At 38.8% G+C, this 62,430-nt stretch overlaps 2 protein-coding genes across 4 annotated transcripts; one reads left to right on the top strand and one right to left on the bottom strand.

Moving 5' to 3' along the window:
• Positions 1-9,980: 9,980 nt before the first annotated feature.
• LOC136676784 (dihydrofolate reductase-like) lies at positions 9,981-29,282 on the bottom strand. Of its 2 annotated transcripts, XM_066654002.1 has the most exons (7): positions 29,174-29,282; positions 27,750-28,866; positions 17,204-17,253; positions 16,947-17,052; positions 16,135-16,261; positions 13,325-13,440; positions 9,987-10,341 (listed from the first exon to the last, which is right to left on the bottom strand). In XM_066654002.1, exons 2-7 carry the CDS (start codon positions 28,109-28,111, stop codon positions 10,260-10,262), a joined length of 843 nt encoding a protein of 280 aa, XP_066510099.1. In that variant the 5' UTR covers positions 28,112-28,866; positions 29,174-29,282; the 3' UTR covers positions 9,987-10,259. The 2 variants fall into 2 exon arrangements, with proteins under 2 accessions (XP_066510100.1, XP_066510099.1); XM_066654003.1 differs by lacking the exon at positions 13,325-13,440 and having other exon boundaries at positions 9,981-10,341.
• Positions 29,283-49,663: 20,381 nt separating this feature from the next.
• LOC136676956 (carnosine N-methyltransferase-like) lies at positions 49,664-62,188 on the top strand. Of its 2 annotated transcripts, none has more exons than XM_066654270.1 (9): positions 49,664-49,803; positions 50,573-50,783; positions 52,652-52,847; positions 54,008-54,174; positions 54,675-54,815; positions 55,540-55,718; positions 59,062-59,175; positions 59,297-59,400; positions 61,060-62,188. In XM_066654270.1, the coding sequence occupies exons 1-9, from the start codon at positions 49,797-49,799 to the stop codon at positions 61,240-61,242; spliced, it is 1,302 nt and encodes a 433-aa protein (XP_066510367.1). In that variant the 5' UTR covers positions 49,664-49,796; the 3' UTR covers positions 61,243-62,188. The 2 variants fall into 2 exon arrangements, with proteins under 2 accessions (XP_066510367.1, XP_066510369.1); XM_066654272.1 differs by lacking the exon at positions 49,664-49,803 and adding an exon at positions 49,811-49,938.
• The last annotated feature ends 242 nt before the right edge of the window (positions 62,189-62,430 follow it).

The following is a 62,430-nucleotide window of genomic DNA, read 5'->3' as shown; positions in this document are numbered from 1 at the left end:
TGTGCACTCTTGGTCTTCAATCGGGCGCCTGAACAGAGAGAATTCTTAATGGGCCCCTGGCTCTTTCTCACCCTCTCTCTCTGCCTCGCAATGAAGAGCACAAAACAAACAAGCAACCATACGCAGATCAGGAGGGATCTGATTGTTGCCAATTGTTGTTCGGGGAAGCTCGAGTGGAAGACCAAACAGGCCACTTCACGCACCTGTCCAGATCTGTGATTCATCAACATCCCACAATAGGCCACATTATTTTCCTCTGCTTATTTTCCGCTCACAGCGACTTGTCTCCACACCTGCCAGGGATTGCCAGTTCCTCCCAGTGTCATTCATTCTTTTGTGATAATTCATCCCAGTGGTTAAAACTTCATAAATTTGCTGCAAAGACCAGCTGCAGTAGTGGACCATAGTTATAAGTAGCAATCAGTGACTTCTGAAGAGACATGTCCATGGCCTGTGCATTCCTCTGCGTACTGCTTATAGGAGTGTGCCAAAGTTGGCACACTGCTGGACAAATAACTATGTCTGATGACATAAAGTGAAAGTATGTGTTCAATAGGAACACAATTAAACAGAATCAAAATGTCATAACTGTATTTGGGAATAAAAAACTAAAATATAAAAAGTTAAATATTTCTTAGGCTTTTGCATTGGCTACATTTTTTTGCTGGTTTGTTGCACACTGAAATGTGAAGTGTCACCTATTAACACTTAGAAAATCAAACAAAAACACATCACTGGACCAGGGATAGCTAAACACACATAGATTTACAGTAAGTGCCCCCATTGCTGACTTACTCCATAGAAAAACATTATTTAAAGAATGATTGCTCTGGAACAGCTGCACCATGCCCAATACCAACAGTTGGCTAGAAGGGTATCTCACACACACACTTAGGGATGAGTAGGAGCAGAGTATATGATCCAGTCCTCAATCCAACATCAGTCCATGACCTCACTAATTGCTGATATTAGTAACTAATTAATTGTTAGTAACCAGTTAATATTATTATTATTATTATGCAATTATAATACGCTAGGAAATCCACCCACATTACTCCAATAATATACCAGCTGCTCTGGCTACCTGTCTCAATTTGTATACAGTTCAAACTTCTATTACTCACCTACAAATCTCTGCACGGTCTTGCACCCTCTTACTTAACTGAACTCCTTCACCCATACCCACTCACTTAGGTCTTCTAATGTTGGCCTTCTGTCCATTCCTAAATTAATTTGCTCTCAGTAGGTGGTAGATCCTTTAGCGTTTTGGCCCTAAAATTCTGGAATAACTTGCCACAGTCTCATCGTCTGTGTGCCTCACTTCCCTCTTTCAAATCTGAATCTTTTTGCACAGCATTTTCATTCTTTGATACCTTGAATAATCTGCTGTCCTGCATTTGTCTTTATTGCTTTCATGGGGTTTGTTTGTTTTTTCTCTGTCCTTGAGATTGAGAAAGGCACTATATAAATTAAACATTATTATTATTATTATTATTATTATTATTATTATTATTATTATTATTATTATGTGCAATTATTTGCCATTGTACAATGTACAACGAAATGTGTCTTCCGTATTTAACCCCTCTGTGGCAGCGAACACACACACTAGCACATTATGGGCTGTGAACACACACCCAGAGTGGTGATCAGCCATCCCTGGTGCCTGGGGTGCATTTGGGGGTTCAGTGCCTTGCTCAATGGCTCTTCAGCAGTGGATGTTCTGGTACCAAGCCCAGTCCTCTAACCATTAGGCCAAGGCTGCCCCTAATACCAGTTAATAGACAAATGTTACTAATGCTGTTACTGTGTCAAAGAGGAACAAACTTCCTGTGTATATTAGATGTATATTCCTGTATATTAGATGGACATGTGTCTTCAAGCATTTGGAAATACGTAGAAAAGTAGTAAATCTTTGTAAACATGGGCAAGTATTACACACTTTACAACAATTAAAACTCCAGTTACTGTTTACATTGTGGAGACATTTCATAACAAATAGATTAATAGAAATAGACCAAAACAATATTTCAGAAAAATATATTTGCAACATAACATTAGTAACATATAAACAAAGTTAATGAGAGTGGGATTGATGTGAAATGCTCCTTTCTGTAGAAACTCACTCTGAATTTTTCAGTGATATTGATGGTAACCAGGCATCTTAAGAGTTAAATTCAAATGAAATCTATTATGAAAATGAATAAAAATTATGAATATTGTGCCTTATTGCTGAGACCGTGTTTTAAGACACACATGAGATAAAACAGTAATCAAAGTGAAAAATAAAAGTATGTATAAAATGTATGTATTTGTGTTGTCCCAGTTTCTGTCACCAAGACTGTAACTCCGTATATTATACTGTATATAGCTCTGTATATTGGAGATGGCAAGTGTTTACCAGAACAGATCATTTCATATCAAACCACTCTTGAGTATCTTGGATTAAGTAGTCCTAACTATTGAAGTATGCACACATTTATGGAAAATAAGCCTTACACATTCTCCAAGAAATTATTTAAAATGCTTTAAGTCTTGATAAAGATACATAAACGTACAGATGCCAAGTTCACTAAGTCTAAGACCAGTTTAGGTGCCTTTTTTACTTTCACAGAAGAGAAAGAAAGGATAACTGCCTATAACTATAGCCATTTCTACTGGGACTAAGCTTACCTCTCCTTTTGCAGGTCTGGGTCCTTTTATGTCCTCAAAGAGGTTTGGTTCAAGGGTCGTTTTCACTCCCCTCCGGTAAAAGGCCAAGCTTTATCCAGTGCAGCAGATGAATAGACGTGAAGAGTCAACAGGTGCAGCAAGTAAATGAGAGCATGTATATGTGGTAGGTTTGCAGTGTGTAGTGAGAAAGGGAGTGTGAATGAGGGATGAAAGCGAGACAGAGAGAATGAGAGAGGACAGGTGTGCAAGCTCCCAAGTCTAGAGACAGGCAGCCTCTTATGGTTGAGTGGGTGTGTGAGAGACACAGCGGGGGGGGGGGGGGGGGGTGAGAGAGTGAGAGAGACAGAGCTAGAGAGAGATGGGCTTTACATCAATGTGACAGTAGCCTGCGCATACTGAGCATCTGTAGCAGACATCCTTCCACCATCATGCTTCTGATATCATCTCACCTCCAAAGTTGAGGCTCTGGTGTGTGTTTGCATCACTGTGACATAGGTTTTTTTCTATTTATTTATTTTTAATCATTCTCCCATGGGTCGCCTCATGCAGGCAAGAGCAGGAAACTCATTGGTCAGTTGATGAGGGCAGCAGCTGATTCAATGATTTGGAGGAGAGATGCCAAGAATAAGGCTCCAGATCCACTGGGCTGAACGGAAAGTTCTGGCACATAAACCCAACCATGACCTGAAAGGACTGAGGCTCCTTGCAGGAATATTTCATTTTGAATCTTGGCTTATTCAAGCATTCAAATCTTCTGATATTGTGAAAAAATGCATGTAACTAGTTAGTACTCACCTCTGGCAAACAGAAGTTCCATTGCCAACTAAATTACACTTGAATATACCATTGGTGGTTGTCTCACAGCATATCACTTAATGGACCACTTTAGCCTGAATGGGCTGCAAATCTCAGCGACCATATGGGGTGCAGATGCTATAAGCAAAGAGTAAGAAAGTGAATCTTGTGGGTAGAAATGCATCAAAACTGGACTGTAAAAAAGTGGAAAATATCCTGTCTGGTTAAATGAATGCAGATTTCTAACCTAATCGGGCTCATTAAAAATGATAATGAATAAAACTCCCTGTGCAAATAACAGAGACCCAGCTTCACCTCAGCAGGCCAGACTCTACATTCCTCTACAAACAGCTCTGTGAGCTTAAAGGAGCAATCTGTAATACTGACACCAAGCATTTAAAATCAGATCAAGAATACAGTTTCAAAACAGTGGAGAGTGCTGTCTGCCTCCTCCTGTTCCTACGCGAACGTGAAGCGCGCCAGGTAGACAGTTGGAGGAAAACTGAACCGAACAAGCAAGAGACGAGTTTAAGAACTTTGGACCGTAATGCTAAGAAGAATGTACCATAAACAACATATTTACGCACAAATGTCTTCATCATTTCACTAAAACATCTAATTACTCAAGAGAAAGACAAAAAAAAAATTGTGGCCGCCATTTCCCTGCATTTACAAGCCTTTACTGTCCACCCTCACCGTAAATATTTCAGCTAAACAAGGTCTATTATTTACTTATTGATTTTCCCTTTCACCATAAATGTCATTTAGGAGGCAGATCTTTGCTTCTTCTTTACAATTTTCCTAGCCAAAAATTTTGTTCCACCTTGTGTCCGTTTACGAGTCTTAATGGCGTTATTACCCAGGTTCTTGAATTCTCTACTCCACCTTAAGAGCTGTTATTCCACTTTATCCGTTTAAATCACACAAATCAATTTTATGTGATGTCACTAAACGTTTACCTACTGAAGTGAAAGACACAAATGGAAAGAGACGCCTTCGTTTTCCCTGCATTTACAAGAATGTACTGTCTAAACAACCATACCATCTTAGACTAGACAAGGCAATAAGCCTGGTGTTCTTTTCCCTTCAACCATAAATATTATTTTAGGAGGCAGATCCTTGCTTTTTATTCTTAATTTTCGTATTCAAGCATTTAGTTCCACTTTAAATGAATCAGTTTAAGTAGGGTGACCAGATCTGAGATGGTAAAAAAGAGGACACGTCTCCGGGGGTGGACGACTACTGACGTGCAGACTGACCAATTAAATGTTTACAGAGAAGGTTATCGACCAATAACGGTAGCTCTACAGTCAGACCGTCCAATCCAAAGATTTTAGGCTAATTCACCACGCCCCCTTCTCACTCAAGCGAACCAATCGGAGTAGGGGAGGGCGGGACTAGTTTGTGAACGAAACGGTTCTCGAGATTCTATGTAAGCTCTAGAAAAACAAAATGCCGGACGTTTGTGAAATTCCGGCCGGACATTTTTTTTAAGTCTAAAAAAGAGGAAATGTCCGGGTAAAAGAGGAAATGTCCGGGTAAAAGAGGACGTCTGGTCACCCTAGTTTAAGAGTCTTATTTGCGTAATCCTCCAGTGTGTTATTGAATACTACCCTTACATTTCCACCTTAAACAACTATGCGAAAGCTAGCACTAGGAATTCTACCCAAAACTCCTATTGACACAGTACTTATTTCCCATTTTATCCATTTAAAACACAAAACCAAGTCTACATCATGTCACTAAAACATCAATCTACTAGTAAAACGCTTATATTTGCTGTGTACTACCAAGATTGATTTCTCAGTTCCACATTAAATAGGTGAATATGCGAGGCTTTTCAAACACAATTCTTAGTCCTATTTTTTTTAAACACACAAACACCACAGAGAAACACACATGAATCTGACTCAATTTCTTTAAAACAAACAATAGTATTTACACCCTTCAATCACATTGTTATTGACCTTCTTCATATAAAACATGCAAAACAGAGTGCAGACACCTTTCAAACTTTGCTGTGCCTCACTTTCTTTATATAAAACACACAACCCATGGCCTTTACTCCTTTTTAATCTATACATAGGTGTCTGTACTTTTATATTTTTTTCAGAAATCATTTGCTGTTAGCTACCTGTTCATCTGAAAACTAGCCAGCTCTGGCTCTGCTCTGTAGTGTTGCTGCTTCTAAATTTCTTCCACATTTCAAACACGAGGCCAGTATTTCTTCTTATTTTACTCCATCTTTGGTCATGGAGATATTTAGAAGGGCAGTGGGGCTATTTGGGTCTGGTAAAATATAACATTAACGCACATTAACATTAATTTACTTGGTCATTTAATGGCTGAAAAACACTATGTTTCTAGACCTGGCAACGCTGTGGGTTTGGATTATTTGTGAAGGGACAGAGGGCGAGGTCAGAAGCAGGACCTTGGAGGAAGGGATCACAGGAGCTCTGCTCTGGACTGGGCACTTCTCAAAGGGAATATACTGCTTCAGCAAATGCTGTGAGAAGCAGCAGTGTTTTAGCTTTGACTGTTTCCTTAATCTTTGATCACACACCCTGGACATTTTATGACTAAGTACAGTAAATATCTTACAGATTGCTCCTTTAAATAGAGCAACCAGCCATTATCTCCAATGATTCTTATTAAACAGCCGTGATACTGACACCTAGTGGCCGCATGCATAGGTGAGAAATTCTGTATTATTCCAATTTTTGGATTTGCTTTATGGAGTCAGAGGAGAAAACATCTAGAAAATATATATATACCTAGTAAACAATTAGCCGTTGATTCAACGTTGAAATAACGTACAGACTGCCGTCTAATCAACGTTCTCTTAAGGTTGAAAATGAAAGTTGAAAAGACGACCAAACACAGACATTGAAAAGACGACTATTAGACGTATTTTGGACGTCCATTGACGTTATCGATTGGTCACAACTTAACTAACTTATTAAGATGGATTTTGGACGTCCATTGACGTTTACAACACAAAACACTCGAATGCAGACAGAAACAAGAGCGCAACTAAGTACAAGTGCACACAGACAGACAGTATAACACAATACAGACAAAAATGTGCTGTTAACTGTAGAAGATCTGCATAGCAGTCTTTATGGGAGCAGCCACGGAACAATAACATACAGGTACAGGAGATAACGCGCATATATGCAATGTGCAACAAGGCGCGGATATATGTGCAAAAAGACTTCAGGGTCACTGAGTGAGTTAGGTACGTGCAAATATTGCTTCACGTTAAGTGGTTGGTGAATGTGTGTTTGTGTATAACTGGAGCAGTCTGTCAGTTTCAGACTCTGGAGTTGCGGGGTATAATGGCTTGTGGGCTAGTTGTTGCAGGGTCTGGCTGTGTTGGACTGGACGCTGCGCTGCCTTCTTCCCAAAGGCAGGGGGGAGAACAGTTTGTGTGAGCGGTGAGTGGGGTCAAAGCAGAGGACGAGATCTTATCAAAAATATTGACACCCGGAGCAGGACTGCGTCCCTGGAGCTGTAACACTACCTCATGCTGCTCCGCTATTATACATTTTAAAATTCAATTGTGGGCTCAAATTCTATCTTATTTCCTAAGACTAAATATGTAAAGCATCCATCCATCCATTCATTCATTATCTGTAAGCTCTTATCCAGTTCAGGGTCATGGTGAGTCCAGAGCCTACCTGGAATCATTGGGCGCAAGGCGGGAATACACCCTGGAGGGGGCGCCAGTCCTTCACAGGGCAACACACACACTCACACCTACGGTCACTTTTGAGTCGCCAATCAACCTACCAACGTGTGTTTTTGGACTGTGGGAGGAAACTGGAGCACCCGGAGGAAGTCCACACGGACACGGGAAGAACACACCAACTCCTCACAGTCGCCCAGAGCAGGGTCCCTGGAGCTGTGTGACTGTGACACTACCTGCTGCGCCACCGTGCCGCCCACATGTAAAGCATTCATTCATTCATTATCTGTAACCGCTTATCCAATTCAGGGTCGCGATGGGTCCAGAGCCTACCTGGAATCATTGGGCGCAAGGCGGGAATACACCCTGGAGGGGGCGCCAGTCCTTCACAGGGCAACACAGACACACACACACATTCACTCACACCTACGGACACTTTTGAATCGCCAATCCACCTACCAACGTGTATTTTTTTGGACTGTGGGAGGAAACCGGAGCACCCGGAGGAAACCCACGCGGACACGGGGAGAACACACCAACACCTCACAGACAGTCACCCGGAGGAAACCCACGCGGACACGGGGAGAACACACCAACTCCTCACAGACAGTCACCCGGAGCAGGAATCGAACCCACAACCTCCAGATCCCTGGAGCTGTGTGACTGCGACACTCATAAATTCATAAATACCATGTGTTAATATTTGGTGGTAAAAATCGCATTGCTTACCACCCAGAGTGGAATGGATGGCTTACAATATTTATTTAAGACTATGAAGTTGATAAAATGGAGATGTACTTAAAACTGTGGGACTTGTGCATATAATTGATGAAAACAGGCTTTGACTGAGTAACAAGACTATTCCATCCAGCGCTGTTTTATTGACCTCTCAGGTCTTGATTTGAACAACTGGGCAAATTTAGGTTAAAAAAATATTAATTTTACATGTCGCATGATTTTGTACCAAAAAGCTGTACCATTCTTTTTAATTTATCCAACACTGTGCCCCTTTTCAAGTTGATGTCATCTCCCAGGCAAAAACTGTAGAGAGGGGAAGTGGAAGGCGGATAATCATTGTCTAATGAGTCCATCTGAAATTAAGTCCAAGTGCCACTTAAAGACCAGAGAATGGTAAGGGGAATTTGGTGTGTTTTTTTGTGGTGGGTTGGGGGGGCATCCACCTGTCAATCATATTAATTTCCAACTCAGCCCGAGTGTTCACGTCCTCCTGCTGGGATGCTAGACCTGGAACCAATCAACCTCAAAAGGTTAGTCCTGATTGCAGCCTTTGGCTTTTGTTAAACAGGGCTGCTTAAAGAGATTTGTTAGTGCAGGTGGGGCAGGAGCAAAGAGTGTGTGTGCACGCGTGTGTGTGTGTGTATGTAAGAGTTATACTGGTGTTGTCACAGTCTGAAAACCACATGAAAACCTTCACCAATTAGCCCTCTAACCGAAAGATGAAATGAATATTCATGAACTGAGTAAAATGGGCCAGTCAGATGTGGGTCAGGATCTACAACAGCCACTTTTCTCTCCCTCTGCACCCATACACACACATGCAGTATGGAGATGAGCTCATCACAGTTTGGTAGCACAGAAAATGAAAGATACTATGCAAAATTCAATTAAACAACCACGAAATTAGAATTTTAGGGTGCTTCATTCACATAAAACAAAATATAATATAGAATTATTCTGTATTAATTGTGTTTGCCTCATAGCTTTCATTCTTTTCAAGAGACGTCCTTTCAGTTTCCTGCACCTCCAGTATTCAGCCTTTGAAGTTGCAGTTTCTGCATCTCATTTCACATAATCCCAAACACACTGACAGACAACCAGCTCAGGGCTCTTATGTTTCCTAATGCAAATTCAAATGAGCTCATTTAGGCCCATGGTTTTGAGCTGTTATCTCACAGTGAAAGAATGGACATAAATAGCTATGAATTGTTTAACATCTGATGTGGGAGTGGAGCTCAGTTTTCTCTTCTCTCAAAGATGAAAGGCTTAAGTGCTGTTTCTCTGATGAGGACAGTTTTGATGCACCACCAGGTCATGAAAAGTTATTAAGAGTCCATTTTGTTGTCTTTGATTCAACAGTTTGTCTACTTATTTTCCTTTGACTTTCCTCTACTTTATGCAAGTGGCTCTATCTAAGCTCCTCAGATATCTTTTCAGTAATATCAGCTATATAGCAGTGCATGAGTGCTGAAATTAAATACTGATTAATGTGGTGTTAAAACTGGGGCAGAGGATTTTTGTGTTTCTGATTTTCTTCCTGATTTAACTTTGAACAAAAAATATACAAAAGAGACAGTGTCTTACATTTACATACCACTGTACAACTTTAGGGCGGCACGGTGGCGCAGCAGGTAGTGTCGCAGTCACACAGCTCCAGGGGCCTGGAGGTTGTGGGTTCGATCCCTGCTCCGGGTGACTGTCTGTGAGGAGTGTGGTGTGTGCTCTCTGTGTCTGCGTGTGTTTCCTCCGGGTGACTGTCTATGAGGAGTTGGTGTGTTGTCCACGTGGGCTTCCTCCGGGTGCTCCGGTTTCCTTCCACAGTCCAAAAACACACTTTAGTAGGTGGATTGGCGACTCAAAAAAAAAAAAGTGTCCGTAGGTGTGAGTGAATTGAAATGTGTGTGTTGCCCTGTGAAGGACTGGCGCCCCCTCCAGGGTGTATTCCCGCCTTGCGCCCAATGATTCCAGGTAGGCTCTGGACCCACCGCGACCCTGAATTGGATAAGCGGTTACAGATAATGAGATGAGACATACAACTTTAGCATTTTAAAACACTGGGCACAACACAGTTGGAAAAAAATATTTAATATGCATACAAAATTCACATAAAACAAAAATATACCAGTGTAAATTAGTGCACCGAGTATTCCTTGCTCTAAAACAGGAGCTTTTATTTTTATTTGTTCTCTGGGCTTCAATCCTTTAACAACATCAGTTAGAAACTTGTCCAAGTACTGTGATTGCACTCAGACGTCAGTCCATATAAGTGTTAGAGTTTGGGTATAAATGTATAATGCTGTATACCCGCTGAAAGCATAAAGGATTGTGAGCGGTGTCTGAGGAAAGCACGTTCTTGTAGAGCTCATCAATGGTCCTTGCTCTCATACACCTCAAATATGTACTGCAGGCCATTTTCCTCCTGTACTCCAGCAGGAACTCCAGGGAACCTGGGGACAAAACAATAAATATAGGAGATGCATGGATTGTATATTTATGCATGTATTTAGGGGATCTAATAAGAATATCTTAGTAGATCTCTGGTGAAATAGGAATAGCCAAACTTGTACTAGCCCAGTTCCAGTCTATCCAAATGTCTGTGGCTGTCTTTCTGTCCTACAGGCAAAATTCAAGTTAAATATCTCTGCAAAAAGCTACGTTAAGGCTAACTTGGATATGTTTCTTACCCTATAAATCAACAGCTAGGCTAGCTGTCAGGATTGGTTGATATCAGAGGGATTTTCAATTGATTATATATTTGCATGATGCCTTTTGCGTTAACAAAAATTAATAGCATAGTTTGCTGTGATTAATCACAATTAATGGAGCAGAGTCCCTTCTTCAGACTGAAGCCTTTAATAATGAACATTTAAATCTAAAATAAAGAATCAACATAAGATAAACACAATCTATCGATAAAGGGCAGAATGGTGGTGTCACACTGCTCCAGGGTCCTGGGGTTTCCTCCCACGGTCCAAAAACACACGTTTCTAAGTGGATTGGCTACACGTGAGCGTGTGAATGAGTGTGTTTTGCCCTGTGAAGGACTGGCACTCCTTCCAGGGAGTTTTACCACCTTGCGCTCAGTGATTCTGGGTAGGCTCCGGACCCACCACGACCCTGAACTGGATAAACAGTTACAGGCAAGGAATGGACGTCTATCTATTAAAACATGTAATCGCAAAAATACATTTGAAATGCTAGCACTTCCTTGGAGTGTTCTATGCATGACAAACTGGCTAGAGGAACCATTGTTTTATCCTTATTAAAATATCTGGGTAGTGTTGATGATTATTGAATTAAAATCTATTCATTTGCTGAATAAACGTTTCAGGGTGAAGTTTAGCATCGGACACAGAAGCTTTAATACATAAAATTAACGCTGCAGTTCTTGGTTCAACACTAGGTCAAGCAAGGTACAAAACAAAACAGGATCTCTCTCTAATGAAGAGATAGAGAGAAGAGGAAATCTAAGAGTGAGAGTTAGTTAGGAGTTGAAATTTTATACATATTTATTAAAAATAACACGTAATCTACCATCTGAACTTAGCAGTAGCAACGCTGTGGTTACACTGCTACATAAAACCATTAATATGTCACCAGGCTCTGTAAAAAGAGGAAGCTGTGGCTAAATTGTGGCCAAGTGATAAAATGTATAATTTGCAGTAAATAATTTCCACGTGTTAATTTTGACAGCACTAATAAAATAAATGAAAACAGACAAGAACTGTGAATCATGTGACAAGACTGAGTTTGATGTTAAGGAAACTTACAGTGAAACACTTCATGTAAGTGACCCCATAATTGCTAGTTGTTGTTTTGCATGATTTAAACAATTTGAAACAGACGTATGTCTGGGAACATATACAGGGGGCTGGGCATGCTCCACACATTAGTCAGATGAGATAAGAGTAAAGATAATAATCGTGTGTTGTGCTTCCACTGGCCCTGTAAGTGCTTTCCTAATGACTGCTGAGTGCAATAACTTGACATTAGGTACAACTCCATGCTGATGGCTCATGGCACATTTGTGTTGCAAGAGAGCCTTTTTAAAGCTTTGTTTTTTTAGACTCTCTGATGATTTCAACCTGTCTTTCAGCATTGAATTCAAAGCCAGACACACGTGCCAACAAATCCATTTACACCTTTGTAATGCAAAAAACCCAACAAGATAAATCATACACTCAATATAAAGTTTGTTTATTGGAGCACAGGTCTTTGGAAATCATGGGGAGCAAAATGGGTGATTTCTCTTTAGGAGATACCTTGGCAGGGTCTATTTTTGACTAACCTGCCAGGATTTTAAATAGAACTTGGCAATGCCTGGCAGACACTACAGGATATCTAAAATTTCAGTATGTACTTCATACTGCTCATACCACACAACATTTAAGACTTCCAACCTGTTGTTTTGTACTACACAACAATTGCAGATGTGGCTCTCTTTGCCTAGATTGTTTTGAGGGTTGTGAAATGTATGGAAGCAAATCTGTCTCATCAGACTTTGAAATATTACCACCTTTGAATTTGTAGCACTGGATTTTTTTGCACTGAAATTATGCATCTGAATTTTTGTTTGCGGGCGCCACAGTGGTGCAGCAGGTAGTGTCGCAGTCACACAGCTCCAGGGACCTGGAGGTTGTGGGTTCGATTCCTGCTCCGGGTGACTGTCTGTGAGGAGTGTGTTCTCCCCGTGTCCGTGTGGGTTTCCTCCCATGGTCCAAAAACACACGATGCAGGTGGATTGGCGACTCAAAAGTGTCCGTAGGTGTGAGTGTGTGAGTGAATGTGTCTGTGTTGCCCTGTGAAGGACTGGCGCCCCCTCCAGGGTGTATTCCCGCCTTGCGCCCAATGATTCCAGGTAGACTCTGGACCCACCGCGACCCTGAACTGGATAAGCGGTTACAGATAATGAATGAATGAATTTTTGTTTGCACTGAAATTATGCATCTGAATATAACTGCTCTTGAATTGAACTCGTGAATTTTCAAGAACACGTTTTCACTGTTATTATCCAAGGTTAATAAATTCAGATAAAAAAATTAAAGCTCAAAAAAATTTAAACAATATATTTCGAAGTTGCTCATATTCGGTAGATGAAATTCAGATACCAAAATACGAGTTACAAAAAATTCAGAAGACACATCCGGGATACCAAGTATGAGCAATCGATTCACTACACGTTTAGCTTCCTTCCGCAGATATTATCTCTTTATTTACAAAGTGTCTTAAAAATCTGAAAGGCTCACTAAAGACACAATATAACAGACTATTGATATCCTGAATATGAAGAAATTTTACTGTAGAATTTTTTTGTAATTGCCCTGTGAACATAGCATGTGATATGAAAGAATATGTAGAAACGTGCACCTTTATTTTTAAGAGTCTAGTTGAAACTGAGCATCTACTAGATTAAATAAATGTACCACTTACTCAGGAAGTAGCTTGTACTTATCCATGTTGATCTTGGGAATGAATGTGTCACAGTCAAACTGCTGCAGAATCCTTGTCACAAACAGGCGCTTGGGTCCAGTACTCTCCATTGCCTCCTACAGGAAAATATAACAATGGCACTAAAATTTGAAATTGTGCACAATAAAAGCAAATGAGTTGAATCTTCCAGCTTCCCTTCACTTCAAAATAAAGACTATTGTATGTTAGGACTGTTGCCTGTAATGAAAGTCAAAGTTCTCCTTGCTGTGAGGATCTCAAATCAATTAATTAATTTTTCCTTTTTTTTCCCCTCTTTTGCACTTCATTCATTCATTCATTCATACCCAATTCAGGAGCCTGCCCGGAATCACTGAGCACAAGGCGGGATCACACCCTGGAGTCCTTCACAGGACAATATACACTCACACCTATGGACACTTTTGAGTCGCCTGTCCACCTACTAACGTGTGTGTTTGGACTGTGGGAGGAAACCGGAGCACCCGGAGGAAACCCATGTGGACATGGGGAGAACACACCAACTCCTCACAGACAGTCACCCGGAGCGGTACTTGAACCCACAACCTCGAGGTCTCTGGAGCTGTGTGACTGCAACACTACCTGCTGCACCACCGTGCTGCCCCTTTTTGCCCTTTAGCATAATGGAAATACAATCAGTACAGAATACAAAATACTAGCCAAAAAAAAGTCATAATATATGAGAAATCATCTGTCATAGGTTGTGATATCACAAATCATGATAAGCACATTGCAGTATTGACAAAACTAACATGTACAAAGCTATGCCTAATTTAAAAAAAAATGTTAAAAATCATTCAGCACAGTTTGCTATTCAGTGCTTTGCATCAATGACTCTGAGTGCATTTACATAATAATCCAATCATAATAAGATTTCTGCAGTTATTTGATTATTCAGCTGGTCATGTAAACAGCATACTCTGATTTCTTAGATTGGATTAAGACCTAGAAATCTGATTAAGAAATCCAATTAAAGGCTGGATTTTACTAATCTGATTCTCAGCAAACGTATACGCGTACCCCAAATTTCTTTCAGTGTTCTCTGTCTGTACCTGCACGTAAAACGTAACCAGACAGAGTGTAGAGCTGTCTCACAACACATTCTGAAGTTCTCTCACCCCTCTATCTGAAAAATCATTAAGTACCACTCACACCCACCAGTCCTTACCATGAATGCGCATCCAGCAGGCACGGTTCTGTCTGTAATGGAGGGACTCGTTCACTGGGTTCAAGAACAGATGCTTGTTCAAATAAAGCTCTTTGCAGCAATACAATGAAAGCTGAAAGGAGGGCAGCATGCATAGTCTTTGAAACCATTAAAAAAACCAAGATCCATAATTGCGTGAAAAGTAAATGTTTACAAATAGCTGCAGCAAGTTTAATATTTACGTGACTTTATTGGCTACATGAATGAGCCTGAATGTATGCCTGACTCATCTAAACCAGGAGTTTCCCATTATCTGATTACCAAAGTACCTGTAAACGTGTTGATCAGATTACCGACAACACCTGATTTTCTGCAGTTATCAGTTCATTAAGTGCATGTACACATGCTCACTGAGTGTGCTTGTTATACATTTCACACACACAAAAGAGTGAGTTCTTAAAATGACAGTATACATGATATGCTCCAAGAATTTTCTGCCCATCTCTAGCTGTCTCGTCAAAACTAAACCACTCACATATGAATGGCACAAAACTTATCTGCTGAAGTGCAGAGTGTCAAAGGTGAACAACAACAATCAGCTCAAAACATCCAAGGTTTCAGGTTTTAAGGTATTAAGTGACCACGAGACAAAGGAGTAAGAGAGTGAGAGATGTGGAGAAGCTTTTGTAAAATAGCGTCCTTGAGCAGTGCGGTTGCCACAGCAACTGTGTGTAGACTTAAGAGGGTGTGAGGAGGAACTGCAGCTTGATGCATGGTTGGCACAACTAACTATAGAGATAATTAAACATTTAACAAATGTATAAAAAGCGTAAGGCCAACTCACACCAACGCCTGATAAAATGCAATTGAAAACATGTAAGGAACTTCTCTGCAGTGGTCAAGGTGACTATGCAGGTTACTTTCTCCATACCAGTAATACACCGATTAACCATAACATTATGACCACCTCCTTATTTCTACACTCACTGCCCATTCTCTCAGCATCACTGACCATACATTGTTTGCCCCCTTTCACCCTCTTCTTCAATGGTCAGGACACACCAGAGGACCACCAAAGAGCAGGTATGATTTGGGTGGTTGATCATTCACAGTACTGCATTGGTAGCGTGTTAATGGGTGTTGTGCTGGTACAAATTGTGAGACACAGTAGGACTGCTAAAGCTACTTAACCCCCTTAGCGTTGCTGAGTCTAATCCACTGGTAATAGCACAACATTAACACACTACCACATCAGTGTCACTGCAGCGCAGACAATGATCCACCACAAATATCTTACCTGCTCTGTGGGCGTCCTGACCGTTGAAAGGGAGAACAGAAGGAGTTCAGTTTCTGATTGTAGAACTACTAAGAGCTCAAGAGCAACAAGGAGGGTGTCATAATGTTATGGTTGATCAGTGTTTGGATTACACTCTGATGTTGCAGTCATTCTGTCTGTTGCAAACTCACATAAGACTTACTAGATCACAAACACACACACACACACACACACCTTAGTCCTTTCCCCACTTTGTATCGCATTTACATCACATTTTTCTGGTCAATAATTTTTTTTTAATTGGGTAAAAATTACCTTCATTCTTCACAAATGAGCTGTTCCCTTGCTCACCTTGTACAATGAACTCCCACCAATTACCCAGATCTGGTCAGATAGTGATGCTAGCTCTGGTGTGCCCAGCAGCCTGAGTGCTGAGCTGAAGTCAGACGCCAGATAGTGTGCTCCCTCTGGAGGCATCCTAAACCAAGACAGATCAACATAGAGTGCACAGAAAGACAATTTATTACATTGTAATTCTAAGGCTGCATAAAGTCTTTTTAAAAAAATATTTTTAAAATAAAGTATTTACCAAATTTATATCACTTATCAATGATTTAATTCACTGAAATTTGAGGTTATTAAGAATGCTTGCAGTTACAATAGGAGTCTGACCATTGTCTTAAGAGTGTTTCATCTGACTGGATTTTATAAAACATAGGCCAAATACTACTAACCATAGCAAGAAGTAATGTAAACAAGCAATGTAAATCAACCTGGGAGGGTAAGACAAACACATGTCAAAGCAGTAACTAGTTATTTTCAAGCTGCCACTAACTCAAGTTCAATGTAGCTCTGAGATGCTTGGAGAATAGTAACTGTTCATTTTAGGTTTGTTACCTAATATTCAGCCATACAAACTAGCATCACACTGAGTCATAGGGAGAGGGCAGGCCATCCTACTCACTCAGCGAGCAAGGACACTTGGAATCCTAGCCATTGATCGCCAAGCCATCACTAAATGTATACTAACATTACCCCAACACTTGCACTACTTAGAGGTCCCACCCTCTTCATTTTTTTTAAACTAACTGGAAAATGGTAAGTCAAGCAGCAGTTAACTGCAAATTCACTGAGTGGGTTGTTGACATGACACAAGTTCTTACTTGAGTTCCCTGCTAAGCACAACGTTGATTCTGTTCTTGAGAGGCCGGTTCTGTGGCGGTATTGAGAACCACGTCTTTCTGCCCATTATAACCACATTCTTCCTACCTATAAAATCATGTGCCAACACCACAATCCATTACATACGGTTAAAGCTATTCTCCGTAAAATATACAAATGCCATTTATGTTATTTTTAAAAAGCTAAAAATGTAATCATAAAATTGATTAAGGGTGCAATACACATTTCACTGTCTTACCTTCTACAGTAGGTGTCATTGTCATCTTCTGGAAGTGTCTGAATTCCTTACTGTAAACACAAACATTCACCGTTTAACAAAACCTAGCACCAGAATCAAACATCAACAAGTGATTTTATTCTTTCACTACCAATTTTACAGATGCAAGGGCACATTTTACTTAAATATTTGTACAAATTTTAAAGACAAAAAGTTCTATGAGTAACTACGTTTAATATATTCAACTCTCTTAGAAGTTCAGAATAAAATAAATTAAAGTTCAGTGCAAATAAACTTAAAGAAAATGGATAAAATGGTTAAATAGTACATTTTAACGTTGTTTTGTTGTATTATTTTGAATACAAAATATATATCATTGATAATTTTATACTGTTGTTCAAATGCTGTATCTCCTGTTGTGTGCCTTGGTTAAAATCATCTTAAAGTGCCCTACATTTATTTAAAAAAATGCTAAATTGCTAAAGTTATTATAAAACTATAATTTCTTGGCAATTTCATACCTCATACTTAGTTCATAGTTAGTCAGGCTGTTATTTTAAATAAGAATTTGTTGTTAATTGACTTGCCTCGGTTAAATAAAATAAAAAAAATTTAAATAGTACATAGTTCGTACTAAGAACTAAGCTCTCTGGTAGAGGTGGTAGTTTGACCTTTCACTTTATACCGCACAACTGCAGTGAGCACAATGAACCTTACCGCGGTAAAGTTGGCTCAGCGTTCGATATTCGCCAGACATTCACCCACGAATATCCTTGTTATTAATAAAAACAAAATGTACACGCCAAATGACTACTTCAGTGCAATTACTACATATTGTGAACTTATTCACACACACTGGCGTTCAATGTTTTTACTGCTGTAAGATGTGAAAATATCATTATGTGATTTACAGATGAGTTCTTTCTGGCGGAGAAGCGCTTTAGCGACGCAACTTCTTTTCAAAATAAAAGTCTTGGGTATGAGCCATTTAAATATCAGCATTTAAATACGTAAACCCTGTAACACACTTTTGAAAGCTGATTGAACATCAGCTTCCCTGTGTGTTGTATGTAAACCTTGTAACAAATTTGTGAAAACAGATTCTGTGTCAGATTTTCTATATTTTCTGTTTCTGAACTAGGAAAAATGAGTTTCACAATTAAACGACATGACCCCTGGACCCAATTTCAGTCCTATGATGTAGTACACCCAAGGACCAATACATTTCATGCTGATTTGGACATGTGAACCTTGTAACAAATTTGTGAAATTAGATTTTATATGAGATTTTCTATATTTTCTGTTTTCGGACTAGGAAAGATGGGTTTCACAATTCAATGACATGACTCACAGCCCAAATTTCAGGCCTATGATGTAGTACACCCAAGGACCAATAAATTTTATACTCATTTGGACTTGTGAACCTTGTAACAAATTTGTGAAAACACATTCTATCCGAGATTTCCTATATTTTCTGTCTCTGGACTAGGAAAGATGGGTTTCACAATTAAATGACATGACTCACAGCCCAATTTTTGGGCCTATGATGAAGTACACCCAAGGACCAATACATTTCATACTCATTTGGACATGTGAACCTTGTAACAAATTTGTGAAATCAGATTTTATATGAGATTTTCTATATTTTCTGTTTTCGGACTAGGAAAGATGGGTTTCACAATTCAATGACATGACTCACAGCCCAAATTTCAGGCCTATGATGTAGTACACCCAAGGACCAATAAATTTTATACTCATTTGGACTTGTGAACCTTGTAACAAATTTGTGAAAACACATTCTATCCGAGATTTCCTATATTTTCTGTTTCTGAACTAGGAAAGATGGGTTTCACAATTAAATGACATGACTCACAGACCTAATTTCGGGCCTATGATGAAGTACACCCAAGGACCAATACATTTCATGCTGATTTGGACATGTGAACCTTGTAACAAATTTGTGAAATCAGATTTTATATGAGATTTTCTATATTTTCTGTTTTCGGACTAGGAAAGATGGGTTTCACAATTCAATGACATGACTCACAGCCCAAATTTCAGGCCTATGATGAAGTACACCCAAGGACCAATAAATTTTATACTCATTTGGACTTGTGAACCTTGTAACAAATTTGTGAAAACACATTCTATCCGAGATTTTCTATATTTTCTGTTTCTGAACTAGGAAAAATGAGTTTCACAATTAAACGACATGACCCCTGGACCCAATTTCAGTCCTATGATGTAGTACACCCAAGGACCAATACATTTCATGCTCATTTGGACATGTGAACCTTGTAACAAATTTGTGAAATTAGATTTTATATGAGATTTTCTATATTTTCTGTTTTCGGACTAGGAAAGTTGGGTTTCACAATTAAATGACATGACTCACAGCCCAATTTTTGGGCCTATGATGAAGTACACCCAAGGACCAATACATTTCATACTCATTTGGACATGTGAACCTTGTAACAAATTTGTGAAATCAGATTTTATATGAGATTTTCTATATTTTCTGTTTTCGGACTAGGAAAGATGGGTTTCACAATTCAATGACATGACTCACAGCCCAAATTTCAGGCCTATGATGTAGTACACCCAAGGACCAATAAATTTTATACTCATTTGGACTTGTGAACCTTGTAACAAATTTGTGAAAACACATTCTATCCGAGATTTCCTATATTTTCTGTTTCTGAACTAGGAAAGATGGGTTTCACAATTAAATGACATGACTCACAGACCTAATTTCGGGCCTATGATGAAGTACACCCAAGGACCAATACATTTCATGCTGATTTGGACATGTGAACCTTGTAACAAATTTGTGAAATCAGATTTTATATGAGATTTTCTATATTTTCTGTTTTCGGACTAGGAAAGATGGGTTTCACAATTCAATGACATGACTCACAGCCCAAATTTCAGGCCTATGATGTAGTACACCCAAGGACCAATAAATTTTATACTCATTTGGACTTGTGAACCTTGTAACAAATTTGTGAAAACACATTCTATCCGAGATTTTCTATATTTTCTGTTTCTGAACTAGGAAAAATGAGTTTCACAATTAAACGACATGACCCCTGGACCCAATTTCAGTCCTATGATGTAGTACACCCAAGGACCAATACATTTCATGCTCATTTGGACATGTGAACCTTTTAAAAAATTTGTGAAATCAAATTCTATGTCAGATTTCCTATATTTTCTATGGGTTGATGGGTGTCACAATTCAATGACATGACCCACAGCCCCAATTTCAGTCCTGTGATGAAGTACACCCAAGGACCAATACATTCCATGCTCATATGGACATGTGAACCTTGTAACAAATTTGTGAAATCAGATTTTATATGAGATTTTCTATATTTTCTGTTTCTGGACTAGGAAAGATGGGTTTCACAATTCAATGACATGACTCACAGCCCAAATTTCAGGCCTATGATGTAGTACACCCAAGGACCAATAAATTTTATACTCATTTGGACTTGTGAACCTTGTAACAAATTTGTGAAAACACATTCTATCCGAGATTTCCTATATTTTCTGTTTCTGAACTAGGAAAGATGGGTTTCACAATTAAATGACATGACTCACAGACCTAATTTCGGGCCTATGATGAAGTACACCCAAGGACCAATACATTTCATGCTGATTTGGACATGTGAACCTTGTAACAAATTTGTGAAATCAGATTTTATATGAGATTTTCTATATTTTCTGTTTTCGGACTAGGAAAGATGGGTTTCACAATTCAATGACATGACTCACAGCCCAAATTTCAGGCCTATGATGTAGTACACCCAAGGACCAATAAATTTTATACTCATTTGGACTTGTGAACCTTGTAACAAATTTGTGAAAACACATTCTATCCGAGATTTCCTATATTTTCTGTTTCTGAACTAGGAAAGATGGGTTTCACAATTAAATGACATGACTCACAGACCTAATTTCGGGCCTATGATGAAGTACACCCAAGGACCAATACATTTCATGCTGATTTGGACATGTGAACCTTGTAACAAATTTGTGAAATCAGATTTTATATGAGATTTTCTATATTTTCTGTTTTCGGACTAGGAAAGATGGGTTTCACAATTCAATGACATGACTCACAGCCCAAATTTCAGGCCTATGATGTAGTACACCCAAGGACCAATAAATTTTATACTCATTTGGACTTGTGAACCTTGTAACAAATTTGTGAAAACACATTCTATCCGAGATTTCCTATATTTTCTGTCTCTGGACTAGGAAAGTTGGGTTTCACAATTAAATGACATGACTCACAGCCCAATTTTTGGGCCTATGATGAAGTACACCCAAGGACCAATACATTTCATACTCATTTGGACATGTGAACCTTGTAACAAATTTGTGAAATCAGATTTTATATGAGATTTTCTATATTTTCTGTTTTCGGACTAGGAAAGATGGGTTTCACAATTCAATGACATGACTCACAGCCCAAATTTCAGGCCTATGATGTAGTACACCCAAGGACCAATAAATTTTATACTCATTTGGACTTGTGAACCTTGTAACAAATTTGTGAAAACACATTCTATCCGAGATTTTCTATATTTTCTGTTTCTGAACTAGGAAAAATGAGTTTCACAATTAAACGACATGACCCCTGGACCCAATTTCAGTCCTATGATGTAGTACACCCAAGGACCAATACATTTCATGCTCATTTGGACATGTGAACCTTTTAAAAAATTTGTGAAATCAAATTCTATGTCAGATTTCCTATATTTTCTATGGGTTGATGGGTGTCACAATTCAATGACATGACCCACAGCCCCAATTTCAGTCCTGTGATGAAGTACACCCAAGGACCAATACATTCCATGCTCATATGGACATGTGAACCTTGTAACAAATTTGTGAAATCAGATTTTATATGAGATTTTCTATATTTTCTGTTTCTGGACTAGGAAAGATGGGGATCACAATTAAGTCTTCGAACTGCACATTTTATTTAGGTTGGTTGTAGATGCTCTAAAATATATATTTTTGAACATAAAATTATGCATTATCCTGCTGAACTACAGGAACTGTTATTTAACTATTTACATCAACACACACAGGGACATATTACACATCAGTGCAGTGTGGACAGTGCAGGTCCTGTCCAGTTTGAGAGAATGTCTCCCATTCTTCTGGTGTCATTGCCAGACATTTGTGGTGGAACCAGAAATTGCACACATTACACTGTATCAGCAGAGTAAAAAGAAAAAAAGAGAGAAAAAGAAACATGTAATTGACTGTGATTTAGAGACTGACAAACGTTGATCTATTACAACAAACTGGAATACTGACCCACTGTGTATAACAGGGATAAGATCTCCGTGCGCACATGTGGCATAATTCATCCAGATTATCTGAAATAGGTAGTTTTGGAGAAAATTCAATTAATATGACATTTTAACTGATTTCTATATCTTTATCCTGAGTTTTTATTTTAATATATATTATAAATTGCTGTTCACTCCCAGTGTTTTTGATTATTTGTAGGATTCAAGCAAATTATTTTGTACATTTTCATACATCACACTAACCTTGGGTTTCCCAAACTGTATATTTATTTTTAAATCAAATATTTCAAATAACATTTTTTATAACATGAAGAACTTCGCAAGTAAGTACCTTTCCTCCTATTCCTAATGTAACACATTGTGCAGCAATGAATGTAAGTTATTGGAACCTCTACTTGCAAAGTTCATCACAAACTGAAGCAGCTGTATTACAACAGGATCATTAGAGTTGGGAATTTATGGAAACTATTCATCAAGAGAAAAAATGTTATTTGAAATATTTGATTTAAAAATAAATATACAGTTTGGGAAACCCAAGGTTAGTGTGATGTATGAAAATGTACAAAATAATTTGCTTGAATCCTACAAATAATCAAAAACACTGGGAGTGAACAGCAATTTATAATATATATTAAAATAAAAACTCAGGATAAAGATATAGAAATCAGTTAAAATGTCATATTAATTGAATTTTCTCCAAAACTACCTATTTCAGATAATCTGGATGAATTATGCCACATGTGCGCACGGAGATCTTATCCCTGTTATACACAGTGGGTCAGTATTCCAGTTTGTTGTAATAGATCAACGTTTGTCAGTCTCTAAATCACAGTCAATTACATGTTTCTTTTTCTCTCTTTTTTTCTTTTTACTCTGCTGATACAGTGTAATGTGTGCAATTTCTGGTTCCACCACAAATGTCTGGCAATGACACCAGAAGAATGGGAGACATTCTCTCAAACTGGACAGGACCTGCACTGTCCACACTGCACTGATGTGTAATATGTCCCTGTGTGTGTTGATGTAAATAGTTAAATAACAGTTCCTGTAGTTCAGCAGGATAATGCATAATTTTATGTTCAAAAATATATATTTTAGAGCATCTACAACCAACCTAAATAAAATGTGCAGTTCGAAGACTTAATTGTGATCCCCATCTTTCCTAGTCCAGAAACAGAAAATATAGAAAATCTCATATAAAATCTGATTTCACAAATTTGTTACAAGGTTCACATGTCCATATGAGCATGGAATGTATTGGTCCTTGGGTGTACTTCATCACAGGACTGAAATTGGGGCTGTGGGTCATGTCATTGAATTGTGACACCCATCAACCCATAGAAAATATAGGAAATCTGACATAGAATTTGATTTCACAAATTTTTTAAAAGGTTCACATGTCCAAATGAGCATGAAATGTATTGGTCCTTGGGTGTACTACATCATAGGACTGAAATTGGGTCCAGGGGTCATGTCGTTTAATTGTGAAACTCATTTTTCCTAGTTCAGAAACAGAAAATATAGAAAATCTCGGATAGAATGTGTTTTCACAAATTTGTTACAAGGTTCACAAGTCCAAATGAGTATAAAATTTATTGGTCCTTGGGTGTACTACATCATAGGCCTGAAATTTGGGCTGTGAGTCATGTCATTGAATTGTGAAACCCATCTTTCCTAGTCCGAAAACAGAAAATATAGAAAATCTCATATAAAATCTGATTTCACAAATTTGTTACAAGGTTCACATGTCCAATTGAGTATGAAATGTATTGGTCCTTGGGTGTACTTCATCATAGGCCCAAAAATTGGGCTGTGAGTCATGTCATTTAATTGTGAAACCCAACTTTCCTAGTCCAGAGACAGAAAATATAGGAAATCTCGGATAGAATGTGTTTTCACAAATTTGTTACAAGGTTCACAAGTCCAAATGAGTATAAAATTTATTGGTCCTTGGGTGTACTACATCATAGGCCTGAAATTTGGGCTGTGAGTCATGTCATTGAATTGTGAAACCCATCTTTCCTAGTCCGAAAACAGAAAATATAGAAAATCTCATATAAAATCTGATTTCACAAATTTGTTACAAGGTTCACATGTCCAAATGAGCATGAAATGTATTGGTCCTTGGGTGTACTTCATCATAGGCCCAAAAATTGGGCTGTGAGTCATGTCATTTAATTGTGAAACCCAACTTTCCTAGTCCGAAAACAGAAAATATAGAAAATCTCATATAAAATCTAATTTCACAAATTTGTTACAAGGTTCACATGTCCAAATGAGCATGAAATGTATTGGTCCTTGGGTGTACTTCATCATAGGCCCGAAATTAGGTCTGTGAGTCATGTCATTTAATTGTGAAACCCATCTTTCCTAGTTCAGAAACAGAAAATATAGGAAATCTCGGATAGAATGTGTTTTCACAAATTTGTTACAAGGTTCACAAGTCCAAATGAGTATAAAATTTATTGGTCCTTGGGTGTACTACATCATAGGCCTGAAATTTGGGCTGTGAGTCATGTCATTGAATTGTGAAACCCATCTTTCCTAGTCCGAAAACAGAAAATATAGAAAATCTCATATAAAATCTAATTTCACAAATTTGTTACAAGGTTCACATGTCCAAATGAGCATGAAACGTATTGGTCCTTGGGTGTACTTCATCATAGGCCCGAAATTAGGTCTGTGAGTCATGTCATTTAATTGTGAAACCCATCTTTCCTAGTTCAGAAACAGAAAATATAGGAAATCTCGGATAGAATGTGTTTTCACAAATTTGTTACAAGGTTCACAAGTCCAAATGAGTATAAAATTTATTGGTCCTTGGGTGTACTACATCATAGGCCTGAAATTTGGGCTGTGAGTCATGTCATTGAATTGTGAAACCCAACTTTCCTAGTCCAGAGACAGAAAATATAGGAAATCTCGGATAGAATGTGTTTTCACAAATTTGTTACAAGGTTCACAAGTCCAAATGAGTATAAAATTTATTGGTCCTTGGGTGTACTACATCATAGGCCTGAAATTTGGGCTGTGAGTCATGTCATTGAATTGTGAAACCCATCTTTCCTAGTTCAGAAACAGAAAATATAGGAAATCTCGGATAGAATGTGTTTTCACAAATTTGTTACAAGGTTCACAAGTCCAAATGAGCATGAAATGTATTGGTCCTTGGGTGTACTTCATCATAGGACTGAAATTGGGTCCAGGGGTCATGTCGTTTAATTGTGAAACTCATTTTTCCTAGTTCAGAAACAGAAAATATAGAAAATCTGACACAGAATCTGTTTTCACAAATTTGTTACAAGGTTTACATACAACACACAGGGAAGCTGATGTTCAATCAGCTTTCAAAAGTGTGTTACAGGGTTTACGTATTTAAATGCTGATATTTAAATGGCTCATACCCAAGACTTTTATTTTGAAAAGAAGTTGCGTCGCTAAAGCGCTTCTCCGCCAGAAAGAACTCATCTGTAAATCACATAATGATATTTTCACATCTTACAGCAGTAAAAACATTGAACGCCAGTGTGTGTGAATAAGTTCACAATATGTAGTAATTGCACTGAAGTAGTCATTTGGCGTGTACATTTTGTTTTTATTAATAACCAGGATATTCGTGGGTGAATGTCTGGCGAATATCGAACGCTGAGCCAACTTTACCGCGGTATGAAACCTTCCTGCACTTCTGGACTTCTGCTCCTGAGTGGACATGTTTAAGAAACACCTTGCAAATATATTTCTTGAAGGCAAAAACGTAAAACACAACAAGAACACATAAATTGCATTTATAGCTAATGCTAATGCTTCTAAATTGAAGCAACTTTTCATGTTTGTTACATTTTAAAATCGTGGGTGTACTACTACAGTACCTTAACTGAGAATTCAATATTACTTCTTGGTAATTCAGCTCTTAGGATAAATTATAAAAAAAAAAATACCCTCCAGGTTAAAATATTGTGCATATTGCATAAAACAACGACCTTATTCAGCGCGTGTATAACAATTGCAGTCAAAAGGCCAGTGCATATTTCAGAAGCCTGGGTTGAATAAGTAAATAAAATAATAATTTACCATGAATTCACATTAAACCCATCTTAATTACTCTTACATGTTATGTGCGAATGAATGAGTGAGACAGTGTTAGGATGCTGAGACGACAGAATATTATTAACAAGAGGTTTGTGTTTCTGTGACGGCTAGGAAAAGACGTAAAATAAATAAATACATAACTCAATAAATACTGCATACATAAACTTTAATCTGCTAATTTTTTTAACTTACTGTTCCACCTTAAATGGCGGAACTGTCGAGAAGGGTATCTCTGCAGGTGGGAGGGACAACCTAATCCTAAACCTATCCCTAGCACTAACCATAACCTCCCATTTGCCGGTATCCGCCTAGTTCCTGTGTATGCCCCGCCCACTCGGTCTCCGACCTACAGACATGTGTAGTAGTGATAGGAATTTCGGCTCTTTTTGGGGAGCCGGCTCTTTTGGCTCGGCTCTTCATAAAGAGCCGGCTCTTTCGGCTCCTAAATGGCTCTTTGTTTTACCACTTATTTCCATTGGTACAGAACAATATTACCTACATTTTACATGACTGTATGGACAAAATATTATTGTTCAATATTAAAAATAATAGTGTTGCAATGGCCAATAGTTTTATGGCTGTCTTGTAATAACTCACTGATTGCACTCAATAAATTCAATTGTATAAATAACTGGATTTTTATTTAAACATCTTAATAAAAAATCACTTGTAAACTCTGAAATACAGCCAATGGAATCCAAAAAGTAGGTATTACAAAATAGCTTATTAAATTAAATAATCATCCATTTCTGGGTAATAAAATAAACAAATACTCTGCAAAGTGCAAAACAGCAGCATTCAACGATAGTGATTAAAACAACCACAACTGTCAACAAACATTTAACTGATTTAACATTTTCTTCAACTATTTTTTGGAAGGCCGATTGGCATTCAGGAAAGCCAAGCGTCTCAGGTTGGAGGGTTGGAGCTTGCTTGTTGTTCTCTGATTGGTTGAATGACAAGCCTTAGAAAAAAATGGCTCGGTCTTAGACCGGAGCCGGCTCTTTGAACCGGTTCGTTCGCAACCGATACATCACTAATGTGTAGTCGGTGTGTGTGGGTCTGTGGTGGAGCAATCTAAGCAAAGCATTTAAGGATGAACGAAAAATTCAAATACGAAGCTTTATAATGGGAATCCAACTTCTTACCTTAATCTAATGGGATGCCAGGGCAAATTACCGCTTTTTCCGATTCCCATATCAGGACACACTGCAACAATGCAGTTCAGTATAGACGACATATCCACGGTTAATATGAAAGTTATGCAGAAATAACTGCTGTGTTCAAGCGCTGCTCCCCCGCACTGTGCTTCTTCCCGCCACTTTGTTTGCCGTGGAAATGACGTGTCAAGACACTCACCCGCTAACATTATATTCCTGCAGCGCGCGCAAAGCGCCCCCTGCTGGGGCGCGCTTACTATAGCAGGAAAACGGTATTGACTGAAAGTCTCTTGACATTTGTGGTGTGTCATACTTTTACCTGGGGTCTGCTCACATTTTAAGCATTTCATTGTTTGAAAGAACAAAAGAGAGCAACATTAAATGAATTTAAATCGTTTTCAGAAAAGATAAAGCAATATCTCCCTAGATTCAAGAGAAATAGAATCTGTTTTCCCAAAGCGCGGGTCAGTTGATTCTGGGTAGTATCAATAGCTGACCCAAACCTTCAGGATGAAGCAGGTCCAGAATTAATAAATAAACAGTATATATATTTATACCCTACAAACAAATTGTACATACATACATATGTATACCATTATATATATATGTATAAATGGATACTGAAGAAACAGGAGAGAATGACTTTCACCTTGATCTTTATTTGATGTAACTGTTAGCAAAGGTGCCTAAATACCATCTGCCATTCAACTAAGTGAATACCTGTAGGACAGAGTGCCTTTGCCCACACTGCAGTTGATGTTTACTTGTGAACCAGACCGCACCTGGGTGACGCAAGTGCCCAGGTGGTCATCGAAATTAAGGTCTTTATCCCAAACCTCCAGTTTTATGTTGTCATTGGTTTTGCAGTTGGGGAAGTAAAACTCTGCGCTCCACGAAGGGCTGGCATTGTCCTTGTAAAACTCTGTCATTCCTCCAAAAGTGGAGCCACACCACACTTTCAGGTATGGATCAGGGGGGCCAGTGGGGTCACCTTGCAAGCTATACGCCCGCATGCCCCACACTCGGACAGTAGCATCAGTCGGCACCAGGTGAGCTGCTAGAACCAGGACAACGATAGATAACAGCCGGAGAGTCATGGCTTTGTCTGAGGAGAATAAATCAAAGTGTTGAAACCAATGGAACCCATACAACAGCAGTAATACATTTTTGTTTTTCAGCCTCACCTCTGTACATTTGACCATTTTAGCATTTTGTTTGTTTCTCATCAATACAGGACTGTGTGAAAGTTTGTAATGTTTTGAAAGCCTAGGCAGATGACACAGATCTATATGTCTACATTTATTCTGGCATTTTGTTGTGCAGAATGTCTATCAACTGATACTGACAATTTAATATACTGGTAAAGAAATAAAACATAAATGCATAAAATAATGTTTTGCAAAATCTCTCACCTCAATTCATGTAGCGACTGAGAATATAAGTGCTTCGTGTAGTCTGAATATATAGCAAATAAATCTGTACACCAACCTTGAAATTATCAACACTGAGGGTCAACTAAATATTTGTGTTTGACTGTTAAAGTTTGTCTAAAGTTAAAGTTTGACTAATGTAATCAGGCCACATTCTGACCACTGAAATATTCTTCTTAATATCACAAACAAATATCACATATGTGTAGATACAGGCAATTGTGTGTAATTCAAGTAATGTGAAGGTATAAAACATTATTTTCAACAAAAAAAGAAAAAAAAAGAAAAACATAATGTGTGAAATGCATATGGGCAGAACCACAGACAAGAGCCAAGACACACAAGGAAAAACTCTCTAAGACCAAGTGGAACAATTGAAATTAATCAAGGCTCAAAAGGAGAAGCTTTAAAATCATGATAAAGAACCACAATCGCAAAGTCATAGAGAATACACTCTGAGAGGAACAAAGACTCCGAAGGTAAACTCCCCTTGGACCACGAGGAATACACGGTGAATGGGCTAAGAACACTGAAGGAGAAAGTATGAGAGGAACTCAATGGAGAAACTTTGTAACAGCAAAAGGAACAACCACTGAGGGGAACCAAGACTCGAATGGAAAAACTTCCTATGAGCAAGAGGAAGAATTTCTGAAAAGAAGATTCAAAATGAAGAATTCACATATAGCAAGGAAAAAAACCCCATCAATATCAATATCTAAAATTCATCAATAGAATATTATAAATTGGACAATTGTCAATATCCCTGATGATATCATTTAAGAAAAGAATTGTTTCTCCACCTGTGTTTGGCCAACAATTAAAACATGCAGGATGGAACACATTTGTGGTTAATGTTGGTAATATTTTGGAAATGGAAGTAATTTTATCTAGCTTTGTCCAGCTATTTACTTTAAAGTTTTATTCATGCCCTTAACCCATGACTGGAACTGTAGGGTGAATTTAGGCAGTTGAAGTGCAGCTTTTCCAAAATATTCAGTTTCAGTTGTTCATTTCCTGCAGAGATTATACAAGCTGTGTATGCACAACTAAACATCTGTGTCCACAGAGCGTGCACCTTAAAGTGGCTGAGTTCACTATAGTTATAACAGTTAAAATCAAGCTTTTGAAAATATAGCATGTGTCTTGAATTGACTGACTACAGCAATGGATTTTTCCTTTCCTCCATTATCTGTTTATCCAATTTAGGGTCGCGGGGGATCCAGAGCCTACCTGGAATCATCGGGCGCAAGGCGGGAATACACCCTGGAGGGGGCGCCAGTCCTTCACAGGGCAACACACACACATTCACTCACACCTACAGACATTTTCGAGTCGCCAATCCACCTGCCAACGTGTGTTTTTGGACTGTGGGAGGAAACCGGAGCACCCGGAGGAAACCCACGCGGACACGGGGAGAACACACCAACTCCTCACAGACAGTCACCCGGAGCGGGAATCGAACCTACAACCTGGAGCTGTGTGACTGCAACACTAACCTGCTGCGCCACCGTGTTGCCACCGATTTTTTTTTAATAATGGTTTTTAATGCTAGAATGTTTAAAAAATATATAGTTTTGTGGCATGTCTCTGTGATTTATTTATTTTTTCACTAAATTAAACAATTGAAAGAACATCCTTCAAGGGTGGTGATTCCATAATTTTTGCCAGGGGTTTTATAAATGACTTAGGGTTTAACATATTGGCACAGCACCTTCTGTCTATATCAGGGTTTCTCGATCCTGTTCCTGGAGACCCTTGTCTGGTATTAGGCTCATTAAACTTTCCATTAAGGTTTCTTAGATAAGGAAGGTTTCAAAAATGTATTTTGTTTTGCTTTCCCAAGAGCAGGTTTGATAAAACCCTGCCATATACTACTACTGATTCTTAGCTTTACGATATTTAGTTATATATAAACAAGTTATAGTTGAATTCACATAAATCACAGTATATAGTCATGTACTGTGTCCAAAATACCACAGTGAAATAATAATACTGTGATTTATTTCTGCTTTCTGTGTCAGAATTAAGATTGAATGCGTCACAGGAAGCCTTCCATTTTCTGATAATGTTGTTCGGAGAATCTTGACAGTAAAATATAAAAGGTAATAAAAGTTATTCAGCACAAATGAATGTAAACTGCCTTTGAATGTTTTGAAATGCTTAAGTCTGCACTCATGAGTAAGTTTTGAGAGTGTATGTTTTTGTATTTTCAGTTTACCTGATTCATAAAGAACCCAGATCTGGTGCTATGTCCACCCTTCATCTGGTTGTGGAACCCCTCTCTTTCTTCAGCTTTAGGAACATGGACTGGTTCTTATATTGGGGGCGCCATCATTGACCCAGTTCTTGGGCAATGGACTGATTGTCCTTTCTTGGATAAATTGCACTAGTAGGTACATAATGCTATTCACTCAATCTCACCTGTCTACAATGGGGCTATCAGAATGTTTTTTTCACAGTTTTACTCTAACATGTCTCTTTTGAGGCGGCACGGTGGCGCAGCAGGTTAGTGTCGCAGTCACACAGCTCCAGGGGCCTGGAGGTTGTGGGTTCGATTCCCGCTCTGGGTGACTGTCTGTGAGGGGTTGGTGTGTTGTCCGCGTGGGTTTCCTCTGCGTGCTCCGGTTTCCTCTCACAGTCCAAAAACACACGTTGGTAGGTGGATTGGTGACTTAAAAAAAGTGTCCGTAGGTGTGAGTGAATGTGTGTGAGTGTGTGTTGCCCTGTGAAGGACTGGCCCCTCCAGTGTGTATTCCCGCCTTGCGCTCAATGACCCACCGTGACCCTGAATTGGATAAGCGCTTACAGACAATGAATGAATGAAAAAATGTCTCTTTTGAGGTTTTGCATGAACTTCACACATTTGAAAACAAAAGAATTGTCAGTTCCTTATATCAATTCATTCATTCATTCATTATCTGTAACCCTTATCCAGTTCAGGGTTGCGGTGGGTTCAGAGCCTACCTGGAATCATTGAGCACAAGGCGGGAATACACCCTGTTTACCAGAATATATGCCTATGAAATATGAAGTGATTTAACTGTATAGTGTTTGAGTAAAACACCACCTATAAATATTGCAGCCGTTTGTCCATTTTGTCCAGTTTGTCCAATTATATCGGTATGATATAAACTATAGCTCCTTTTTAAACTATTTTTTTCCTACTAAAAAAAAATCTTCTGGCTGGAAGTTCTGGGCTCTCTTAGCTGAGCTTCCCGACTGGAAGCGAATTCTCTTCATTCCACCCCACCTCTTTTCTCCTCTCTTTACATTTTCTTTCTCTGTTCTGTCTGGACCCTGCTTGAGGAGCCCAAGACTGTTTGAGAGAGAGCCATAAGAGAGTCTGGGAAGCTTCTAAAAAAGCCAGAAGAAAGCTGAAGATCTGAACTCTGAACTGAAAGCTCTAGAGAGAGCTGGGCTCTCCCTTAACTGGAAATTCTCCCTGAACTCTAACTGGGTCTAACTGACTGAAAAAAAAACTTGCTTCTCCATCTCTTCTTGTTCTTTCTGTTCTCTCTTCTTCTGTTGTGCTTTTTTCACGCCACTGGGTTTTTTTTTTACCAGATTTTAGGAAACCCGTCTTGAATCCCTGGTTTGAATCCCTCAAGTTGAATCCCTGGTTTGGATCCTTGAATCCCTCAGGGATTGAGAATTGCAGCATCTCTTGCTCCTGATTGGATGTTTCCTGTACCCAATTTATGACACTTGACAAGACAAAGACTTATGGAGGGATCCTGTTGAATGAATATCCAGGATTCTGAATACTTAAGCACTATATAAGGTTATATGTTAACACAAAGTAATATCATTCAGACAAAAACATGTTTTACATCATTCTTAACCAAATAACACAGAGTATGTGGCTTCCTTGGTTCCTCAATGAGTTCATATAAGCAGGTGATTTTAAACACGTAAATTAATTCTACCTGTTTTGATTGTCTAAATGGAATTAATTTAACAAAGTTGTACCCATATGAAACCTGTTCACCAGGTAAACCAAGGGATTGAGGAAGGTGTGGTTATTTTGGTTTTAACAGTCTTTCAAGATGTGAGAGAGGACAGTTAATGAAGTTGAATCTGTGTGTCTCTCTGCTATCACTAAAGATTCCTCTCTTGACCGCATGAGATGTTGGATAATAAAAAGTCTTGCAGTGTGGTTTATGATCCATTTTCTGCTCGATAATCTCAAATTCCGATCTGGGCTGTGCGAAGAAGAGTGACTGAGAGTGAAGAGAGGTCTTTCGGCATTTTAAGTCCCAAAAAGTCATATTTCTTATTAGGAATTAATAAACATTCATCATACCACGCTACATTCATGACATACACTGTGCCCTACGGAGGGTGTAGGGAGATGTTTGGGATTCAGCCTCAGCTTCATTGTGGTGTTGAAACCTCTCACTGATCACTCTCAGTTTCAAACGAGGAGAACTGCTTTATTAAACTTTAACCCAAACCAGAGGAATAATTTAGATGATAAAACACTATCTTCCAGGAATCTGTTCACTCTCAGAGCGCAGGGACAGTGGGATCAGATTATTTACCTGTAAACAGGAGGAAAAGACTGAGACAGAGGAATACGGGGCTTGTGTCTGTCGTCTCTTACACACTACAACAACACAGGAGTGAAATAAGACGATGATCTGTGTGTGAAGAGCAGAGAGACGCATTAGAGTATGACGCTAACAGTTTTGCATTACAGTCTATGGGGAAAATGCTACAGAAGCAGAGTGTAGTAGTTATCAGGGGGAGTCTCCAAACTTTTGACCTTGGCCAATTCTTCTAAAGCTGTCCCCTTCAGTGACCACAGTGGAAAGCAGTGGGTGGAACTCCCATGACATCACAAACATCACAGGCTCCAGAGTGTGATGTCACAAAGTTAAGATGCAGGTAAAGTTCAGAATCCTTTTGCAGCTTCGAGCAGCAGCAGCATGATGTTTTGCCTCCTGAAATTCTGGTGCATTAGTTGGGAAGACTCGGACACAGAGAGCCCGTACGGGACACTGGAACCGGAGAAGGACAGAAAAAAGATCAAGGAGAAGGAAAGAGGAAAGAAGAAGGAGAAGAGGTGGAGATGGTGGAAGAAAGAACTTAGGTGCAGTGAAGAGGAAGAAGGTGGCCATGAAGGCCAAAATGGAGAACTGGGGACAGAGTCTGTGTCCCTCTGCTCAGAGACACCACAGAGCAGTGGACACCAGGGCGTCTCCAAGGACGTGGACAGAAATTACATCGCTCCACTGGATCAGACGGAGAGGACCGTCCAAACGGATCTGAGTGAGTGGATCAGTAGATTTCACAGCAGAGTCTCAGGTGTGTGACTGGCGATTGCTGTGTGGATTCACCATCAAATCCTCACAGCAATTTTCCAGCATGTAGTGTAAAGTCTCTCAGAAGAGTAGACGCTTTCCCTTCGGTGAAGAGAGGAACACGCTCCTGATGAATGCCCAGGAAAGTTGGGGTGTAACGAAGTCACGGTTGGGTTGGATTTCAGTGCAGTAGGAAAATATAATAATAACTATTTCCATGACGTGGGAAATAAAATTTAAAATTAGTTTAAAATTAGTTTCTATTTTTATTAGTTTAGATATAAGCTCCATCTCTCGATAATGTTCAGATGAATCTTAAATGTCCGTATGTTTAAATGTGATCCAAAAACAAAGGTTATTATGGGGTGTCCTAAATCTTCCACATGATCGTGTGTGTGTGTATAATATATAACCTTATACCGTTCTGTTAATTTCTGACAATAATCAGCTCGAGAGAAGATCAAAGGCCTAATACTGAAGGAAGAATGTAATTGGTTACCAACAGACAGGGCTAAATGTGATTGGTTAATACATATCAAATCAAGCTTATCAAATACAGTGCCATAAACCTGTAAAGCTCCACTGAGACGGGCGCGTGAGTCTGCTCCGACTGTCAGAAATGACCCCGGGAGAAATAACCATGTGATATTATTTCCTTTTTTCTATTACTGCACACTTTGTTCTGTTTTATAATTTGTTGGAAGTGCTGCATTTTTAGTTGTTGCCTCTGGTAACCATTCACATTCATCCGAGCCTGTGGGCTGGTAACCAATCACATTTGCTCTGCCTCAAAGGCAACGCTGTCTTCAGAACATCTCTAATGTCACTGTAGTGTAGTGAAGGAGGAATCAGTTCTGCACTCAGCACAGATTCTGCAGGAGACCCAGCTTCGATCCCATTTCATCCCAACACTCTTTCCTCTGCAGCGATAACCAGGAGCCCAGAGTTCACGGTCAGAGCCAGACCCAGACGCCGTGTGGTCAGGAAACTGGCGTCCAGGCTGATGGGTGCTGAGGAGCTGGGGGACGCCCGTCTCAGCTTCACACGCCTCGGTGAGGACAGGACATGAGAAGGTGGTCAGGAAATAATAACCCTGTAAAACTGACGCTGTTTATTGGTGTGAAAGCAGAGATGGAGGTTGTGGTCGCTGACGTCGAGTAGGACAGCGCTCAGCACCTAGAGGATGCTGTTTACGGGTGTGCAGGCAGAGATGGAGGTGGTGGACGCTGTGAGTGTGTAGTTCTCTACAATAAGAATGAGTGAATTAGGAGAAGGACAGTGACGTGATGTCTCTTTTAATGTTGAAGCAGGGGACGAGCTGCTAGTGAGCTCCACTGACTCTGTGGACACAGCGGTCAGTGAGCTCCTGCGGACTGAGGAGGACGATGCTGGCCCGGCCGGTCAGCAGACTCTGGGTCAGTGCAGCACCTGAAAACACACACTACAAAAAAGACCCTGCTGGACAGCTATTGATATTTATTCATGTTAAAGCAGGAGAGGAGACTGTAAACACAGTGCCCTCTGGAGCTCAGGAGGACACCGCCTGAGAGCTCCTGGACGCTCTGCAGCTGAACTTCACAACTCAGAGTGAGTACAGCACCAGAAAACACACTCTAAGGATGAATCCCATTTCAATCCTCAGCCCCTCCCCTCCATTCTGCCTAGGGGCGGGGCTCTTAAGTCTTGTCGGGAAAGAGGGGTAGGGCCGAGGGGGGAGGTCTGTACTCCTCCAAACTCAGATTTTTCAGAGACACTTCAAACTAAGGTTATGACGCCTTGTGAATCTCCGGTGAGACGCTGCGCATCGCTCAAACAAACCCACAGATCTGAATTTCCAGTTCCACCTTAAATGCTGATGCAATTACATTCTAGCGCCTTTGGCTACTGTAGCATTTAAGGTGGAATTGGAAGTTTAGACAAAAAGATGCTGAATAAACAGCTGAGTTCAGCTCCATGGCACAGAGAGTGAGGTGGGGGTGATAATAAAAGACTGAGGAACACTTTTGAAGGCGTGACACCCTAAATTTAACTATAGTCCAGCAGCTCTGACCTCACTGCAGAATGCCACTGAAGCACTGTTCTTTTTTATTTGGGTTCTGATGACGTATCGGGCTCTTGAAGGGTTGTCCTGTTTCACATGGGAAGAATTTCACCACTGCATCCTGTAACTCTGCTCCAAAGGGCGAGAGGACACTCAAAAACAAGGGGTAGGGGTAACAATAAGAAATGGGATTCATCTCTGAATAAAGACCCCATTGTTTACAGAATCTCTGATACTCTTCCTCTTCCTCCACCTCCTCTTCAAACTCCTTCCCTACACCTATTCCTCCTCCTCTTCTGTCTTCATACTACACCTACTGCTCCTCCTACACCTCCTATTCCTCCTGTAAACCTAGTCCTCCTCCTTGTACTTTGTCATTATACTCTTCCTCCTCCTATTTCTACTTCTCCTCATTCTACAGCTACTCACCCTCCACCCGATACTATTGCTCCTCCTGCCCCTCCTCCTGCTAAAACAGAAGCCGTCCGACAACTCAGAGAATCGGACATGGACCTGACACATGAAGCTGTGCGTGACACCACTGGTGAGCGAATGAATGAACAGATCACCCTTTCACAGAGAGACAAAATAATAATGTGATGAATGTAACTGATAGTGTTTATTGTTCTATCAGCAGGACACGAGCTGAGAGTGCAGAGTGCTCCGGCCAAGGGCGACCTCGCTATGGAGCACCTTCTCCTCCACGATCCTAACACCAGCCCCGACGCTGACCCACGTCTGCGTGAGTTCAACACACTCCTTCTACATCCACTCTTCCTCCTTCTGCTACTATTGCTCCCCCTACTACTCCTCCAGCTACTACCTTTCTCTCTCTTTCTATACCTTACACCTACCAATACTCTTTCTCTTACAGCTACTAACTCTCTTGCTACTCCTCCTTCTACACCTCCTAACCCTACTAATACTCCTCCTCCTCCTTCAGCTACTGCTCCTCTTACTGCTACTACTGTTCCTTCTCCTACTCCTTCAACAGCTACTACTGCTCGTCCTACTACTCCCTAAGTCTGAAACACAGACTTCAAGCACAACAGAAAATCAGTGTGTGTTCCAAACACCGTACAGGATCAAATAGGGCCAACATCGTCCCCATCCACAGGCAGCAGTGGTTCTGTTTCAGTAATACTGTTGCTATGGCAACATGAACACGGTCAGATGTCTCAGTCAGTCCTGCACTGTTGCAGTTTACCACCATTCTGCTCTAAAGCACACAAAGCCTGTCTTTCACAGCTGTGGATGTGGACAGTGTCACACATCTACTGATTTTCATTCCTGTATCAGCAGGACACCAGCTGACCATGAGGAGGGCTACAGCTGAGCTGGCCCTCGCTGAGGAGCGCCCTGACCTCACTGATCCTGACCCATGTCTGGATGAATGACGGATCAAAATTTCAGATTCTGGACACTGACACATTTGGACACTTCACCAAACTGTAACTAAGAGGAGCTGAGGGTCAGCCTGGACGTAGAGGAGGAAAAGCTGCAGCGAACAGAGCCAAGCTGACCCTCAGCTCCTCTTAGTTACAGGTTGGTGTAATGTATTTAAACTTTATATTCATTTGCTATTATTATTGCAGGTGAGGACCCACCCCCAACCTAACTGTGCGTCCTTCCAGTAAAGCAATAGATTCAGAGCTCCAGGGAGGACTTTAAGACCTGGAAACCACCTATGACCCAACAATCAAAGCCCAACTCTGAACATGATGAAGAACATTTAAAAAATTCAGGTAAAAGCCAGGGTCATTAGTGATGAGACACTGCAGCTGTCCATCCAGAACAAGAGGGTCAGAGAGGACACAGAGAGATCCCTCCACAGGTAGGGGTGGATGATATGAGCTTGTTATCATCATCCTCTTGTGGAAATGTCTTCAGAGATCATGACGTTATGTTTCTGTCTGTATATCGTCCACTCTGGGCATCAGGTCAATGGAGAGGACACTTGTCCATGGTGGCTGAGAGCTGATATGGGCGAAAGAGAAGTGGCCAGAGAGAAGACCCCTGTGATGGCAGAACTTTGTTGTGTCTCCGGTGTCGACCCGAGGAGGATGGGTTCCCCGTATGAGTCTTGGTTCCTTCCAAGGTTTCTTCCTCGTGTGCTGAGGGAGTTTTTCCTTGCCACTGTTGCCCCTGGCTTGCTCATAGGAGGCTTGGACCCGGATCTCTGTAAAGCTGCTTTGGGACGACTTTTTGTTGTGAAAAGCGCTATATAAATAAAATTTGATTTGATTTGATTTGACTATGTGCTACTGTTTGGGTTCTTTAACGAAAAAGAGCTCTTCAGATGGTTGGGACAGTACGTGGAAGCAGAGACCCACCTTCACAGAGAGCTCTCTACTGACCACTGACCCACACCTGGTCATCAATTTAACAAATAAATAAATGCATGTAAAAAAGTAGACAGTGACGTCAGACCTGATTGTTACCCAGCTAAACCAGCCCCAGATCTGCATGAGCCGGCTTTTGGGGATGTCATGCAAGGTAAAAATTTGTTGGTGCACTTAAAAGTGCTGCAATGTGCGTCCTGTCATGGCTTCATTATACCGTGAACAGACATATGAAATGACATGCAAAATATGGAAAGCACAACATCAGTCTCTTAAAGCTGTAATTCAGGATTGTAATCACAAAAACACTTTGTTTTTTAATGAAACGTTCCTCAACATCTGCTAGCTCTCCAGTCTGTGCTCGAAACCCGTCTTTTGTTTACGAAGCACCAGTGTTTGTAAATAAACCGTCTCAATCCGTTACCTAGGTGTCTCTCTCCCTGCTGATAGCAGAGGCGTCTGGTGTATTTTAGACAACGAAAAGAACTCCAAACGTTGAAAACCACGAACAGAAATGAGGATTACTCTGCTTCATGTTTGTGCTGTTTCGGATCACTTAAAGTGGAAATGCCTCCAAACTCCGGAGATGGCTAACTGCGCTACTGAAAGTGCTACAAATTAAACATCTCGAGTTACAAATGAGTTTCTCTGGTAATTCAAACAACGAATTTAAAACTTACAGACAAGTTAAACTTCAACCACTTACTAACAACTGTCGTTTTTCCCCCAGAAATACGCCAATCCACCTTAAACAGTGCGGAGCTTAATTTGTCAAATCATCATAATAATTTATCATTATTTTTGTATTTGCAAAATGTAAAATGCTACTCCTCCTAGGGTCTTCATGCTACAGATGCGAAACTTCACACCCTCATAGATCCTATGCTAACTCACGTTGCTTGTGATCACGTTGCAAGCTTCCAAAATGGGAATTTTTCTGGTCAATTTTTAAGCTACGGCTACGAAATTTCAGAAGGCCAGACCCAGGTACACCGAGACCCATCACCTCGGAAAGCAGACCTGTCGCACTCATACATCCCGGTTAATCTCTCCTTCAATATCCCTCCATACACTTAAATGGGGGGTGGCTAGATAGCTTGATTATCTGAAATTCCGATCTGGGCTGTGCGAAGAAGTGAGAACTAATTTATTAAACTCCAAACTCTTGACCTTGGCCAATTCTTCTAAAGTTGTCCCCTTCAGTGACCACAGTGGAAAGCAGTGGGTGGAACTCCCATGACATCACAAACATCACAGGCTCCAGAGCGTGATGTCACAAAGTTAAGACGCAGGTAAAGTTCAGAATCCTTTTGCAGCTTCGAGCAGCAGCAGCACGATGTTTTGCCTCCTGAGATTCTGGTGCATTAGTTGGGAAGACTCGGACACAGAGAGCCCATACAGGACACTGGAACCGGAGAAGGAGGAAAGAAGAAGGAGAAGAGGTGGAGATGGTGGAAGAAAGCACTTAGGTGCAGTGAAGAGGAAGAAGGTGGCCATGAAGGCCAAAATGGAGAACTGGGGACAGAGTCTGTGTCCCTCAGAGAGGAGGTGCAACAGCTAAGGGACTGGTATAGAATCAATAACTTGTCTCTGGACATGGACAAAACTAAACAGAAGGATGTTGACTTCTGAAAAGCAGGATGAGATCACTCTCCACTGAGGATCAACGGCTCCATTGTGGAGATGGTCAGGTGCAAGAAATTCCTTGGTGTTCACGTGAAGAGGATCTCAGCTGGTGTCTTAACATCAGCTCCATAATCAGGAACGCCTAGCAGTGTCTACTTTCTCAGATGGTGGAGGAAATCACATCTCCCCCCTTCCATCCTGACCACATTTTACAGAGGAATCATTGAGAGCGTCCTGAGCAGCTGCATGACTGCCTGGTTTGGGAACTACTAGTGGTTTAAAACTAAAAGAAAGTCACGATTCATTGAAGACCGTAGTACAGACCTCACAGTTCTGTATGTTTCCGTACAGCAGGGGATGTATTCAAGTCAATAAGGTCACAAACCACTTTAAGAAAGGTATATATCAGTCATTCTCTGACTGATCAGAAACTTGGTCCATAAGCTTTTTAACTTATACTGCAAGCCTAACATGTAGGGTTCATTTACAACTGTGAAGAGAGAGAGGGGGAAAAGCCACACCTTTAAGACTACAGCTGGGGTTAGCCTAAAGTATTCTGGTTAAAAATAATTGTGCCGGGTTTTAAGTAACTAAAATACTTAAGGTTAGCCAAAACATGATTGTAAATCTATAGTCCAAGATCCACATTAGGGCCACCAAGTGGATTAAATTGTGCAAACAGTTCTTCCATGTGCAAAATTTCCAAAGTGTATTGAATTGGAGGTAGCACGATGGATACTAATACTGGTACCTCTTGTTCCTCCTCTGTAAAAGAAGCCTCCGATGAAGTTGGTGAAATCTCCTCTGGAACTGGTGGTGCTGCTGAAAACTTTCCTCTGGTTTGTGTCGCCGCATCTTCAAAGATGTGCTGCGTTGCAGTTTTTCACAGACCTTTCTGTTCCAAACGGCTATGGACAAAGATCTGTATGATGCCTTTCAATTCTCCAGTCCAGGGTGGTTCCATTGTTTGGTGAATGCTGTCGGCTCACGGTTTATCCTGGGTAGATAAACATAATGTAGGGCACATAGGTACACTCCATTCATATTGAAAAAAGCTGAATAAGTCATTGTATACATTGGTTAATCCATGACAAAGGTCTCCCCAGATTCTCTCAAAGCGATTATTGTGTGTGCTTGGTCCTCTGGGAGCCCTTCTTCACTCACAGCCTCTGAAAACGTTCATGAATTAACAGACAGCATTGTTCTCTCCCCCACAATCTGTCCTGACCCTCAAAGGTATTGCATAATTCGCCACAGCATCTAAAAAGCAATCAATTGCCATGCACCTATGAATAACAATCCTCCACCTAAAAAAAAGTGTACTGCAGATATGTGCTTTAATGTACAAAAACAGCATATTGACATTGTTCATAGTACTGTAGTGCACATCCCGTAGCAGCTATTACTGCTTTAAATGTTTATAAGTAATACTTTCTTCCAAAATCGCATTTCCATCAAGATGCCAGTTTGGCCCAGCAACACGATATGACCATCAGTCCAGTCCCTGAGATATTGCCCAAAGTGCAGCTGCCCTTGGGCTGACACACTGTGAGATTTACTCAAATCAGGCCCTTCAAAAATATGATAACTTGCATGTCTCATAAGGAGTCTGAGAAATTCTCTTGAAGGTCAAATATTTTGCATCTAAAAGCACTAAGTGCACATTCAAAAACTGTTTATTTGATCCGCTGTTGGTTTTACTGCTAATTTAACATTAGTCCTAAGACAAAAAAGCAGCTTCTTCAGATCAGCCCTAGAAGCATCAAATGCAGATAAAAGAAATTTCACCACTTTTTGTCATAAAAAGGTAGCGTAACAACAGTGAACTTACAGGGAGTACTCACTCATTTTCTTCAGTAATAGATAAGCCAGTGCTGGTTATATCCTGTGTGCATTCAACCTGCATAAGTCATACTCTTTATTGGTAATCTGTGGAAAATTCATTTGGAACCACCAATCTTTGTAATAAACTATCTAAAAAACAAATCCATACAAATATGCATTAAACATGTAAACCAAAGACAACTTAATACATGATTATGCTGGGCAAATATAATTCATACTGTTTGCATTTGTGAATCTCTGCACCTCTTCCTGTACGTAAACTTTGTTTAGTTCCATGAGACATCCACACAGTGTTACCCCATTGAGAACGCCAAAAGCTGACATCCTAGCATTCAAGGAAACAAAGGATAAACTTGACATTCAGTGAACAGTTAGAACAATGTTATGTAAAGGTATAAAGTTTAATTATAATCTGGATTCAAGATCCACACTCATTATGGGTTCAATTAAGCAATGTCTTTCTTTGTCCAACTTTCTTCTCGCTCACAAATGAGCTTGCTATATATAAGCACAAAGTCTGAGAGATTATCTCAGTGATAGACATTATTATCCAAGCTGAGCTCATGTAACTCTTTGTTGAAGCATGTGATTATTTCATTAAATATTTCCTAACTACATTCGTATATTTGAACTCTAATAGCAACAGTTCTTAGTACTGCTTTAAGCCCCACATATTCTCTCTCTGTACCTGGATAGTGTCTGTCTGCGGCACCAAAGAATCGATTTGAGAATCGATTTTAGGGCATAAAGATCTTGTATCAAAGGTATCGATATTTCAGTATTGATCCACACATCACTAATCTTCATTTCAGTCCATCTTCAGTAGGAGTAAGAGTTTGGAGTTCAGTTCGAGTTAGGTTCTGATCTTCAGTTCAAGCACGGAGGATCGACTAAGTATGAATCGACTTCAGGGTGTTCAACAAAGGCAACTCACTCTTCTCAGAAATGCTCAAACACTCATTTCACAGAGTGAAATCTCCAAAAGAACAGACTTTATTTTAAGTATTGAACCTTCTGCAGAAAGAAATAGTACTTTTGAGTTAATTGTTTTATTTTATTTTACTTTGTTCATTTGTTTTTTGTTGCTCAACAAAACTTCCACATTAGAACTGATCAGCGGCTTGTAAACTTGATTTGGCCAAGCAAGTAGACACGTCAGAGATCAGGGATGATAGTTTATAGATCAGAAGTTATAGTACTATGGACGTTGGCATTCACGCAGGAACAAGTGCTACACCGAGTCGCTGAATCTGCCACCCAGAGTGCCGAAGAACCTCCCACTCAACTTGGGAACTGCTAACATCTCCAAAGGCTTGTGCAACTTATCCTTCATCACCAGGAATCACAGCGCTATGAGAGAGAAACCCGGAGAGAGGCGGTACTTAAGATTTCCTGACCACACTTCTGAATGATTGCCCAGGACCTTCACTTCAGACCCAGACCCTCATCTGGCTGTAAAAGCTCATTCTTAGGGGATTCTGGTAGTTTCTCAAGTGTGATTTTCAGGGTTGAATGCCAAGTCCATAATTTTACATTTGGAATTTTACACTTGGAATTTTTACATTATTAAACATTATTACAGGTCCAATGAGAGGTTTGGTTTGCCAATTAACCCAGTCTATGAAGCTTTAATAATTAATTTAATTATATGATTGTTTATTGTTTATCTAAATGAATAAAATAAAAACTTTTCTGTATTATATGTGTGTGCTATGTTTATTTGTGAAATTTGCTCACTGAAATCAACTGTATATTCAAGAAAAAGACCCCACTCTTAAATCAAGTTTATTTTTAAATAAAGTTGTATCTGTTACCCACTCAGCAGATCTTCATCTTTTGGTTGCTCCTGTCCAGGGTCACCACAGCGGACCAACCACGTTCTGCTCACAGGTCTGGCATAGTTTTTACTCAGGATGCCCTTCCTATTTTAACCACTCAGCAGATCATTCATTCATTCATTCATTATCTGTAACCGCTTATCCAGTTCAGGGTCGCGGTGGACTTGGAATCATTGGGCGCAAGGCAGGAATACACCCTGGAGGAGGCACCAGTCCTTCACAGGGCAACACAGACACACACTCACACCTACGGACACTTTTGAGTCGCCAATCCCCCTACCAACGTGTGTTTTTTGGACTGTGGGAGTAAACCGGAGCACCCGGAGGAAACCCATGCAGACACAGGGAGAACACACCACACTCCTCACAGACAGCCACCTGGAGGAAACCCACGCAGACACAGGGAGAACACACCAAACTCCTCACAGACAGCCACCCGGAGCGGGAATCGAACCCACAACCTCCAGGCCCCTGGAGTTGTGTGACTCACTGCCCACTCAGCAGATCAATCATAGGAAAATTAATAAAATTAGAAATTATTAATTAATAAGTATTTGACTAAGTATAAGTATATATAAGTATATGACTATTTAGGGCAGCACGGTGGCACAACAGATAGTGTCACAGTCACACAGCTCCAAAATCCTGAGGTTGTGGGTTCAAGTCCAGCTCTGGGTGACTGTCTGTAAGGAGTTTGGTGTGTTCTCTCTGTGCCTGTGTGGGTTTCCTCCAGGTGCTCCCATGGTCTAAAAACACAGGTTGGTAGGTGGATTGGCTGCTCAAAGGTGTCTGTACGTGTGGGTGTGTGAGCAAATATGTGTGTGTGTGTGTGTGTGTGTTGAACTGTGAAGGACTGGCACCCCCTCCAGGGTGTATTCCTGCCTTGCGCCTAATGATTCCAGATAGGCTCCGGACCCACCGCGACCCTGAACTGGATAAGCGGTTACAGATAATGAATGATTGACTATTTATTGCTGACTTCATATTGATGATATATGCCACTGACCTCTTGAGTGAAGACCCAAAGGTAAGTCTTCTGAGCTGAGGAAGCAGGAAACACTGATGCATATTCCCTGCTGTACCCATGTGAGCAGAAGAGAAACAACCATTTCATCATTAGTCAGCTATGTACATATAATGCCTCAATACATAAAGGCTAAACAGTGAAATATATCTCCAGAGAATGGGATGATGATTATTTTCTTATATCCTATCATGTATTTTGGTACCATGCACCATGAAACTCTGCTAGTGCCTGTGCTGAAAGTAGCTGAACATGTCCTTCTCTGTATGTGCACTGTAAATAATTTAAAATGACCTATAATTACATTCAGAATTCAAAACAGTAGCTGCATCCATTATTTATAAAAAAAGGACAGTAATAGTCACTTGCATAAGCTGTCATACTTTTAATAAAATTTTATAACCTATAATTATGCTTAGAAATACAATGGATTCGAAATGTAGTTACGTGCATTTTTTGTAAAGTGTTTGTAAGATACCCAGTAATAACCACGTGTCTCTAGTATCATACGTGTTACTTTCTCAGTACTTATTTATTTGATAGCTTAATTGACAGGTACTTACTCTGTACCTAACAAGTAATTAGCAGGCTGTAATTTAAAGTGTTACCTGTATAATTATTAAACAGTGCTCTTGTATTGTCAGTGGAGCTGAAAGAATGGACAGTGAGTGCTGAGACGAGGTGGTCATAACTTTATGACTGATTTTGTGTGTATTTAATTATGTTTGTATATTTTTATGCTTTTTTTCAATATGAAAAATAAAAATAATTATTTGTTAATGTCTGTGTGTAGTTCTGGGGATTTATGATTTATGTACCCTTACAGTCTATTTTTTCAAGTCTTGATGACAACTTAGTCTTCATATTTAAATTAAAAATTCATTTATAATTTAAGACCCAGTAAACAAGGAACGTCTCTGGACGTTCAAAATAGTTCTAAAAGTAGTCTGTCCGTCAAGGACATATTTTAAACGTCAATGGACGTCCAAAATCCATCTTAATAAGTTAGTTAAGTGGTGACCAATCGATAACGTCAGTGGACGTCCAAAAACGCGTTTTATACAAGTAATTTATTTCGGGACCAATTATTAACGTCAATGGACGTCCAAAATACGTCTAATAGTCGTCTTTTCAACTTTCATTTTCAACCACGGTAAAGTTAGTTTTATTTTCGATATTCGGTTTTCCGGCGTCAATAACTTTTCAAACTAAGGTTATATCTGACAGAGGGTTACATATTCTGAATGGTACGGACACGGAGAACAATGCACACTGTTTTTATGGACGCTCCGGTGCATTTGATATATGCTCCTTTTCCTTTCAATAGCTAAAAAAACAGACCGTTTTTGACATCGCAACAAAGTGCATTCGTTTCTAGACTCTGTCTACAGCACCGCACACCATCGTCTTTCAGCCTAATTTGCTTAAATACGATTAAATACGTACTTTCCTGTCGCCGCTAACAACAGGTGACAATCTTCAATAGCTTCGTTTTCACTGTGTTTATAAACATCAGACTGGCCGTGTTAGATACTTGGAGTGATGGGGAAGAATGCACACCAAATGTGTTTTCATACTGACCTCTCATTAACAGTTAAATTAAGAATTTAGGTCTCTCTCTCTCCCTCTCTCTGTCTCTCTCTCACTCACTCACTCACTCACTCAGTCTGTCTCACTCTCAGTCTGTCTCTCACTCTGTTTGTCTGTCTGATCTGATTCACCCAGGAGGGGTCAGGTAGTGAGGACTGTGGACACAGTGAAGAATACCAGAGACTGTGAGAAGTAGTGAAGCAGAAAGCTTTATTTAAAGAGAATGTTAAAGTTCTAACTGTAATTCTGTTTTTGGAATTTGTTCTTTTAAATGTTAAGCCTTTATTTTTTTAATATAAAGTGTACATTGTGTTTGATATCATGCACATGATTTATTTTATCAATAAAATGATTGATGGATAGAAAAATCTTTTTTTTAATGAATTTTTAAATTTATTTTTTAATAACTTTTCAACCAAGTTACATAAGACTTTAAATACAGCTGTGTATTGTAGACATTAATCACACTAATCACGAACACCCTTTGGTTTGTCTGTAAAATTAAATTCTTATTTTTTATTGAATTTTTTAAAATTGAATTTTCAATAACTTTTCAACCAAGTTACATAAGACTTTAAATTAAACTGTGCATTGCAGACATTAATCACACTAACCATGCACACCCTTTGGTTTGTCTATAAAATAAAATTTTTGGTTTTTATTGAATTTTTTTAAATTAAATTTTCAATAACTTTTCAACCAAGTTACATACAAGTTTAAAATCAACTGTGCATTGTAGACATTAATCACACTAATCATGCACACCCTTTGGTTTGTCTATAAAATTAAATTCTTGATTTTTGTTACATTTTTTAAAAATTTTAAATCAATAAAGCTATAACAATTTGCTTAAAATATGAAAAAAATGTACAAAAATTGTTATCATTCGAGAACATGAGTCTCAGACTAGTAATTTTCACATTCTCTGCTTCATAACTTTTTTATTTTTTAAAATATTTGCTTTAAGATATATATATATATATATATAAGATATATATATATATATATATTATTTTTAAATAAGGATTGCACATGATTTGCTTGAGGCAGATTTCTCATTATTTGTCTTTATGTTTACATAAATTAAATACTCATGCAAATATCTTAAAAAAATAAAAAAAGTTATGACGCAGAGAATGTGAAAATTACTAGTCTGAAACCACCAGTGGTTCAGCAGAGATGATAGCTTTTTTTATTTTCTTAAGATATTTGCATGAGTATTTAATTTATGTAAACATAAAGACAAATAATGAGAAATCTGCCTCAAGCAAATCATGTGCAATCCTTATTTAAAAATAATATATATATATATATCTTAAAGCAAAAATTTTAAAAAATAAAAAAGTTATGAAGCAGAGAATGTGAAAATTACTAGTCTGAGACTCATGTTCTCGAATGATAACAATTTTTGTACATTTTTTTCATATTTTAAGCAAATTGTTATAGCTTTATTGATTTAAAATTTTTAAAAAATGTAACAAAAATCAAGAATTTAATTTTATAGACAAACCAAAGGGTGTGCATGATTAGTGTGATTAATGTCTACACTGCACAGCTGATTTTAAACTTGTAAGTAACTTGGTTGAAAAATTATTGAAAATTCAATTTTAAAAAATTCAATAAAAACCAAGAATTTAATTTTACAGAAAAACCAAAGGGTGTGCATGGTTAGTGTGATTAATGTCTACAATGCACAGTTGATTTTAAACTTGTATGTAACTTGGTTGAAAAGTTATTGAACATTTAATTTTAAAAAATTCAATAAAAACCAAGAATTTAATTTTATAGACAAACCAAAGAGTGTGCATGGTTAGTGTGATTAATGTCTACAATGCACAGTTGACTTTAAAGTCTTATATAACTTTTTTTGAAAAGTTATTGAAAATTAAAAATTAAAAAATTCAATAAAAACCAAGAATTTAATTTTACAGACAAACCAAAGGGTGTGCATGGTTAGTGTGATTAATGTCTACAATGCACAGTTGACTTTAAAGTCTTATATAACTTTTTTTGAAAAGTTATTGAAAATTAAAAATTAAAAAATTCAATAAAAACCAAGAATTTAATTTTACAGACAAACCAAAGAGTGTGCATGGTTAGTGTGATTAATGTCTACAATGCACAGTTGAATTTAAAGTCTTATATAACTTTTTTGAAAAGTTATTGAAAATTCAATTTTAAAAAATTCAATAAAAAATAAGAATTTAATTTTATAGACAAACCAAAGGGTGTTCGTGATTAGTGTGATTAATGTCTACAATGCACAGTTGAATTTAAAGTCTTATATAACTTTTTTGAAAAGTTATTGAAAATTAAAAATTAAAAAATTCAATAAAAACCAAGAATTTAATTTTATAGACAAACCAAAGGGTGTGCATGGTTAGTGTGATTAATGTTTACAATGCACAGTTGAATTTAAAGTCTTATATAACTTGACTGAAAAGTAATTGAAAATTCAATTTAAAAAAATTCAATAAAAAATAAGAATTTAATTTTATAGACAAACCAAAGGGTGTTCGTGATTAGTGTGATTAATGTCTACAAGGCACAGTTGAATTTAAAGTCTTATGTAACTTGGTTGAAAAGTTATTAAAAAATAAATTTAAAAATTCATTAAAAAAAAGATTTTTCTATCCATCAATCATTTTATTGATAAAATAAATCATGTGCATGATATCAAACACAATGTACACTTTATATTAAAAAAAATAAAGGCTTAACATTTAAAAGAACAAATTCCAAAAACAGAATTACAGTTAGAACTTTAACATTCTCTTTAAATAAAGCTTTCTGCTTCACTACTTCTCACAGTCTCTGGTATTCTTCACTGTGTCCACAGTCCTCACTACCTGACCCCTCCTGGGTGAATCAGATCAGACAGACAAACAGAGTGAGAGACAGACTGAGAGTGAGACAGACTGAGTGAGTGAGTGAGTGAGTGAGAGAGAGACAGAGAGAGGGAGAGAGAGAGACCTAAATTCCTAATTTAACTGTTAATGAGAGGTCAGTATGAAAACACATTTGGTGTGCATTCTTCCCCATCACTCCAAGTATCTAACACGGCCAATCTGATGTTTATAAACACAGTGAAAACGAAGCTATTGAAGATTGTCACCTGTTGTTAGCGGCGACAGGAAAGTACGTATTTAATCGTATTTAAGCAAATTAGGCTGAAAGACGATGGTGTGCGGTGCTGTAGACAGAGTCTAGAAACGAATGCACTTTGTTGCGATGTCAAAAACGGTCTGTTTTTTTAGCTATTGAAAGGAAAAGGAGCATATATCAAATGCACCGGAGCGTCCATAAAAACAGTGTGCATTGTTCTCCGTGTCCGTACCATTCAGAATATGTAACCCTCTGTCAGATATAACCTTAGTTTGAAAAGTTATTGACGCCGGAAAACCGAATATCGAAAATAAAACTAACTTTACCGTGGTTCATTTTCAACCTTAAGAGAACGTTGATTAGACGGCGGTCATTACGTTATTTCAACGTTGAATCAACGGCTAATTGTTTACTGGGGATCTGCCAATGACATACTACATCATTAAACGGAGAAAGGAACTCATTAACTAGTGAAATATAGTGAAATGCTTCTTATGATATGAGATAGAAGTCAATTATGTAAATCTTAGCTGTGGAAAATTTTTAAGCATGTCTAAATGTCCAGACATATATGCAGTCAGACTGCTATACTAGCTATGTCTCATTATTTTAGTAAAATAAATATATTAATTATGAAATATTGAGTGATCCTCATTTTCTGGGGCAGAGCGGTCGAAGGACTTTACTTCTGAAAAGATGAGTTTATTATTTTCCCGGCTGTGGTCCATGGCGGCCAACAGAATGGGCGACAGAGCTCCAGACACAGGCCAGGAGGAATCTCACATTTACCGAGGAAAACCCAAGCTGTCCCCGGAGGAGGAGGCCCGTCTGGAGCGCCAACATTTCTGGAAAATCATCGACGCTTTCAGATATTACAGGTAACTCCCGCTTTATTCGGGAATGGATCAGTTACTGAAGCTCGGTGCTAGCGATTTAGCGCGCTAAATGTAAACAACTTACACAAACTCTCCACACTAACTCTAAACACATTTTAGCCCAGAATTAGCGTTTTTACAATCAAAAGCTGCACGGTTTACAAATCCGCTAATGAATCCATATAATGAATTTATTGCATAGGGGAGCTAAGTGATAACATAAGTTAGCTTCTAGTCAGGAATCATTTTAACGGAATAAGCCTTGAATGGATGGATAAAACGTGTTAAATGATAAAATATTGATGGAATATTATTTCCGTAAATGTAAAATAGTTCTTAAAATGCTGTTTAATAATAGTACTGAATACTACCGAGAACCGAATCGTGAACTGAAGCTTTTTATGGGGGTGTGGGTAAATTCCCCTTCCACCTTAAATGCCACAGTGCCCTGTGAGTAAAGTAACGTTGTCAGCCTCAACAATTACAGATTGTTCTCTATCTGTTGCAACGCACAACTCTTTGCTCCCCTTTATCCTGTTCTTTATCCTGGTCAGGACCCTCACATGACCACCAAAGAACAGGTATGATTTGTGTGGTGGATAATTCTCAGCACAGCAGCAGCCCTGATGAGATGATGGCGTGTTAGTGTGTGTGCTGCTGTAGTATGCAGGGATCAGATACAGCAACACAAACTGTACAGAAACAGATGAACTATTGCCTCTGATTTTACATCAGCAAGGTGGACCAACGGGCGGCACGGTGGCGCAGCAGGTGGTGTCGCAGTCACACAGCTCCAGGGGCCTGGAGGTTGTGGGTTCGATTCCAGCTCCGGGTGACTGTCTGTGAGGAGTTGGTGTGTTCTCCCCGTGTCCGCGTGGGTTTCCTCCGGGTGCTCCGGTTTCCTCCCACAGTCCAAAAACACACGTTGCAGGTGGATTGGCGACTCGAAAGTGTCCGTAGGTGTGAGTGAATGTGTGTGTGTCTGTGTTGCCCTGTGAAGGACTGGCGTCCCCTCCAGGGTGTATTCCCGCCTTGTGCCCGATGATTCCAGGTAGGCTCTGGACCCCCCGCGACCCTAAATTGGATAAGCGGTTACAGATAATGGATGGATGGATGGATGGAAGGTGGACCAACACAACACACTCTAACAGCTCCACTTCAGCTCTGAAAATTATCCACCACCCAAATCATACCTTCTCTACTGTGGTCTTTTCCACTGCATGGTACTTACTTTACTAGGTTGTACTTGCTTTTTGGTCCATGGTCCCTGGTCACGTTTCCACTAGCAGCTCCAACTGAAATAAAGCTGGTGACATCGTAAGATAACGTTGGAAACAGGAGCCGTGGGCTTTGGAAACCACAGCAACAGTGGTGGTAGCATTAAGCAATATTTACTTGTGTATTTGAGTGTTGTCTTTGTGTTTTGGGACTAAACCTGTCTCTGCACCCCAGTTCAGACAGATCAGTAGAGGTTTTTCGTTCCTTGTTGCCCCAATCTCAGGAGGATTTGTATTGTTTCAACAAACACGGCATAATTTTGGGAGCTGCCGTTGTGAGTCAGACAAAACCTCACCTCACACACATGTTCCCGCATCTAGTCTACAGCTGTTCTAGAAGAGTAGTGGCAGTTTTTGCAGTAAAGTTTGGTGTGGGGAGCATCTGTCAATTTCTGTTAATAATCCAAGTTTCAGAAAAAAAAAATGTGATAAATGGTTGTCTACTTTTAAGTCATGTAGCCTATGTACTTTTTTCTGATGGTGTTCTATTGTTGCCTTTAGATTATATGCATTAATCATGAAAAGAATATTGCTACACCCCTAATACTACTGTAACCTTGCCCTCCCGTTTGTCATGCCCCTCTCTCTGATCAGAACCCACGTCCAGGAGCGTGTGAACCGAACCGAGCGGCAGTTCCGCAGTCTTCCTCAAAAACACCAGCGCCTTCTCTCTGGTTTCCTGCCAAACCTGGCCAAGATCCGCCGCTGTGTAGACCAGAACTACGAGGTGCTGCAGGCCATCGTCCAAAACTGTATCCACATGTTCGAGAACATTGAGTATGGGGAGGAGGTGAGTGAAGCTCTGTGAGTAGAGGAAATATAAAACGCTCTGTTACAGTGTAGATATTAATGAGCTGATTATGAACATTTTAGGTGAATTTGGGCTGATTTTGTATTGTTGTATTGTCACTTCTCCTATTAATACCCTTGATTTCAGAGGAAATGCTGAATAAGTAGTTGTTCACTATTCTTACCATACTGGCCTTTTTATTGGGTATGGGCATTTCAGTCAAAACACACACAAACAAACATGACGATCACTCTGAGATGCAGTATTTGCTCGAATTGTTTGGTCAGATTTGTGAAAATTTGCCTCTGCAAAAATCATTTAAATGCAGTCCAAAAATACCTATACTGCATAATCAATAAACGTATAAAGCATTCGAGAGTGCCAAGTGTCAATGCTGATAAAATGACTAAAGAATAAGCCTAAGAAACTTAAGACTAAAATACATTATCTGACAGCTCCAGGTACGAAGCAAGCTTCACACTTAACAAACAGTTCTAATCCGTTTACATTTACTTAGGGCATGAAATTCAGAGCAATAAGAACAGCGACACACACGTGTTTGGCTCAGTTTGTTACTTTGCTTTCCCCTCTTTCCCGTCGCATCCGGGGTTAGTGTGGCAATCTGAAACACCCCACTACCTCTCCAACTGAGCTCCCTTTCCCTGCTGTCCCCAATTGTGGAAGTTTTACAGAATTTGAATGACATAAGCTTATTATCGCGTTAGAGAAAATCTTTATCACCCAGTACTAGTTGGGTTGACCCGAACAGCATTTTATAGCATTGATTATTCAAATTTTCAGAAGCTTATTCTCATCATTTAGTACACGTTACAGTAATTCTGAAGGCCTAGTGCATTGTGGTTTAGGCTACAATCATTTGGTTTCTAATTCAAACAGATAATTGAAGACACAATTAGTGCGTCGAATCATGCAAGGTATAGCAATAAAAATACTATTCATTAAGCTATTAATTTTTAGCTATTAAAGTTTACTACTGATCTGGTCGCAATACTAGCTGCTGCAGCATGTAATTTTATATCATTTTTAATAATGTTATGTAATTTTATAAAACTGTATATTAAAATTTAAGTCATACATTTTCACTGAAAAACTTACAAGATACTGATATTTCACTGTTCTCTCTGTTTTTGTGCACTCAGGACAACTTGAGGAAAGTTGGACCATCTTCAACGTTTGACATGGACAAGCTGAAATCCACCATTAAGCAGTTTGTGCGTGACTGGAGTGAGGCAGGCAAAGCTGAGCGGGACTCTTGCTACACTCCTATCATAGATGAGATACAAAAACAGTTCCCTCCTGACCAGTGGTGGGTGAAATGCATACACAGAGCGCATTAAAAGTACTGTCCCAGATACATATTTTATGTCATATATATCATGGGTGTACAACTTTATGGCTAAAGGTTTAAATCTCAATTTTTCTTCTTGAAGTCCCGTTGGAGTCAGATAGCTGCTTATTTAGATGTAACCAACATTTCTTACTGAGTTGTTTGAAGCGGTCGGTATGCAGTTCAGCACTTCCAGCTCATAAAGATAAATAAACAAATATGAAGGAAGAGAAGGCACTGTTCCTTCATTCACTTACCCCATTGTTCTTTCCATTCTGGTGTCCTGAATCAGCAAACGTGTTTAGACCCAAGCTGCCCCCATAGCAATAATCACATCATTTGTAATGTTTTTAAGAATGGAAATGCATCTGTAATCATGAAAAAAGCTTGCTGATAATGCAGCACATGGTGGTATATGACAGAAATATGTCACATTATGGAACAAGTAAAAAGGAATATATGCTGTACTTTTTCTACAGCGACGTGTCTGAGGTGAATGTCCTGATTCCTGGAGCTGGTCTGGGTAGGCTGACGTGGGAAATCGCTCGACTGGGATACTCTTGCCAGGGAAATGAATGGAGTTTCTTCATGCTCTTCTCCTCCAACTTTGTCCTGAACAGGTATTGGGACTTCACAGGAAAGATGAATGGTGAAACCTTGTTGAGGAACTTTTGATGTCATATGGTTACTTGATAAGTGATAACATCTCCTATGAAAGGCTTTAGACAGAAAATGGAAAATTGGGCTGGACTCTTCCTCGTAGTGTATTTTTCTTATGCAGTCAAAAAATACGTGTAGAATAGCTGTGAAATATGTGATCTGTATAAAGATCAAGGTTGGGAAATACTGTTTAATTTCATAATAACTAAAATAAAAAAAGTGTTTCTCTCCTCCCTGGGGCTCAGTACAGCAGTACAAGGCATGCTGTGATCGTAATGGCATTGTGTGCAATTTTCAACTTAATCTACATATAGTCAGCTAAGACATGTTTGCTTCAGATTTTGCATATATGTATTTTACCGTTAGAACAAACTAACTAATACATACTAGAAGTCAGTGTCACCAAAATCTCATTAAAATGTTCACCCAATCCACATCCAGGAGACTTCTCAATGTGGTTTAAATAAAAAACAGTGTGAATAACGAGTTATTAAAAGTGCAGATGAGGGTTTGAGTCTTGTACGTGTGTAAGTGTGTTTGTCAGCATGGTGGGCTCACACTTCCAGTATTAATATAAAAAGCACAGGTAAATTATGTAAATGCCACAAGCTTATGTATCAATTATGTAAAGTTTAGTGTAGATGGTTTACAAACAGAAGCCAAAACACCTGTCTCTCTTCTCAGGTGTGAAAAAGAGAATGCGCTGACTTTATACCCCTGGGTTCACCAGTTCAGCAATAACAAACAGTCTGCTGATCAGACAAGACCAATCTCCTTCCCAGATGTCAATCCCCAGAGTCTTCCACCAGATTCCAACTTCTCCATGACGGCCGGGGACTTCTTAGAAGTCTACACTGATTCAGGTGAGTCCGTTTGTCGTTGCTTATTACTATGGTCCTGGAGTATATGCATTTTTCTGATCTCACTAATCAGTTCATTAACATATCTTTTGGTTTGAAGTGGGTGAAGTAGGGGAATGTATAATTGTTCCAGGACCATGTTTGAGAATTTACCCCTTATTAGGGCTGTACCATATCGTATCGTTCGCAATAATATCATCATTTTTAAAACGATTTTAAAAAGTCAATATTGTGAATGCATGATATTCTAACATGTTTACCTCACGACATCATACAATTAGCCATAATATGGCATGCTTTCTTTACATGAGTCGTTTAGGCACAGTGAAGTACAGTGTAAATATACTACATATATTTAATATAATTAATAGTAATATAACATGTTTTGTTGTTATAGTAATAGTGTGTTCTTGAAATGAATAAAAGTATTTTTCATTGTTTCGTCATATCCCCAAAGATATCGTTATCGTGAAAATACCCTAAAATATCGTGATATTATTTAAGGGCCATATCGCCCACCCCTACCCTTTATTTGTTTACTGAACTAACTCCAAAATATGCAATTATTTTATTATCCTGAATATTCTAATCCATTTGGGGGCAAAGTCTTCAGAAAGTCAGAATTTAGATATGCTGCTTATGTATAGTTGCATTTCTGTAGGGCTTGGCATCTTTGTTTGGTCAAGTATGGGCGTATTTGGAACTTTGATGCTTTATTTATTTTTATTGACCTCCAGTCCAGTACAAAGTCTTACTGTTTTCCAATGTTTTTTCCATTAGGGCTGTGTGAAATGACGATATATTATATATGCTATACGATATATATATATATATATATATATATATATATATATATATATATATGCTGCCAGTATCCTGAATAGAACTCCATCCATTCATGACATTACCCCCGTTCTTCAACAGCTCAACTGGCTCCCTGTTAAATCTCGTATTGATTTTTAAACTCATATTGCTTACTTTTAAGGCCATCCATCACCTTGCCCCTCCGTACCTCACAGAGCTCCTTCACATAAACAGACACTGCCGGACTCTTAGATCCTCTTCATCCATCAGTCTCACTGTCCCTCCAGCCCGTCTGACCACCATGGGGTTTAGAGCTTTTAGCCGCACTGCCCCCCATTTTTGGAACTCCCACCGGACATCTGTAATATTCACTCACTGGACATTTTTAAATCACGCCTCAAAACCCACCTGTTTAAGACAGCATACAGTCATTAGCATAGTCCCTTGATTTTATGTATCTCTTTTATATAGCTAGCTTTAATTTGCTTTCTTTGTACATGTTGTCTTGCTTAGATTTTTCTTTATGTATGGTGACCTTGCAAGTCTTGAAAGGTGCCAAAAATAAAATTCATTATAATTATTATTATTTATTTATTTTTTTATATCGCGTGACAATAGAAAAATGTCTATTGTAGATTGCGCTCTATCATCTGAAACCAGTGGAGCGAAAGCCCTTCAGAGATGCAGTCGCTGTGACGCATATTGTGTCTCTCAAATCAATCCCCATTCCCTACATAGTGCACTAACATTACATGTTAGGCATGACTGTGGGTTTAAAACCTAGCACAAAATGTCTAAAATTAAGTTATGCCACCCTGGTTCAATATGAATAATGTATAATGCACTGTTTGGCTGGTGGAAACCACCAAGTTACTTCCCTACTTACAGTCTACTACAAAGGGAATATGCGTATATTTTAGTTAGTTGCAGCTTGACTGAGCACACTGGGTTTCATTAATATGGAGAGGAATTGGTGCCAAATTGAATAGCAATCACTGCGATAGGACGATGTTAAATGCAATCCACACACATCATTGCTTTTCCAAACCAACATGAAGAACACGTGCCAAAATTAAAAGCAAAACCGCTATTATGTTGTTTTCACGTTGTGACCTCTTTACTGAAAAACAATAAAAATTACATGCTGAATTAGTGTCAGAATTGAATACAGTCACCTCCAAATGTAATTAGTACACAACTGTATTGCTTTACATTGTAAGGTACTTGTGTTACTAAGTGTTTCATTGAAATACAATACACGTGAGATTACTTTTAAACACAGACCTGTGACATTACATTGATTTAATGTTGCTCTGTCCCTTACCAGAAAAAAAACAATGTGTCGATTACCATTTAAAGAATTAAATGCTCAATTCATGTCAGAATTGAACACAAACCACCGAACAATGCAATCAGCTCAACTGTATTGTATTCCACTGTGTGGCGCTGTGAACGCGCCAAAGCAAAATGCAAAGCAGGGATTGCATTTCAGTTGTTAACAGTGCTGAATTCGTGCCATGATTGAAAAGCAAACTCTATCCAATATCAGTCCTCTGCCGAATTTGGGACATGGTTATTCATGGGTTTTTTAATAAAGACCGTTGTTAATGGATGTGTTATCGTGAAATAACAGCACGGCTGAGATGGCTACACCACTCACCTTCGGCTCACGTGTCCATCACAACTGTGCTGTTATTTCGTGATAACACACTCCCTCGTGTTCTATTGCTTAAATAAAGGCTTTACTGCAGTCTTTTTGTTGTTTGGATGACATGTTAAGTCAGCACACACAAACATGGACATAGTTTTACTGTTAAAAAGCAATTAGATGTTTGCTTTTGATATTTTGGGCTATTTATATTTTGGAGGCTAATTAGTGTATATTATTAATATACAATATTTTTGCTTGCAACTGCAGTTGAAAATTTTAAGTACATGTAATGTTTAAGTAACACTTTGCAGAATTTCTAAATACAAGAAGACACAAATGTGAGAAAATTTATATTATTGTCTATTGTGTAATATTGTTATATTATTCAGCGTACAGTAATATTTAATTTAATTTATTTATTTATTCATCCCCCATGTGGTCATTTTATTTATTTATTTTTTTAATCACTGAATTTACATAAAACGTGTAATATCGTGATATTTATCATTATTGGGATATGAATGAATCTGTATTGGAATATAAAATTTTGGTTATATCACACAGCCCTATGCTCAATGATACTGAAGTGTCTTTTAAAGCATTTGCAGTGTGCAAACTCTTTACTTTTCTAAGACAGAGTAAAATAACGTTTTTCTCAACATAAAAAGTAATGTAGATTGGTTGGTATTAATTGCTGTGTAAAGAATTATTACTTTATACCTAAGCTAGCTAGGAAGCCGCTTCTAACACTTTTATGGTATCTTCCATGGAACACTTGTAGCTGGCTCTTTAGCAGGTGGCAAATTAATCAGTTTCTGTGCATGTCAGGTTTATGAAATAGAAATTGAAAAATGACCTATGTGGAAACTAATATTTTGTTGTCTCCTGTAGACACTTGGGACTGTGTAGCTACCTGCTTCTTTATCGACACTGCCCATAATGTCCTTGATTATATAGAGACCATATGGAATATTCTAAAACCTGGTGGTGTTTGGATCAACCTGGGTGAGAACCCCACACATCCAATTCAGCATAAACCATAGTAATATACACTTCAGTACTGAAGATTGTAATATTGAAAGCATTTTATATATGTATATATATATATTCCTTCATTTATTTTAAGGTCCTCTTCTGTATCATTTTGAAAATATGGCCAATGAACTGTCTATTGAGCTGAGCTATGAAGACATAAAAGATGTTATTTTAAAATATGGATTTCAGCTGGAGGTAAGACAACACTGAAACACAACAAAGATTAGTATAAAAACTCTTTATTGTAGTAGTTGGGACATTTAGTAAAATATAAATAAGATTGTTTTTAACTGTATTCTATTTATATTTAAAATGGACAAATAAATTCCTTTAAATATTTAGCTGACAAAGTTAATTGTATTGTGTAAATATAAATAAATGTAGAAACTGATGGGTAAAGAACACAGAAAAATTTAGATGAGAGCAAATAAAAGAAAAAGGTTCAAAGTTAAACTGATTGAAACATTACTCTATGTGAGCTGGTAACAGATGATGTATAATTATGTATAAAATGAGCATCCCCAAAGGGCTGTCATTGCAAGTAAATATGTGACATAGCTCACCATGGCTTTGTTCACGGTAATTTTACCAATAGGTTGCAAAGCCCTTTCTGGTGTGCTTACAACAGAGTAGCTTCAGACACAAAGTAAGCAAGCTTGACTGGCCTACATTCAGTCCAGCTCTGTCTCCCACAGTGCATTATAGGGCAAAGAATTAGGCAGTGGCAAACACAAACTGTTGAGCAGCTGAACTCTCAACCAAGACTAGGTTAAAAAAAAAAATCCAATTTCAAAACGGCAACAATTGGTATCCTCAATTCTCAAAACCTATAATGGGGCAGACACAACCACAGTGTAACTGAGGAATGCAATGTGTTGCTGAAGTCATACTATGGTATAGATTTTAGGAATAAACACTGTTCTCTGCCACATCAGGACCAGATTGTGATTAGTATTTAAACCCTGAATCGGTGCAAGAACCTGTGTATTCAGAAGAGGGCGTATAGTTTCACAGGATACAAATGATCACGAATATGATCGATCCAGAGCGAGTGGAACACTGGTGTGCCCACGCTCCATCATGTTGTAGCTCATGGATTTGTACAATAAACTAAAGCCATCGCAGTCAGAGGCTGCACTGATGGGGTTTAGTTGAAAAGTCGTGTGGATGGATTTAATAAATAATTCTGTTCACTTCACTGACTGCTTCTTTCACAACGCACTCAGTGGCGCACAGACTGTCAGTCTGTCTGTCTACATATTATAATAAATAACGAAACAGTGTTTCTCTAAATATTCTGGCTTTATTCTCAGAATTATTGTTATTATTTTTTAAGTCAGAATTATTCAGAGATTTTAATTCTGATTTTATTCTAAGATTTATTTATTTATTTACTTATTTATTTTAATCTTCACTCCCTCAAGGCCATGGCCCAAAAACTCTGCCGTAACAAAATACAACTAAGTTGGTCAAATCTCAGACAAATCTGAGATTCATGTTATCATCCATTTTAATAAATATCCCAACTTTTCTGTTAATGGGGTTAGGTCATTTATTTACAGTAATATTCTGAACAACATTCTACATAATTTACCCAATCTGTAAATGGCAGTCTAGAGGTTTCTATTTATATTTTTTAATGCCATTTGACAGATTGTCTTATTAATAATCTTCTTTATACCAGGAACCAGAAAAGTGTCTTTTTGTCATACATTACGTTTTGTTTACAGGCTTACATTTCTTACTTAGCCCCATAACTTCAGCACAAAACTAAAGAAACAAACTTCTGACTCTAAACATATCTTAATTAGCGTAGTTTGCTATCCATACGAAATGTTCTTTTTCTGTTTTTAGGTGGAGAGAGAGTCAGTGCTCACCACATACACAGAAAACGATCGCTCCATGCTCAGATATTTGTATGACTGTGTCTTTTTCGTCGTTCGGAAACCTGTGGAGCACCTGTCCAATGGAACCCTGTCCCCTAAAGAGAATCAGCTGGATGACTGTGTACAGAATGAAGCAGCAGCAAAAACGTGACATCAGAAGGACCGAAACTTTCTCTTCATTGCAGTGCCTCACATTTAATGACATTAAAGGCATAAGAGTATTTTTTTTTAATCTAGAAGAATGAATTATTTGATCTTAGACCTCATTCCATTCTTAGCTGCAGTTCTGAGTATAAAAGACACTGTACTTATTCTGTAATTCATTGTTTTATCCAGCTCTTCTGAAGTTTTTGATAAAGCAGAAATATGTAGGTGTGTTGTTTTTTTTGAGACAGAGTTTTTTTTCTTGAACGGAACAGCCCACACCTCAAGCCAAATTATCCAGCTAAACTGAGAAACCCATCTTTGAGGTATATTTCTGATGACCTGCACTGCAAACAGTTTGGGTTCCTAATTAACACACACAGAGGGAGTAGAACATATGGCTCCACTTAATTCCTATGTGCTCTGGAGTAGAGCAGACCAGGGTCATTTTCAGTGTTATTATTATTTTAGAAATCCTTACATGATGCTGCCATTGTTATGCGATTTCTAACTTGGCTCTGAGTGGCATCTGGGCAAATACTTGTCAAGTACTCGGTGCTGTTGTGCTTTCAGTGATTGGCTTGCCGTTTGTGTATGGACGTAATGCCAGTGGCATGTTTAAAGAAAGCTTTTCACCGAAAAGAAAAATAAGAAAAGGTATTTTTGTATTTCTTTGATTTCTTACAACAATTCTGGAGAGTTTCAGCAACCAGCAATTCATCACAAAAGATTTTATTTAGAATGCAAACTCAGCTCTTCTCTGAATATCGACAAGTAATACAGCCCTTATTAGTATACAAATACTTTTAAACTTGGTGTCTAATTGTGTGTGCTAACAAATCTACTATTAACACACTCATTTTACAATAACAAAGTTTGTTCTTATTTTCAGAACTTGAAATGTGACTTGAATTGATCTTATAAACACTGAAAGCCTTTTAATAATAATAAAAAAGCACAAGTTTACTTGGTTTTACTCTTTTTTTTTTCTTTTTTTCCTTAATCAATATACTGCATTTTACAAAATCAGAGACCAGTGGGCAATAAAATGAAGATTGTACTTTTTTTGAGCATAAGGAAAAGAAACATTGCCCGTGTTTATTGTGTAACATTTGCCTTGCCTCTAATTAAAGAAATCTGCAGGAATATTTCTCAACACCACCTTCCAAAATCTAGCCTAAAATGTTTGTTGTGT

Source organism: Hoplias malabaricus, chromosome X2 (genome assembly GCF_029633855.1).
Source record: "Hoplias malabaricus isolate fHopMal1 chromosome X2, fHopMal1.hap1, whole genome shotgun sequence".
Lineage (NCBI taxonomy): Eukaryota > Metazoa > Chordata > Actinopteri > Characiformes > Erythrinidae > Hoplias > Hoplias malabaricus.
This window is presented reverse-complemented; position numbering and strand designations above follow the sequence as displayed.

Excerpts from the sequence above, each read along its gene's own strand:
- LOC136676784 (XM_066654002.1), bottom strand. The coding sequence starts at position 28,111 with ATGAAATGCTTAAAATGTGAGCAGACCCCAGGTAAAAGTATGACACAC. Across the intron at positions 17,254-27,749 it reads TGGCATCCCATTAGATTAAG|TAAGGAATTCAGACACTTCC; the intron begins GTAAGAAGTTGG and ends TTGTGTTTACAG. Across the intron at positions 10,342-13,324 it reads AAGTACAAGCTACTTCCTGA|GTTCCCTGGAGTTCCTGCTG; the intron begins GTAAGTGGTACA and ends TTTTGTCCCCAG.
- LOC136676956 (XM_066654270.1), top strand. Across the intron at positions 50,784-52,651 it reads GACGCTTTCAGATATTACAG|AACCCACGTCCAGGAGCGTG; the intron begins GTAACTCCCGCT and ends CTCTCTGATCAG. Across the intron at positions 55,719-59,061 it reads AGAAGTCTACACTGATTCAG|ACACTTGGGACTGTGTAGCT; the intron begins GTGAGTCCGTTT and ends TGTCTCCTGTAG.